The sequence below is a fragment of the Coregonus lavaretus genome (assembly GCF_964263955.1).
Source record: "Coregonus lavaretus genome assembly, chromosome: 21".
Lineage (NCBI taxonomy): Eukaryota > Metazoa > Chordata > Actinopteri > Salmoniformes > Salmonidae > Coregonus > Coregonus lavaretus.
Window position 1 is genome coordinate 43,480,482 of NC_140008.1, and position 72,089 is coordinate 43,552,570.

General features: G+C 42.1%; 2 protein-coding genes across 2 annotated transcripts; one reads left to right on the plus strand and one right to left on the minus strand.

The window, feature by feature from the left end:
• Positions 1-6,060: 6,060 nt before the first annotated feature.
• Positions 6,061-47,096, minus strand: LOC311148472 (cytosolic phospholipase A2-like). The gene is made up of 18 exons (XM_084185448.1): positions 46,685-47,096; positions 32,328-32,445; positions 31,229-31,310; positions 29,186-29,334; positions 28,945-29,061; positions 28,461-28,498; positions 26,229-26,373; positions 25,163-25,299; positions 24,725-24,947; positions 23,464-23,578; positions 21,214-21,351; positions 20,952-21,041; positions 19,974-20,039; positions 14,747-14,974; positions 13,066-13,250; positions 9,584-9,773; positions 8,139-8,296; positions 6,061-7,467 (listed from the first exon to the last, which is right to left on the minus strand). Exons 2-18 carry the CDS (start codon positions 32,358-32,360, stop codon positions 7,339-7,341), a joined length of 2,223 nt encoding a protein of 740 aa, XP_084041574.1. The 5' UTR covers positions 32,361-32,445; positions 46,685-47,096; the 3' UTR covers positions 6,061-7,338.
• A 4,178-nt stretch (positions 47,097-51,274) lies between these two features.
• Positions 51,275-57,412, plus strand: LOC311148588 (prostaglandin G/H synthase 2-like; the record flags this gene model as incomplete). The annotated part of the gene is made up of 10 exons (XM_084185570.1): positions 51,275-51,338; positions 51,715-51,831; positions 51,919-52,062; positions 52,267-52,410; positions 52,909-53,090; positions 53,562-53,645; positions 53,754-54,000; positions 54,922-55,208; positions 55,499-55,646; positions 56,453-57,412. 10 exons carry the CDS (start codon positions 51,275-51,277, stop codon positions 56,863-56,865), a joined length of 1,830 nt encoding a protein of 609 aa, XP_084041696.1. The 3' UTR covers positions 56,866-57,412.
• Between the last annotated feature and the right edge of the window lie 14,677 nt (positions 57,413-72,089).

The following is a 72,089-nucleotide window of genomic DNA, read 5'->3' on the forward strand; positions in this document are numbered from 1 at the left end:
TTCATCCAATGGCATTGAGGAGTATACCAACTCAGTCACCGGCTTCATCAATAAGTGCATCGACGACATAGTCCCCACAGTGACCGTACTTACATATCCCAACCAGAAGCCATGGATTACAGGCAACATCCGCACCGAGCTAAAGGCTAGAGCTGCCGGTTTCAAGGAGCGGGACACTAATCCGGACGCTTATAAGAAATCCTGCTACGCCCTCAGACGAACCATCAAACAGGCAAAGCGTCAATACAGGATTAAGATTGAAATCTACTACACCGGCTCTGACGCTCGTCGGATGTGGCAGGGCTTGAAAACTATTATGGACTACAAAGGGAAACCCAGCTGCAAGCTGCACAGTTATACAGCTGCACCATCGAGAGCATCCTGACCGGTTGCATCACCGCCTGGTATAGCAACTGCTCTGCATCTGACTGTAAGGCGGTACAGAGGGTAGTGCATACGGCCCAGTACATCACTGGGGCCAAGCTTCCTGCCATCCAGGACCTATATACTAGGCGGTGTCAGAGGAAGGCCCAAAAAATTGTCAAAGACTTCAGTCACCCAAGTCATAGACTGTTCTCTCTGCTACCGCACGGCAAGCGGTACAGGAGCACCAAGTCTAGGACCAAAAGGCTCCTTAACAGCTTCTACCCCCAAGCCATAAGACTGCTGAACAATTAATCAAATGGCCACCCCCCCTTCCATTTGTTTTTACACTGCTGCTACTAACTGTTTATTATCTATGCATAGTCACTTTACCCCTACCTATATGTACAAATGACCTCGACTAACCTGTACCCCTGCACATTGACTCGGTACCGGTACCCCCTGTATATAGCCTCGTTATTGTTATTTTATTGTGTTACTTTTTATTATTTTTACATTAGTTTATTTAGTAAATATTTTCTAAACTCTTTCTTGAACTGCTTTGTTGGTTAAGGGCTTGTAAGTAAGCATTTCACGGTAAGGTCTACACCTGTTGTATTCCGCGCATTTGACAAATACATTTATTTTTATAATTTTTTATGTGGAGGTCCTGGGCTGGCATGGTTACACGTGGTCTGCAGTTGTGAGGCCGGTTGGACATACTGCCAAAGTCTCTAAAACGACGTTGGAGGCGGCTTATGGTAGAGAAATGAACATTAAATTCTCTGGCAACAGCTCTGGTGGAAATTCCTGCAGTAAGCATTCCAATTGCATGCTCCCTCAAAACTTGAGACATCTGTGGCATTGTATTGTGACAAAACTGCACATTTTAGAGTAGCCTTTTATTGTCCCCAGCACATGCTGTTTAATCAGCTTCTTGATATGCCACATCTGTCAGGTGGATGGATTTCTTGGCCATGGAGAAATGCTCACTAACAGCGATGTTGTCACGACTTCCGCCGAGGCTGCCTCCCCTCCTTGTTCGGGCAGGCTTCGGCGTTCGCCGTCACCGGAGTACTAACCACTGCCGCCCCAATCATCATATCAATTGTCTTGTCAATCACACACACCTGGTTCTATTCCCCTAATTAGTCCATGTATAAGTGTTCCCTCTGCCCCCTTGTCCTTGTGGGTGATTGTTTGTTGTGGAGGTTAGTAGCTAGGTGGAGCTCTTGTAATCTGGTATCGACGGGAGTATTTTTCCCGTGTGCCTTGTATTTTCCAGTGCACCTGTTTTGTGCCCCGAAGTGTGTTTGACGCATTTCTGCGTAAACCTGTGTTTTTCAAATCAAAGCCTATTTCTGTGATTTACCCTCCTGCGCCTGACTCCTTCAACCCCACCTTATCACAGATGTAAACAAATTTGTGCCCAAAATTTGAGAGAAATACACTTTTTGTGCATATGGAACATCTCTGTGATATTTTATTTAATGAAACATGGGACCAACACTTTACATGTTGATTTTATATTTTTGTTTAGTATACATTGAATATAGGATGAAAAACAGACGTTGATTAAACAGTGAGAATATGCAAACATTTTAACATAACAACATTTTATGAAAATGTGATGTGGATCTGAGGTTGCATGTTCAACGTATTTACAATAACACATGACATGAATTGTGTTGCAATTACCACATAGATTCTACTTGAGATTTTTAACCATTCTACGTAGAATTTTGAACAACATTTCAATGTATACATAGCTTGGATGATTACGTTGAAAATAGATTGATGTAACAACCTGTTCGTCAGGTTAAGTCATTGTATTTAAGTTGAAGTTTTACCCTAATTTCAATGTTTGAAACACTGATTGAAATTATATGAAAACAGTACTGGCTTTCTGCAAATCCAAATGTGTTTCAAACATAGATTCACAATATGTTGACAAATTACGTTGCAACAACGTTGATTCAACCAGTTTGTGCCCCGTGGGGTGTATCCATTATTTTGGCAGTTAGCTGTAGGTTATAGTTCTCCATAATGATATTCATTTGACAGCTCATATACAGTGGGGAAAAAAAGTATTTAGTCAGCCACCAATTGTGCAAGTTCTCCCACTTAAAAAGATGAGAGAGACCTGTAATTTTCATCATAGGTACACGTCAACTATGACAGACAAATTGAGAAAAAAAATCCAGAAAATCACATTGTAGGATTTTTTATTAATTTATTTGCAAATTATGGTGGAAAATAAGTATTTGGTCACCTACAAACAAGCAAGATTTCTGGCTCTCACAGACCTGTAACTTCTTCTTTAAGAGGCTCCTCTGTCCTCCACTCGTTACCTGTATTAATGGCACCTGTTTGAACTTGTTATCAGTATAAAAGACACCTGTCCACAACCTCAAACAGTCACACTCCAAACTCCACTATGGCCAAGACCAAAGAGCTGTCAAAGGACACCAGAAACAAAATTGTAGACCTGCACCAGGCTGGGAAGACTGAATCTGCAATAGGTAAGCAGCTTGGTTTGAAGAAATCAACTGTGGGAGCAATTATTAGGAAATGGAAGACATACAAGACCACTGATAATCTCCCTCGATCTGGGGCTCCACGCAAGATCTCACAAAATGATCACAAGAACGGTGATAAAAAATCCCAGAACCACACGGGGGGACCTAGTGAATGACCTGCAGAGAGCTGGGACCAAAGTAACAAAGCCTACCATCAGGAACACACTACGCCGCCAGGGACTCAAATCCTGCAGTGCGAGACGTGTCCCCCTGCTTAAGCCAGTACATGTCCAGGCCCGTCTGAAGTTTGCTAGAGTGCATTTGGATGACCAGGAAGAGGATTGGGAGAATGTCATATGGTCAGATGAAACCAAAATAGAACTTTTTGGTAAAACCTCAACTCGTCGCGTTTGGAGGACAAAGAATGCTGAGTTGCATCCAAAGAACACCATACCTACTGTGAAGCATGGGGGTGGAAACATCATGCTTTGGGGCTGTTTTTCTGCAAAGGGACCAGGACGACTGATCCGTGTAAAGGAAAGAATGAATGGGGCCATGTATCGTGAGATTTTGAGTGAAAGCCTCCTTCCATCAGCAAGGTCATTGAAGATGAAACGTGGCTGGATCTTTCAGCATGACAATGATCCCAAACATACCGCCCGGGCAACGAAGGAGTGGCTTCGTAAGAAGCATTTCAAGGTCCTGGAGTGGCCTAGCCAGTCTCCAGATCTCAACCCTATAGAAAATCTTTGGAGGGAGTTGAAAGTCCGTGTTGCCCAGCGACAGCCCCAAAACATCACTGCTCTAGAGGAGATCTGCATGGAGGAATGGGCCAAAATACCAGCAACAGTGTGTGAAAACCTTGTGAAGACTTACAGAAAACGTTTGACCTGTGTCATTGCCAACAAAGGGTATATAACAAAGTATTGAGAAACGTTTGTTATTGACCAAATACTTATTTTCCACCATAATTTGCAAATACATTCATAAAAAATCCTACAATGTGATTTTCTGGATTTTTTTTCTTCTCATTTTGTCTGTCATAGTTGACGTGTACCTATGATGAAAATTACAGGCCTCTCTCATCTTTTTAAGTGGGAGAACTTGCACAATTGGTGGCTGACTAAATACTTTTTTTCCCCACTGTACAGTGTCCTGTATGATGGTGGGCCAGTGTGTGTCTGGTTGCGTGCGTTCCTCCAGAATGGCCCCATCTTGGTCCCTGGGGAGCACCACAGCCTGTCTGTCTGCGGTGAGAAAACATGCAGGCACATACATGACCCTTACGTGTGGTGTGTGGGAGTAACATAACATGCCAATATGGGAATCATTCTCACCTCACATACATTGAGACAGACAGGCAGACAGTACTAGGGCGATAAGGCTTTGAAGGTGTCTGAATGTCTGTCTGCGAGGTATGACTGTGCTGTGTAGCTAGGCTACAGTAAGCAGAACGTCAAAGTTCATCCAAAGGGCGTTTGGCGAGAGGTTTCCGTGCCAGAGAGGCGGAACCCTCAGACATGCACTGCAGTAAAGTATCCTAAGCACATAATTAGCGCTCTCACATGAATGGAATATTACTTCTGCATGATTTAATTGGAGAATGTAATGATTTACCGTGAGATGTGCTTCAACAGGTCTCTTACCAGCCAGAGACTCTGGGTGGCTATGATTATCAAATCAAATGTTTATTGGCCGCATACACATATTTAGCAGATGTTATTGCGGATGTAGCGAAATGCTTGTAAATCTGTAGCTGGAAAAATATTCTGTTTAGAAACTGCCTGAGCTTCATTTTATGAAGGTTTGGTTTCAGGTGGATTATTTGACTGTCTACAGTATTCTGTTTTCATTGTCCTTTTGTGATGGGGCTTATCATAGTAGCAGACCTATCAAAGAGATACAGCCAGATGTAGGTCATCTAGCCCAGAGGCCTGGCCAAGGTATTTCATTTCATAAGCCTCAAATATTTATTCCAGTCCAGTGAAAGTTACAGTACACCCACTGCGCACAGACGTCAGTTGTCAACTAATGTGAATTCAATGTGAAATCAACAAAACAAAAAAATCACCATGTCAATCAGTTCTACACATGGATTCATCCAGTTTTTGCCCAGTGGGCAGTTAGTGTGTGTGTTAAACCTCTGATTTACGGGGTCTACATGTTCCTGAATTCCAGCATCAAGTTACCTTTTCTATAGTGGAAACGTTGAATGAGATGAATGGTGTTAGCAAGTACTTCTGAAATCTAACCTTAACCCTTTTCCTAACCACAATAACATTATGGTAGGTGTTGGGTTACTTAGAAAGAAGACAACTTAGATTATTTATTTTTTTACGTAATCATGATGTATGTTATCATGGTAAGAAATGCAGAAGTTCATGTGTTTGAAATCCTTTTACACTGAATTTGCCATAATCAGTGATATATATATATATTTTTTAAATATTTCCTTCAATGCATTTTTCCTCAAAAGGTGGGTAAACTGTTGGGCCCAAAATAATGGTGGGTAAACTGTTGGGCCCAAAAGCATGGTGGGTAAACTGTTGGGCCCAAAAGCATGGTGGGTAAACTGTTGGGCCCAAAAGCATGGTGGGTAAACTGTTGGGCCCAAAAGCATGGTGGGTAAACTGTTGGGCCCAAAAGCATGGTGGGTAAACTGTTGGGCCCAAAAGCATGGTGGGTAAACTGTTGGGCCCAAAAGCATGGTGGGTAAACTGTTGGGCCCAAAAGCATGGTGGGTAAACTGTTGGGCCCAAAAGAATGGTGGGTAAACTGTTGGGTCCAAAAGAATGGTGGGTAAACTGTTGGGTCCAAAAGAATGGTGGGTAAACTGTTGGGCCCAAAAGCATGGTGGGTAAACTGTTGGGCCCAAAAGCATGGTGGGTAAACTGTTGGGCCCAAAAGCATGGTGGGTAAACTGTTGGGCCCAAAAGCATGGTGGGTAAACTGTTGGGCCCAAAAGCATGGTGGATAAACTGTTGGGCCCAAAAGCATGGTGGGTGAACTGCGTTTGTGTTTACCCTCCACTACACCACTGCCCATAATTGTAAACATTGCTAGGAAAATTGAAATGTACTGTAGTCCAAGACAGCTGTACATGAAAAAAATACAAATATTTCCTACTTCTCATGTATTCGTTCTACCTATGAGAATAACATCCACTGAATAAAAAGGTGCCACACAGGTGTCTTTAAAAGATCAGCAGTATGACTATCATTGCTTGTGTGATGTTGTACAAAGCTCAGTATGAAATGAGATTTAAAAAATGTTTTTAGTTTGCACAAAATAAAATACACAGTAAAACCAAAAAGTCGCTAGCTAGAACTATTTGGGCTTCTGTGATAAAAGATTAAGAAAATCACCTGTTCTACATAACATTATGTTTTAAAAACTAGGCTGAACCGTGAGTCCAGTCAGGCCACGGTTGGAAGGCAGGGCTTTGTGTACTGTGTAAAATTCCACAGCACGCTGGAAGCCTCTTGGCCCCTGCAGGTATTGGTGTAGTGTGTCAGATTCTTCTCTTCAGACGCTGCAGGTGTAGGTGTACTGTGTAAAATTCCACTGTGTGCTGATGAGTGGGAGTGCTCTCAACCATCACGCCACGTCCTTGCCAGGGTTACACCCCACCGTTCTCACCCTCCCTCAGCACAGACACACCAGACCATAACTGCGGGGGCTAAGTCTGGACTCAGGTTACTTCCATTGACACCTTTCCTGTAGCTTTTTAAGAAGTCACTGAGTGGTCACGGTGGAAGGAAATTACTTGAAAAAAAAAAACTGTTTTTTTTTCTAAGAAGAAGTCTGAAATAACACACTCAGGAAAATAAACACACTCAAACGTGACAGAGAGGAATTAAAAAAAGGCAGACTGAGCGGCCGTTTCTATGGTGTTGAGTTTTGTTTTGTTATTCAAAATAGTGGGTTTGATTTTAAGACACACCCTGCGTTGAATAAACATAATTGAGATGTTTGAGGTATCCGGAGGGGGTGCACTTTGCCATCAAACACAACCTGAGGGTTTAAGAACACCTCCTATTCTATGGTTTCCATGATTTGCGATGAGATCACTTGTGTTTAGATCAGTAACAACTGTTTACAACTATCCTGGAGGAAAACCCTGCTACATCAAAAAACACAGCATACATACAAGAGTCAAACTTATCAAATGGAAAGTCAACCTGGAGCATGGAGTTTAGTTTACTGCTATTTTAAGACCTCTTAAGGCTTTACATCACTAAACATTAGGGTCCATAATAAGTCTCTGTCAGGTTGTTCAATCATATCCACCACAGGTTTCTATGGTTTCCACCAAACCCTCTTCATTCACATTAGATGGACAAAACAAACCAACAATGTTCCCCCAATTTTGTTGTTGTTGCTAAATATCATTGCCAATGTATGTCAATTCGCAAAGTCTGATAGCTTGACCTTGCTTCTGTCAGCATTCCGGCTCTCACTTCCGGGCTTTCTCCCGCTTCAGGAACATTTTGTTCTGGATCTCGTTGAGTGAGAGGGACACAGCGCAGCGTGAGGGATTCTCCTTCCTGTACACTATGCTCTCCTTAATGGCCTCTTTTATCACCTAGAAAGGTGGATGGAGGAGGTGGAATGGATTAAACACTCTGTATTAACCTACACATGTGGTTAGTCAATTGACCGTTAACAAGCAATCATAATGAACTGAAATGTGATTTTTTTTAGATTAAAAAAACTAATCAGCATAGGCCTACACACAGGTGTTTGATTTCCAGGGGCCCCTAGTTAGTGATGGATAATTGAGCAAACTTTGATGTTGCTGGAATGTTTTACGTACATTACATCTGGCTGGCTGAACTGACATTTACGTTGTTGGAATATTGTTTTACATACATTAGTTCTGGCTAACTGAACAGACCTCTTCGTTGAGGGTGGTTTGAACAGGAGTCAGGATGCACATTCCCATCTACCACATACAGTACTAATGTCATATTGGGAAACCCCTTTAGTCACGGGCATTTTAGTTCTGACCCACTTTTTAGACAGCCTCACACAGTGCTTAATAACTGAATGTCAATTTGACCTTGATGTTTTAAAACACTTCACCATAACACACCAACCCCAGACAAAACTAGTATGGCTCCAGCATTCAAAATCAACATATTTCCTTTTAAGAGCACTTATTGGTTCAAATGTTCCAAAAACTGTCTGACCTTCTAACATATTAGAAACGGATGTACAGTAGCCAGTGGTGATGTTGTTGAATGCTGAACATACCTCGATGTTGTTGAGCGTATTGAATTCCATGAGGTCGTGGAGCTGTGTGAAGGCCTGGTTTGAGTACTGGAAGTTAAAAGTGGAGTACGGTGTCTCGGGGTCGTCAAAGATGTCAAAGTCAGCCATCTCCTTCTCCTGTTCTGTCTCACGAGGCACTCCTTCAAACACACAGAAAAGGGATGATATGTAATTCAGGATGATAGCGACTATGATAGCCTATATCATATGGCTAATTCAGAACTATGGTTGTTTCAGCCCAAACTCCAGTGGATTACGCACTGTCAATTCATTTTAACAATGGCGAAGTTACGTGATGGCTAGTCATTTTATTTACATGGCCATTTCTCCTCCACTAGGGGCAATACGAGTGCCTGTTAACATCTAGTAACTGTTATCTAGTAGCTGTAACAGTATCTGTTAAACTGAGCTATGGCTCCGAACATCGCGGGTTCAATCGCAGTGCTAGGCACTCGTTTTTTTTTCATTTTATTTTTTTTACCCTAACCCAAACCTTTACTCTAACCTTGGAATGAATGCCTAAACTCAACCAAAACTGTGAACTAACTCAGAATGAATGCCTAAAGTTAACCCTTGAGGTTAGTTTCGGTTTCACTGTTGCGCAGTTTGACTGACGGCTAACAGGACGTGAACTACACAAAACAGCCACACACTCTGTAAATTGTTGCCTGCAGGTACGGCAATTCTTTCCGTCTGCCTTACGAGGTTGGGTTCTTTTTACACGTCTTCTCATGTGTTTGCTAATTCTACTAATTTATAATCCCTAAATGAGGGCACACTTGTCATTGACTCTACAGGGGATTACCAGACCAGTGATATAACCTACTCTCTTTCTCTCTCCTACACAGAGATAAATACATCAGCGTATGACTAAATGTGAGTGGCCCTCATCATGAGGCCCTAAACACTATAATTCAGTGTGTGAGGCAGCGCAGAAGCCAGGCCAGTGTCTATATGTGTTCCTATGGCTGATGATGTATACCCTTTTTACACACACTGCTCTCCCAGCATAGTGAGAGATTCCCCCCATAGCACCTGGTCACAGATTTGCTCCTTATGGGTTCATAAGTCACCCAACTAGGCAGCTCGTAAAATACCAATCCCACACACGGCCCAGTTCTCCACCATAAACCCTCAACTTCCTTAGGGGCATATTCCCTATGGACAAACAGTCAGTAAGGGGCCTAATCTTATGTATGGAATACATCGGAACAGACCAGACTTGATCAGAATACACTGGACTTGATCTAGGAACCAAAACCAAGATAGGGGAGACCAGTCACTAAAATAACATAGCTTATAGCGAAAAGCCCCATAGCCTAATTGAAGAGGAAATCACTTTCAAACAGGGTTCACATAGTTCACATGTACACAAACAACCTGTACAAACATACATATGGTATACACTGTACATATACAGTACTTACCAGGGGCTTTGAACATCCTGAAGTTGATGTTGACCAGGACAAAATGGATGACAGTGGGGCAGTTCCGTTCCCCCTTTTTTGGCTTGAATACGTAGCACTCTTTCAGGCCCTCGCGGTCAAACACTTTGGGGTCGATCTTAGGGAATGGCAACTTGTTCATCCGGGCCCACTTCTCAGCCAGCAGCAGCTCCTATATACCAAACACAAGTCAAAAGTTAGCCTCTTGATTACTACGGCATAGTAAAATGATTAACTTTATCCTAACTACTTAATCATTTTTTAAAAAATTGCTTACAAAATAATCTTCAATGATAAAATGAAATAAACACAAACATTTTAAAACAAAGTACTGGCAGGCGGAGCTTGGCATCACAATGACCTGACCTTCAGGGTGACCACATTTAAAATACCTAATATATTAAAATGCATCCTCCAATTGCAATGTGCTGCCTATGACAACATATATTGTCTCAAGAAATGTTTTTATTTGTAATACCCTCAAACACCAAGTTAGGCATACCTAATTTCAAAATAGGCCATCATCACTGTCAATCATTTACATTTACGTCATTTAGCAGACGCTCTTATCCAGAGCGACTTACAGTTAGTGCATACATTAATCTTTTTATTTTTTATTTTTTTATTATACTGGCCCCCCGTGGGAATCGAACCCACAACCCTGGCGTTGCAAACGCCATGCTCTACCAACTGAGCTACCTCCCTGCCGGCCATTCCCTCCCCTACCCTGGACGACGCTGGGCCAATTGTGCGCCGCCCCATTGGTCTCCCGGTTGCGGCCGGCTACAGCAGAGCCTGGATTCGAACCAGGATCTCTAGTGGCACAGCTAGCGCTGCGATGCAGTGCCTTAGACCACTGCGCCACTCGGGAGGCTAATCATGAATAATAATACTTCGCGTTTTACAGTGAAACGTCCAAACTGCATCTGCAAGCCAATAATTTGATGTCAATCAGTTTCATGAGAATATGCATTTAGATCTTCTTGAATTACTGTTTCGTGAGCGAATTAGAGCACATGGTGTTAACAAACTATATCCTGTATCATTCTGCGTGCTGTTGAGTTTTGGCCGCATTTTAGTATTTTTTGACTATTCAGCTAACCATCCTAAAATCTCATAAGAAATCAGGTGGTGTTTTTGGTGTAACAGTAATGTTATACTATGTGATTATATTTGGTTCTGTTATGTGAGGTACTAATTAATCATTATGTGATGTTCCAAGACATTGATTGAGGTTTGATCTAACTTCACTAAACGAGAACCATTGTGATAAGTGGCGGCGCGATGCTCCGGCCACACCTGCTCCCGCTGCACTGAGTGCACAAAGGCAATGTAAAACTGTTAGGAAGGGAGACTTTTAAAACATGGTTGAGAGAAGTAGCAGCAAATACAGTGGGGAAAAAAAGTATTTAGTCAGCCACCAATTGTGCAAGTTCTCCCACTTAAAAAGATGAGAGAGGCCTGTAATTTTCATCATAGGTACACGTCAACTATGACAGACAAAATGAGGAAAAAAAATCCAGAAAATCACATTGTAGGATTTTTAATGAATTTATTTGCAGATTATGGTGGAAAATAAGTATTTGGTCAATAACAAAAGTTTCTCAATACTTTGTTATATACCCTTTGTTGGCAATGACACAGGTCAAACGTTTTCTGTAAGTCTTCACAAGGTTTTCACACACTGTTGCTGGTATTTTGGCCCATTCCTCCATGCAGATCTCCTCTAGAGCAGTGATGTTTTGGGGCTGTCGCTGGGCAACACGGACTTTCAACTCCCTCCAAAGATTTTCTATGGGGTTGAGATCTGGAGACTGGCTAGGCCACTCCAGGACCTTGAAATGCTTCTTACGAAGCCACTCCTTCGTTGCCCGGGCGGTGTGTTTGGGATCATTGTCATGCTGAAAGACCCAGCCACGTTTCATCTTCAATGCCCTTGCTGATGGAAGGAGGTTTTCACTCAAAATCTCACGATACATGGCCCCATTCATTCTTTCCTTTACACAGATCAGTCGTCCTGGTCCCTTTGCAGAAAAACAGCCCCAAAGCATGATGTTTCCACCCCCATGCTTCACAGTAGGTATGGTGTTCTTTGAATGCAACTCAGCATTCTTTGTCTTCCAAACACGACGAGTTGAGTTTTTACCAAAAAGTTCTATTTTGGTTTAATCTGAGAGAATATGACATTCTCCCAATCCTCTTCTGGATCATCCAAATGCACTCTAGCAAACTTCAGAAGGGCCTGGACATGTACTGGCTTAAGCAGGGGGACACGTCTGGCATTGCAGGATTTGAGTCCCTGGCGGCGTAGTGTGTTACTGATGGTAGGCTTTGTTACTTTGGTCCCAGCTCTCTGCAGGTCATTCACTAGGTCCCCCCCGTGTGGTTCTGGGATTTTTGCTCACCGTTCTTGTGATCATTTTGAGATCTTGCGTGGAGCCCCAGATCGAGGGAGATTATCAGTGGTCTTGTATGTCTTCCATTTCCTAATAATTGCTCCCACAGTTGATTTCTTCAAACCAAGCTGCTTACCTATTGCAGATTCAGTCTTCCCAGCCTGGTGCAGGTCTACAATTTTGTTTCTGGTGTCCTTTGACAGCTCTTTGGTCTTGGCCATAGTGGAGTTTGGAGTGTGACTGTTTGAGGTTGTGGACAGGTGTCTTTTATACTGATAACAAGTTCAAACAGGTGCCATTAATACAGGTAACGAGTGGAGGACAGAGGAGCCTCTTAAAGAAGAAGTTAGGTCTGTGAGAGCCAGAAATCTTGCTTGTTTGTAGGTGACCAAATACTTATTTTCCACCATAATTTGCAAATAAATTCATAAAATATCCTACAATGTGATTTTCTGGAGAAAAAAATTCTCAATTTGTCTGTCATAGTTGACGTATACCTATGATGAAAATTACAGGCCTCTCTCATCTTTTTAAGTGGGAGAACTTGCACAATTGGTGGCTGATGAGCATGGAGAGCCTCACAAGTTCGACAAAATTACCTTATATCTTTCAGTCTAATATGTCTATTTACTTAATTTGTAGTTTTTCGACAGGAGTACGCTTTTTATAAGTGGTTAGGCCAAACTGTCCTCTCCAAGTTTAGCTGGAATTTAACCTGAAAGGATTCGAGAAATGTGATTGATTGACAATAGGCATATGACATTGGCCTATGTCTTGTCTTGCGCTGCGCAGAACATCAGATCTCAACAACGATTGGAGAAGTGTTTAACATCACCAGTACCACATCCTTATGATGTATATTTTTTCATAAGCACAACGTGACTGGAAGAGACAGGTTGGAATGTCTGACTGAAATACGTGACAAAACAACTTATTTTTTCTAAATTAGTGATGTTTGAATTTGTTGCTAAAATGTGGGACATGATTGTTTGGTTGCGGGACGCAGGACAAAGGGCCAAAATGCGGCACTGTCCTGCACAATCCGGGACATGTGGTCAACCTACTGACCTTGAAGGGTGGGCTGGAGTCACTGGGGCGGGCTGAGAAGTCGAAGGAGATGATGAGGTCGACGCCACGCTGCGGCCGCAGGATGAGGGGGTACGGGAGGTTATAGGTCAGACCACTGTCCACTATGTGGATCTTCTTACTCTTCACGTCCAGTGGCTCGTAGATACCAGCAAACTCATCTGGGTCTGAGAATGTTATGGATTACAATGCAGAATAAATACAGAACGTGTTACAGTAGAAATGCGTAAGGAGACGTATGTGTGTGTTGATTGGTTGTGTGTGTGATGGTCATGTTGTAACTGTTTCCATATGTACACAGTAGAGGTCTTCATGGATCCACATGTACCCGAATACCCGAGAGGGTCTGGATCCAGAATTCTAAATAATGTCACAGGTCTGGGTGGGATCTGATATGATTGTCATGGGTCTCGGGTATGTGTAATTTTAACCGACTTGTCTGGTCGGGTCCGTGTACAGATCCCAACGCGACTGCTGCAGTTGCTCTTGCTTTTCACGAGAGTGGACGTGGCGTGTTGAGCTTGTTGTTGTTGTTAGCCAATCATAAGTCATCAATGGGGCAATAGGCTACAGTCATAGAGCCTCAGTGTGTGGCAAAAGTCTAATCAATGGAAGATGGAATTATAATGACGGAATTAAAAGTTAAAGGAAAAGGATAGGCTACAGTGACCAAGAGCCAACAGGTGTGTGAACAGTGCTTGTGCCCATAGAGATTGATGTGGCGCGTGCACGTGGGCGCAATGCTCCCCAATACTGGAAGGGGGGCCCGAGTGAAAAAGTACACAGTCTGGCAATTAGTAAAGCTATTGTGCTGTAACTGTACTGTAATTGTACTGTTTTACTACACAGTCAAACTTAACTCTATCACTACCATAACTCCACCGTAAGTTAATTGAATAGTACACAGCTCCAACAAGAGCTCTATTGCCAAGCTCTACTGCAGGGTTCCCCAACTGGTGGCCCGTGGGTGGTTTTATTTGGCCCCACAAGTTTTTATTTTATTTTTGTATTTTATTGTTGGACACAAAAGACTCTAAAAACACCAGGAAATCAGCGCCAAGTGATTTTAATTTAGGAAATCTGTTCCCAAGATTTTTTTCCCACGCCCTAATTGCTCCTGTGAGTCGCTCTGGATAAGAGCATCTGCTAAATTACTAAAATGTAAAAATGTAAATAATACAGAGATGTGATCGTATACAAATGAAATGATTATGTGTCAGTCAAATATTATATCTGTTTGGGATTCTTGCGGTCAATTTGCAGTCTACAAATTATTTGTAATTATGTTCCAGTCCCCCCGACTATCCGCTGAAGAAAAAATTGGTTGATAATCCCTACTCTGCTGGATCTAGAATTTGCTGCAGTGGAGAGGGTCAAAAGCTTCAAGTTCCTCGGTGTGCACATCACAGAGGATCTGACTTTTCACTACTACTTGTTCTTTTTTTACTTTTGTATTTGGCATTTGATTCTTGATGGATATTGATAATGTACTGCATTGTTGAGGAGAGTTAGCAAGTAAGCATTTCACTGTACTGTGCACATGACAAATAAACTTTGATTTGATTTGCTTTATCTAGAATCTAACAGGTCATAGATCTGTCATATCTGGAATCTAGAATGTGTCACATCTAGAACTCCTAGATATCCATATGTGACATCTGACCTGTGACAGCGTCAACCTCATCCTCGACGGAGGCACAGGAGTTCTGGTACATAAAGTCTCCAAAGGTGGAGAAGGGCATGTTGGTGTTGAGGTTGAGGCCTAGCATGAAGTTATGGACCTTCCCCGCCCGCCCCTCTCGCGTGTTGAACAGGGAGGAGTCGCTGACGAGGGAGGTGATCATTCGCTGGACCCAACTGTTCTTGGCGGTGCGGAACTCGTCTTCCGTCTCTGGGCAGAGATGGAGGAAAAGAAAGGTGGCAAGGGAGAGAGAAGGGGACAATGTTGATAAAGGGAGGCACATGGGATGTACAGTAGGCTTACAGTATGCATTTGGTAGCTAGAGATGCTTGATAGGCCTTGATCTGAAGTGCACAGCTCCTCGAGGGCTACAGTTTAATTGATAAATCGTTCAGTCTACACACCCAGGTATAAAAATATGATATACTGTATAGTAGGTATATTGTCTGATACTACAAGGCAAGGATAGAATCTGGCATACTGGAGTTGTGCACCCGTCCCCTTGGTAGGGGAGAGCCAGGACGAAAGTAAGACGCCCATTTTCTCAGATAAGACAGAAGCTAGAATTATGTAGTGGAGTCAGCATGCGGAGGATGAGCTCCCTCTGTTTCACAGAGTTATCAACAAAAAGTGGTTTTGAGCAATGTAAGTTAAAAAAAGTGTTTTTCGGTTGTAATTACAGTTGCTAATGGTAGAGGACATACACTGAGTGTACAAAACATTAAGGACACCTGCTCTTTCCATGACATAGACTGACCAAGTGAATCCAGGTGAAAGCTATGATCCCTTATTTATGTCACTTGTTAAATCCACTTCAATCAGTGTAGATGAAGGGGAGGAGACAGGTTAAATAAGGATTTTTAAGCCTTGAGACATGGATTGTGTATGTGTGCCATTGAGAGGGTGAATGGGCAAGACAAAATATTTAAGTACCTTTGAATGGAGTAGGGTAGTAGGTGCCAGGCACACCGGTTTGTGTCAAGAACTGCAATGCTGCTGGGTTTTTCATGCTCAACAGTTTCTTGTGTCAAGAATGGTCCACCACCCAAAGGACATCCAGCCAAAAACACTGTGGGAAGAATTGGGCCAGCATCCCTTTGGAACGCTTTTGACACCTTGTGCAACTCGATATTAGGAAGGTGTCCTTAATGTTTTGTACACTCAGTGTATATAAGTTGTTTGTCATGGAAGATGGTCTAGCTCTATCGATCTTTGAGTGATTAGGAAAAAAACTAAAAGTGTTACTTTCGTCCCAGTTCTCCCCTATTTGCCTGACTAGGTTTGGGCGATATTACCATAGCATCGTCTACCAACAATGATTGACAGCCATCGTTGATGGTGACGACATTGTGATGTGACAGACAATGGTTTAGCCTATTTTAACTATATAGCCAACTACACTGCTCAAAAAAATTAAGGGAACACTTAAACAACACATCCTAGATCTGAATGAATGAAATAATCTTATTAAATACTTTTTTCTTTACATAGTTGAATGTGTTGACAACAAAATCACACAAAAATTATCAGTGGAAATCAAATTTATCAACCCATGGAGGTCTGGATTTGGAGTCACCCTCAAAATTAAAGTGGAAAACCACACTACAGGCTGATCCAACTTTGATGTACTGTCCTTAAAACAAGTCAAAATGAGGCTCAGTAGTGTGTGTGGCCTCCACGTGCCTATATGACCTCCGTACAACGCCTGGGCATGCTCCTGATGAGGTGGCGGATGGTCTCCTGAGGGATCTCCTCCCAGACCTGGACTAAAGCATCCGCCAACTCCTGGACAGTCTGTGGTGCAACGTGGCGTTGGTGGATGGAGTGAGACATGATGTCCCAGATGTGCTCAATTGGATTCAGGTCTGGGGAACGGGCGGGCCAGTCCATAGCATCAATGCCTTCCTCTTGCAGGAACTGCTGACACACTCCAGCCACATGAGGTCTAGCATTGTCTTGCATTAGGAAGAACCCAGGGCCAACCGCACCAGCATATGGTCTCACAAGGGGTATGAGGATCTCATCTCGGTACCTAATGGCAGTCAGGCTACCTCTGGCGAGCACATGGAGGGCTGTGCGGCCCCCCAAAGAAATGCCACCCCACACCATGACTGACCCACCGCCAAACCGGTCATGCTGGAGGATGTTGCAGGCAGCAGAACGTTCTCCACGGCGTCTCCAGACTCTGTCATGTCTGTCACATGTGCTCAGTGTGAACCTGCTTTCATCTGTGAAGAGCACAGGGAGCCAGTGGCGAATTTGCCAATCTTGGTGTTCTCTGGCAAATGCCAAACGTCCTGCATGGTGTTGGGCTGTAAGCACAACCCCCACCTGTGGACATCGGGCCCTCATACCACCCTCATGGAGTCTGTTTCTGACCGTTTGAGCAGACACATGCACATTTGTGGCCTGCTGGAGGTCATTTTGCAGGGCTCTGGCAGTGCTCCACCTGCTCCTCCTTGCACAAAGGCGGAGGTAGCGGTCCTGCTGCTGGGTTGTTGCCCTCCTACGGCCTCCTCCACGTCTCCTGATGTACTGGCCTGTCTCCTGGTAGCGCCTCCATGCTCTGGACACTACGCTGACAGACACAGCAAACCTTGCCACAGCTCGCATTGAGGTGCCATCCTGGATGAGCTGCACTACCTGAGCCACTTGTGTGGGTTGTAGACCACTGTAGCTCAGTTGGTAGAGCATGGCACTTGCAACGCCAGGGTTGTGGGTTCCTTTCCCACGGGGGGCCAGTATGAAAATGAAAATGTATGCACTCACTAACTGTAAGTCGCTCTGGATAAGAGCGTCTGCTAAATGACTAAAATGTAAATGTAGACTCCGTCTCATGCTACCACTAGAGTGAAAGCACCGCCAGCATTCAAAAGTGACCAAAACATCAGCCAGGAAGCATAGGAACTGAGAAGTGGTCTGTGGTCACCACCTGCAGAACCACTCCTTTATTGGGGGTGTCTTGCTAATTGCCTATAATTTCCACCTGTTGTCTATTCCATTTGCACAACAGCATGTGACATTTATTGTCAATCAGTGTGGCTTCCTAAGTGGACAGTTTGATTTCACAGAAGTGTGATTGACTTGGAGTTACATTGTGTTGTTTAAGTGTTCCCTTTATTTATTTTTAGCAGAACGCAAGAGAGGAATGTAGGAGAAGAGAATTCCACCAAAGCAAAGCAAAATGTCCAGTCAGAAAATAGCCTATTGTTTCTCTCTCTCTCTCTCTGTTGGATGCATGGGCATTAGGCAATAGCCTAAACCTAATTTTGTTTTATAACGGACACTCCTTAACTATCTTGTGTCTAACCGTTTAAAAACATTTAGCCTATATACCCTTCTCTCTCCATTCGATAGGCTATGAATATGACTGAAGGCTACGCTTCATCATTTTATGCATGGCTTTTTCCCGATCAAACAATGAATGTAACGGAGTTCCATCTCAAAGTTTTTTGAATAGCCTAAAAATGTAAGGTATTCTAGCCTGAAATTGTTGTGGCTTTCAAAAATAACAACACTGAAAGTCTATAGCCTAAGCCTAAGCATATTCTATTCTCAATCACAGCTTTATGAGAGATACAGTTGAAGTCGGAAGTTTACATACACCTTAGCCAAATACATTTAATCTCAGTTTTTCACAATTCCTGACATTTAATTCCCTGTCTTAGGTCAGTTAGGATCACCACTTTATTTTAAGAATGTTAAATGTCAGAATAATAGTAGAGAGAATGATTTATTTCAGCTTTTATTTATTTCATCACATTCCCAGTGGGTCAGAAGTTTACATACACTCAATTAGTATTTGGTAGCATTGCCTTTAAATTGTTTAACTTCGGTCAAACGTTTCGGGTAGCCTTCCACAAGCTTCCCACAATAAGTTGGGTAAATGTTGGCACATTCCTCCTGACAGAGCTGGTGTAACTGAGTCAGGTTTGTAGGCCTCCTTGCTCGCACACACTTTTTCAGTTCTGCCCACAAATATTCTATTGGATTGAGGTCAGGGCTTTGTGATGGCCGCTCCAATACCTTGACTTTGTTGTCCTTAAGCCATTTTGCCACAACTTTGGAAGTATGCTTGGGGTCATTGTCCATTTGGAAGACCCATTTGCAACCAAGCTTTAACTTCCTGACTGATGTCTTGAGATTTTGCTTCAATATATCCACATAATTTTCCTTCCTCATGATGCCATCTATTTTGTGAAGTGCACCAGTCACTCCTGCAGCAAAGCACCCCCACAGCATGATGCTGCCACCCCCGTGCTTCATGGTTGGGATGGTGTTCTTCGGCTTGCAAGCTACCCCCTTATTCCTCCAAACATAACGATGGTCATTATGGGCAAACTGTTCCATTTTTGTTTCATAAGACCAGAGGACATTTCTCCAAAAAGTACGATCTTTGTCCCCATGTGCAGTTGCAAACCGTAGTCTGGCTTTTTTATGGCGGTTTTGGAGCAGTTGCTTCTTCCTTGCTGAGTGGCCTTTCAGGGTATGTCGATATAGGACTCGTTTTACTGTGGATATAGATACGTTTGTACCTGTTTCCTCCAGCATCTTCACAAGGTCCTTTGCTGTTGTTCTGGGATTGATTTGCACTTTTCGCACCAAAGTACGTTCATCTCTAGGATACAAAACGCGTCTCCTTCCTGAGTGGTAAGACGGCTGCGTGGTCCCATGGTGTTTATACTATTGTTTGTGCAGATAAACGTGGTACCTTCAGGCATTTGGAAATTGCTCCCAAGGATGAACCAGACTTGTGGAGGTCTACCATTTTTTCTGAGGTCTTGGCTGATTTCTTTTGATTTTCCTATGATGTCAAGTAAAGAGGCACTGAGTTTGAAGGTAGGCCTTGAAATACATCCACAGGTACACCTCCAATTGACTCAAATGATGTCAATTAGCCTATCTGAAGCTTCTAAAGCCATGACATATTATTTAGTTTTCTATTATTTTATGAGGCAAATAAAGGAAATATTATCCAGTTCTGCAGATGGTAGACTGCTTCTATCCAGCCCATGACGTAGGCCTATAACCTAGCTCACTATGGCAAGACAGCCCGTTCCTAATCAGACAGTCACTGCTCCATCAATGCAGCATCAGGGCGGTGACTTCCCCTGAACAGTTTGAATGTGTCAAAACAGACCACACACTTCTTCAGGTTTCTGTGTATTTCGTATGAATAATTATGCATCATGGATACTGCAGTTCTCACCTTTCTGAGGCCTCTCATCATTATCTAGACTGTCCTCCCCCACAATGTGTTGAGGCTTTAACTGTTCTGTGGGAAAAGACAAGGACATCTTCTTTAATGGCACTTTCACTCATATCCAAGTCTTCACTACATCTCAAAAACACAGAGGTTATCACAGCATGACATGTATTGCTTAGGCTGTCCAATTAACTTTCAATTGTTTAGGCCCTACCTTTTTATAAACTAATTTGCAACAATGGCTTACATAACAAACACAATATAACAATTGGCATTTAACATAAACCAGTAAATTCTTGGAATGGGTGTAGGTGTACCTTCTTGCAGATGCAGTGGGTGCACATTTTATGTGCACTCACTGCATCTGCAAGCAGGTACTGTATGTATTCTATTGTAGGTATGTGTGTTGGTGTGCTAAAAGTTCAAATCAAACACCAACAGCCCATTAAACAAACATCTTAATAAGCAGTTATCAATAATGACAGGAAGCTGAACATAATCTTTCTTTTGATCGAGGGGGAATCACATCCACATCTGTGAAACCCCAGTAGAAAGTTATTTTAGGAACTGCTTGACGGGTGTGATGTGAGCTGACATCAGGTACAGCTGTCACTAGCATGTCACATTCATCTGCGTTCACACAAAGAGTCAGACGTACCGTACGCAATAGGAAACAGAATACAATGGGAGGTGCAGTTGGCTTGCGTTGCGCAGAGCAGACACAACACATTGGATTGGGACTATGGGATAACACAACACATAAGAACTAAGCCTTTGGGCTAAGCACAGTCATTGTCTTCAGGTCTATAAGCTGTAATGTATGAGCTGCACAAGACAAGTCTATGTGCTGTACTAACTGTGGAGGAGACCATGATGTGGTACTTTATCTGTACAGGATGCATGACTTCATTTGGGTCAGGGATAAGACCAGAGGTCAGGGTTAGGATTGGGGCTATAAGGAAAGTGTGTGTGGTTTCTTACCAAGCTCTTCCTCCATGGTGCTCCCCCCGACTGTGTCTTTGACCCCCAGCACTCTGTTGAAGAGGATTGAGAAGGCACTCCCCCAAACCCCTGGAGAGAGAGAAACCCACTAGATCAACATCAATATCATGTAATGACTTATGAATGCCATGTTTGATGATAGCTTATCATGTGAGGTTATCTCTTCAGGAAGTCCTATGCGGAAGTGCCAGCAATATTCTGTTGTTTGTGTGTGTGTGTGTCTAAGTCTGGGTTTTCTTACCCATAAGGAAATGTAGTGGGTTCTCTTCATACTGCTTCACAGCGGTTCCCATGAAGAACTTGCTTCCAAAAAGGTCAGGGGTCATGAACGTTCCGTACTTTGCCATTCCAATCTCATACGGGCTGAACTCCACCCAGTCTGTCAAAAAAAGTGTACAATTAGAACAAAATCAATCAGTGTATGTAACTAGCTAACTATTTTATTAGGCGAGCACACTGTAGACCAGGTTTACAGTAACAGTGCAAGCCAGAAGCAACTGTCATTATGACCTCCATTACTGGAACCAAGTGACGGGGGGGTATGCCCTACATGACTGTAGTGACACAACACATATAATTGTAAGGCACAACACAACACAACACACTGTTCACACATTTTAAGTCTGACAGAGTTCCTCAGAATGACAGTACACTATCACCTTTCAGCCAATCATTGGTCCTGGATTAAGGAGAATAATATTACTACTGTACTGTAAATTATGTGGTGTTATTTTTGCCTTTCTCTGGGATAGGTGTGAAAGCATTACCTTGTCACACCAGAGATAAAAGGTGGAGGACTTACAGTGAAAATAAGTAACTGACTAACTGATGTAATATTCTATTCCAGCTAATCTGTAAAATACACTGGAACACCAACATTCATTTGCATGAACATTATGAATAATATGTTGGTCACAGTACCAATAACTCAGCATAGAGTCATGGACTCAGTCACCCTAACAGGGGACAGGTTGTCCCTAAGGACTGTTTTGAGGTCCGTTTTTCATGTCATTATGATTCAAGCTAAAATTAGAGAAAGATCCTAGATCAGGAGTAGGGGCGTACCACAACCACATTGACACCTACATAACATCGCCCTTCCACATTGTACTACACCTACCTATTTTGTGACGATATATCTATTGTTTTGACAATGTCTCAATATTATTTTTGAGCTAGTTTGCTGTACCTGCCCCAAAACTCCAGTTTGTTTCGTTCATAGCTTGTTCTCCATCTTCTTTTTAAATAGGTAGGCAATTTGTTTTCAGCACTTTTATTTCCATGACTGATCAAAACTTTTCTCAAGGCTCTCTCTTTTCCCTTTGCAGCAGACATATGGTGAGCAATAGGTTTGGAACATCGAATCGCAAAAAAAAAATCACAGTATCGAATCGCAATACATATAGAATCGTGAGAATCAGCGAGAATCGCAATACATATCGTATCGGCACCTAAGTATCGTGATAATATCGTATCGCAATTCCCAGCACTAACACTTACACATTGTTGATGTTCCTTCTCATACTACAGCACTAAAACTACAGGAATGCCTGGGGTTAATATATTGTTTGCTACATTCGCTGTTTTGGAATACCATTTGCATAATCCTTTGTTCTTCATCACCTCCAGTTCCTCCTTACCTTCAGTAACAGAGACTGTTTCAGACCTGCAAATTGTTCAGACTCGTGTCACTATGAATTCGTTTTAAAATGATGGGGACAAACTTAACCAGCACAGGCAATATGCCAGTACATTCATGGATGACTGTTCAGTGCTGTCTAATGTCTCAAAGCAACATTTGAATATCAGCCCACCATGACACATCAGTGTGTGTGAAATGAATGATGCTCCAAAGAAATGTAGAGAATGGACATTTGCATGTGGGAGAGATTATCTGACCATCTCTGGTAACTCATAATGCAGAAGGAATACACATACTCATTGTACTAGAGATGCAAACAAACACACACACACACACACACTTCAGAACTTCGATCATCCATTCCAACTACATGACCAGTACTGCGAACACACTCACACTACGTGCATGACACAGGTGGCTGGTGGTACGTTAATTGGGGAGGACGGGCTCATTGTAATTGCTAGAACAGAATGAATGGAATGGTATCAAACACATCAATGAGTTTGAGTCTGATACCATTCCATTCACTCCATCCCAGCCATTTTTATGAGCCGCCCTCCTCTCACCAGCCTTCTGTGGTGAATGAACTCCTATTGAAATGCTATGCTTCATTGAACAACTGAGAAGAGCCTCAGAGCCACACTGACCTTGTGATCTACAGTAATACATACATACAGACACACACCAACTCCCACACACAAACGTTAACACACCATTATGAATGTAAATCAGTAAGTTCAAGGCAGGTCTTACGCAGGTTTACTCAAACTGACCACAGTGATTGTTGCGTAACCATCGTGTGAACAAACACACACACAGAACACCCACAACGCATACACAGTCACTGACCTGCGAACATGAGCTCGGACACGTCTGGTTTGACGTGCAGACAAGTGAACAGAGGGAGAGGACACTGGGCCTCGTTCACCTTCTCCTGCAACTCACTCAGCTTTGTGTCCATCCTCTGATGAAAACAGAGAAACAATGGGAGTTATAGTCAGTTTAGTTTCATCCTGAGAGAGAGAGAGAGAATTGACTATGTACAGACAGCCTTGCTATTGAGAAAGGCCGCCATAGGCAGACCTGGCTCTCAAGAGAGGACAGGCTATGTGCACACTGCCCACAAAATGAGGTGGAAACTGAGCTGAACTTCCTAACCTCCAGCCAAATGTATCACCCCATATTAGAGACACATATTTCCCTCAGATTACAGAGATCCACAAAAAATTACAAAACAAACCCAATTTTGATAAACTCCCTTCTCTACTGGGTGAAATACCGCAGTGTGCCATCAAAGCAGCAAGATTTGTGACCTGTTGCCACAAGAAAAGGGCAACCAGTGAAGATGTCACGACTTCCTCCGAAGCTGCCTCCTCTCCTTGTTTGGGCAGGCTTCGGCGTTCGTAGTCACCTGCCTTCTAGCCACTGCCGCTCCTCACTGCCGCTAGTCATCTCATCATTCCATTTGTTTTGTCTTGTTTATTACACACACCTGGTTCACATCCCCTCATCAGTACCTGTATAAGTGGTCCCTCTGCCCCCTTGTCTTTGTGTGTGATTGTTTATTGTAGAGGAGATTATAGCTCGGTGGAGCTATTGTGTTTTGTATCACCGGGATATTCACCTGTGTGCCTTGTTTTCTCCAGTGCGCATTATTTACCGCACTGGAGTGTTTTATGCATTGCTGCGTACCACTGTCTTACCGAATAAACCATTTATTCTGTGATTTACCCTCCTGGACTCTGTCCAAATCACCCGCCACAGAAGAACAAACACCATTGTAAATACAACCCATATTTATGTTTATTTATTTTCTCATTTGTACTTTAACTATTTGCACATTGTTACAACACTGTATTTATACATAATATGACATTTGAAATGTCTTTATTCTGTTATAACTTCTGAGTGTAATGTTTACTGTTAATATTTCTTGTTTATTTCACTTTGTTAATCTATCTTAACTATCTACTTCACTTGCTTTGTCAATGTTAACATACGTTTCCCAATAAAGCCCTTCAATTGATATTGAAATTGAATTGAGAGAAAAAGAGAGAGATGGGTGAAATAATGGCGTAACAAAAACAGGTGTGTGCGGTTCTCCTCTCACCGCAGGGATGAGTGTCTCGCCGATGAGCATGCCGAAGATGTCAGTGAAGGTGACGGGCTGTCCGTTGGCCTTCTTGCTCCACAGAGCCTGAATGTAGTTGGTGATGTGCTGGGGCAGCAGCAGTCTCAGAGGGTTACTGCTCACTCTCTTCATCAGCTCCACATTGATCTCCTTAGGACCCTTAGAGGGGAACTCTGGGTGGGAGAACAGGGTCGACATGTACCTGTGGGAGGGACGGAGATAGGGAGGGAGCGAGGGAGGGAGAGGGAAAGAGATGGGAGGAAAGGAGGCAGGAGAACACACAGGGAGAGCACATACAGTCCTCCATCCAAAAACTGGGCAAACGTTGGTGCAGAGGTAGATGGGTAAATACTGTAGGAGAAAAGAAGAGTGGGAGGGAGGGAGAGCATGGTATAAACAGATGAATAGTTGACTGACCAGGTAGATCCAGAGAGGCCAGCAATGTAGGTGGCACAGTCCAGGACCCCAGACTCATACAGGGCCTTCATCACCCCAGAGAAGCCCACCATGGCCCTGAAGCCTCCCCCTGAACCCACTATGGCAATCACCGGCACCTGCACAGACACAGACAAAGACAAAGACAGCCACAGACAGGAAGAGATTGGAAAGGATTAGGATCCCTGTCATAACATGACTCCTTGAGATTCATAGCATCTCAACTGTCAGTAAGCCCTACTTCCTGATGTTACTTCCCTCAGTCAGTAAGTCTACACTAGATGGCTGTTGTTGCATCACTCTACTTACTGCAGTTCCAGGGCCTCTTTCTAACTCTGCAATGACTTCTCTGAACTAGAACCACAGTCATTTCCATAGACATTACCAACAAATATTCTAACCCACTCTTGACACAACAACTGCACTTCACGGAGTTGTGAAATGTTTGAGTATTTACTAGCCCCGGTGGGAATGCGGTGTGACAGCTCAGAAGTTCTGCAACAACACTTTTATGTGGTGGATTATTATCTCATTATGGCTGGTAGCTTCCGGATCATCCGAGAGCACAGGCAGGCAGTGAGAGGTGAGGGTGGAGGCTACAACCAGGAAAACAGGGCCAAATGTCAGCTGCCTCTGAACCAGCCTTCAGAGCTCTCGGTCTGAGAAGAAGATAGGGCCTATAAAATGATCACGTTTGAATACTAAGAAACCTGTGGATATGGTGTACATGTTCTTGCATATAAAAAGCGGTGTTGTTGGCTAATATCGTCTCGTCTATGAACCACTATGCTCAGTAACACTGCAGAGTAAGCCCCCTTTCTATGGCAATAAATGCTTTATTTAGCTCATGTCTATTATAATGCCCTGTCGTTTTGGAATGGTTACCATTCTATGACCCATTGACCCTGCAATGCATTCTAATACATGAGGTATCACATGTAAAACACTGTATTTGACTAGAAGTCAGAAACTGATTTTAAAAAAGAACACTGTGGTTGGCAGTGGGCCGCTCTGCAAGCCTGGGCCCACAGTACTCAGGTATGCCCACCTCCTGAGGGGTGCTGGGGAGGAAGCTGGGCTTCTCCATGTCCAGCAGCTTCTTGATGCCCAGCATCACCCTCTCTCTGCGGGCCTGTCTGAATAGTTTCTCCTTGTCACACAGGGTCAGACTGAACCGCAGGTCCATGTTCGTACTGCATGGGGACACAGATACAAGATAAGGTTTTAACCCTGCATATGGCCATCATAAGCAAGACATAATGTTTATAAAATAAATAGGTCCCACTTTATTTGGATAGTCCAGATTTTCCATCTGTAGATGCTCTACAGATGGTCATACTATTAACAAACTATCTGTTGATAAGCAACTGCTTGCTATGGTTACGGTTAGGATAAGATTAAGGTCTAGGGTTAGAGCTAGGGTTAGGGTTGGTTGATAGTTGAAATGTTACTGATAGTGTGTAGATGGCATGTAGAGCATCTACAGATGGACTATCCAAATAAAGTGTTACCAATAAATATTTTAGAAGAGTCATATTTGACAAATGTAATAATTGATTATCAATGTAGATTGTTAGAGTGCTCAGTTGAATGTGTCCCACTAGCAAAAGCCTGTTTGTGGGGTCAGTGAGTTTAAGAGGTGTGTTGTTGAGTGAAATGAAGTAAGATTAGTTCAGGAGACCTACAGTAAAAAGCATAAACAAAAGCAGACAAAACATATTCACACTTACGTTATTACATTTCAACAACTGCTTTAAAACATCACATGTTTTCCCATATGGAAACAGACAAACATCTCTGTATTCTCTCTAGTAGACCTGTTAGTCAGCCATGATGATTGATGTTATGTTCTGTAGGTTAGCCAGCCATGACTGAAGTTAACTTAGGCTCCAGATCTGATAAGATCTGGTTCCAAGTTGGTCTGGTCTGATACAGATCTCCTGAGACAAACACAACCAAGACCTCTGACCTCCCACCTCCCCATTACTGAGACTACAAACATGCCAAACATGTCCTCCCCTTTATCTAAAACAACAGTCTGGTTAGAGCATTGGGCCGGTAACCGAAAGGTCGCTGGTTTGAATACCCGAGCCGACATGGTGAAAAATCTGTCTATGGGCCCTTGAGCAAGGCACTTAACCCTGAATTGCTCCAGGGGTGCCATACTACTATGGCTGACCCTGTAAAACAACACATTCTAGTTTTTTTGTTGCAACAGTACAGTAAATCTAAGCCATTTGTTTACTGAAAACAGTTACAGTTGTTAAAAGAAGAATAGAGAGAAATATGGTGGCTCCCATTGCCCTGGAGGAAGTGGTGTTCATTGAGCTATCTCTTAAACAAACTACGCTTTGGCCCCATTTTTGCTAGAACAATCTATTTGGCGCAAAATTGAAAAACAATTCAACTGGGAAATGAAAAGGCATGCCCAGCCTCCAATATTTAACAATAATTCCTTGTGATCTGGAGGATGGCCTTTCACATTGCCTCAATGGTCCAAATGTGGTATCCGTACCCTTGGCGATATCATTAATAGTTTGAGGACATTCCAAGATCTGAAAGAAGCATTTATTTATATTACCAGGTAACAATTTTTTTCCTTATCTCCAACTTAGGTCAGCTATGCTGGTCTATGGAGTTCCATGGGAAACCCAGCTGTCAAATCATCCAATGATTAAATTTGTAAACAGATTATCTGGTCTCACGAAAGGACTAATCTCTGTAATATATAAACAACTATTAGAAAAGCTCATACTCTGAGCTAGCCATCAAAAAAGTATGGCCCACAGATCTAAATGTAACTGAATCATCCTTTAACTGGACCAGAATATGGAAAGATGAAGATGTGGGAAGAGGGGGGATAGGTGGGATGGGAAACATGGTTTCCGGGTGGGGAGGGAGGACGCGGGCGGGTGGATGGGGACTGAGGGGGTTGGGGTGGAGGAGCCTTTTTTGTTTATTTTGCTTTCATACAGAATATTACAAAACTGCTGATGATGTTCTTTATCTGTATGCATTTCTCAGATTTCTCATTTTGAGTGGCATCCCACAGGTACAGGAAGGGGGTACCTGTAACCCCCATCATCAAAAACGTAGAAAATACATGTTAAGAGCTTTGTACTAAAACACACTGGTGTGGGTTACATAGCTTGAGGTGAATTCCTGTGCTTTGTTTAAGGTGACCACAGTAAGAGTTGCTGCTGCTTCTGCAAAAGCTAATGGGGATCCAAATAAATAGACAGACAGACAACGAGAGGAGTATTAATGGGAGTATACATACCAGACCTCCAGGGCCATCTCTAAGTACACATTGGTTGCCTGTCAAAACAACACAAATCGCTGTGGTTATTGTAGAAGAGAAAACATTGATTAATCTGTCAACAGCCTGGGATAAAAAACAAACAAAAAATGAATCTGTCAACAGCAAAACTCCCTGGGATACAGTTCAACATCCACAAGGAGAGGGGATGAGAGATAGGAGGATGAGGGTAATGAGAGGAGAGAAGGGGAGAGAGATGCAGGTGGGTAAGCTACATTAAGGATGAGGAAGAGTGGACGAAGAGGGATAGATAGAGGGTGAGAGAAGAGAAAGGAAAGGGATATTCAGTAAGAGGTAGGAGGAGAAGAGAGGAAAACCTCACAGCCATAGATGAGTCAACATCACTCAACCGACAATTACATTTGTGTGAGAGCTAATGTCTTTCAGGCACACTCTTTCCTTCAGGATACTCTACAGACAGACAGTGAAAGTATAGAAGTCTTACTTTGCCGATAAGGAAAGGCACGGTCTCTGTCTGGCCAGTTTTCAACATCTTGGAGATGTTGTACGACGCAGTCCCAAGCGTCTCGTCCATCACGTAATTGGCGTCCATTAAAGTTATCTGATTGAGTACAGCACCAACCAACAAGCTTAAGGCTTCAGCTTCCACATCTTGACCTGACTGGGAGTTCAGTTGATTTGACTTAAATTAAACTGTGCTGAACTGACACTGTTCCATCTCTCACCTCTAGAACATTCTCCTGGTTTGGGTCCAGTATGAAGTGAAAGGTCTCATTCCATTCTGGGTGGATGTCATTGTCTATATGCCTCGTTCGTTTCCTGCTCTCAGGGGCAGTGGGAATGAACAGCTCCACATAGGGGTCAGGAGTGTCCACTGCAGACACAAACACGCAAATTCATGCGTTGCATACAGTACATACATTTACAGTACCAGTCAAAAGTTTGGACACACCTACTCATTCAAGGGTTTTTCTTTATTTTTACATTGTAAAATAATATTGAAGACATCAAAACTATGAAATAACACATATGGAATCATGTAGTAAACTAAAAAGTGTTAAAAAAATCAAAATATATTTTATATTTGAGATTCTTCAAATAGCCACCGTTTGCCTTGATGAAAGCTTTGCACACTCTTGGCATTCTCTCAACCAGCTTCACCTGGAATACTTTTCCAACATTCTTGAAGGAGTTCCCACATATGCTGAGCACTTGTTGGCTGGTTTTCCTTCACTCTGCCGTCCAACTCATCCCAAACCATCTCAATTTGGTTGAGGTCAGGGGATTGTGGAGGCCAGGTCATCTGATGCACCACTCCATCACTCTCCTTCTTGGTAAAATAGCCCTTACACAGCCTGGAGGTGTGTTGGGTCATTGTCCTGTTGAAAAAAAAATGACAGTCCCACTAAACCCAAACCAGATGGGATGGCGTATCGCTACAGAATGCTGTGGTAGCCATGCTGGTAATGTGTCTTGAATTAAATAAATCACAGACAGTATCACCAGCAAAGCACCCCCACACCATAACACCTCCTCCTCCATGCTTTATGGTGGGAACTACACATGCGGAGATCATCCATTCACCCACACCGTGTCTCCCAAAGACACGGTGGTTTGAACCAAAAATCTCAAATTTGGACTCCAGACCAAAGGACACATTTCCACCGGTCTAATGTCCATTGCTCGTGTTTCTTGGCCCATGCAGGTCTTTTCCTCTTATTGGTGTCCTTTAGTAGTGGTTTCTTTGCAACAATTCGACCATGAAGGCCTGATTCACACAGTCCCCTCTGAACAGTTGATGTTGAGATGTGTCTGTTACTTGAACTCTGTGAAGCATTTATTTGGGCTGCAATTTCTGAGAGCGGTAACTCGAATGAACTTATCCTCTGCAGCAGAGGTAACTCTGGGTCTTCCATTCCTGTGGTGGTCCACATGAGAGCCAGTTTCATAGCGCGTGATGGTTTTTGCTTGAATTGTTCCGTATTGACTGACCTTCATGTCTTAAAGTAATGATGGACTGTCGTTTCTCTTTGCTTATTTGAGCTGTTCTTGCCATAATATGGACTTGGTCTTTTACCAAATAGGGCTATCTTCTGTATACCCCCCTACCTTGTCACAACACAACTGATTGGCTCAAAAGCATTAAGAAGGAAAGACATTCCACAAATTAACTTTTAACAAGGCACACCTGTTAATTGAAATGCATTCCAGGTGACTACCTCATGAAGCTGGTTGAGAGAATGCCAAGAGTATGCAAAGCTGTCATCAAGGCAAAGGGTGGCTATTTGAAGATTGATTTGTTTAACACTTGTTTGGTTACTACATGATTCCATATGTGTTATTTCATAGTTTTGATGTCTTCACTATTATTCTACAATGTAAAAAATAGTAAAAATAAAGAAAAACCCTTGAATGAGTAGGTGTGTCCAAACTTTTGACTGGTAGTGTACATACAAGCTAACATAGAAATGTACAGAGAGTGATACAAACCTACCGTAGATATATGTTTGATAAACACATAACATAGATAAACACAATGACTATATTTTTTATTACACAGATATAAGAGCAAGTTAATATGAAGTGTTTGAATAGTCTGGCAGGTCTTGAGTATTTGGAATAATTCACATTTCACGACGCAACGTAAATGATTTGTTTTTAAATACAGAACTGACAACTCCCTGTGATATGTTTTTATGTTGGAGAATTTGTGATTGTTAACATGTGAACTAGACGCATGTGGAATAACAGGATGTTGTCACACTTACACATGTCACCCAGTGCTCCCTTAGTGACATTCTTAGCTCGCACCACCGTCACGCTGAACTTGTGAGAGAACTGCTGCTCCACCTGCACACAAACATCAACATAGCCTGTGAGCCAGGACAAACTCATCACACATGCACAGATCTAGCACACTTGAACTCCAACAACTGCCTAGAACTACTTAGGGACAGTGTGTACAATTTTAACTGTACTTTTTGTCTAAACCTGGGCATAGATACAATCATATGATACAAGAGGTGTCAAGGTGAGGTGTGAGTCCGATCCCTTCTCTTTCTATTAAAGATTATCAGAGCACCCTTACCCCAACTATGGGGCAGCTGCTGGTCTTTTTCTGTTGCCTTGTTATTGTTTTGTTTTAGGTTCATCTGTCAGGCAGTCATTTGTAAACATAGGGTATGATGATGTCATTTTGTCTCATCACCATTCCTCTTTCAGTGAATCTGTAGATCTGCTAGTCTTCACTACAGTGTAACAGTGATGAGTGAGACTCAGCAGCAGGCACAGACTCTCACTGGGAACTAGACTGCCATGGTGGGGCTATAGTACAGTAGCATATCTCCAAGTCAAGCCAGTAGGGCGCCTTCTTCATTTAAAAAAGTTTTTATTTGTGTTTTCTTTATTGAAATAGAAAGTCACAAATGAGAAGAGCAGACAGCTAGATAGAGTAATACAGATATGAAAGTGCAGGCAGGGTTTGAACCCATGCCACACAAGGGACAATGTGTGGTCCGGAGTCGGCAGCACTACCACTAGACCAGACTTCAGCACCAGCAGGGTGCCTTCTTTATCCTACCATGATATATAGTAGGCCTAGAGTTGCAATGACGAGAAACATGCAGTGCTGCCCACTAATGTGCTGATAGAGTGAGACAGAAAACAGATAGAGGTTTTCAACTGAAGTTATACTGCTGTCCTCATCAGGGTCTGAGCTTACACACAAGCCAAGGCAGAACAAATTATCTTAGTCAGAAACAGTATGTGTTCCAAGATAGTCTTATTATCTAAAGCAGTGGGTTCCCCCTCATTACTGGAACTGTAAATGCCAAAGACTTTGAATGAAGTGGACATGTGTGGACTTACAATAATGTACTGGTAGGGGTCAATGGAAGACATGGTTGGCTGGTTGGTGTTACCCTCTTGTCCAGTCTCCTTGAACTCAGGAAGATCCTCCAGTGATACTGGGTACTATCTACAGACTCTGGGGACACACAAAGCATCATAATGTAAGGCAGGGGTACTTGACTACTATTTGAGAAGGTCCAGGGACACATTTCCTAGGTGGCAAAGGTCCGGATGGATATCGTCCTTTACTGGCACTGTGGTACAGGGTAGTAACGAACATAGTCGTCTACGACTTAGGAAACATCTTGTTATAGTTGTAGTTGTGGGGAGAATGAATAAATACTGTTCCGTCCACTTGTCTTTGAATATATGGTTTTCAGAGTCAACTTAGATTGAATACTGGTAACTAAGTTCCTTCTATCTGTGATATTTACAGTTGAACTGCAGTCAAATCTTTCTGTTTCTTTCTGCCTGCTTGTCCCAAGGTTCTACAGAGGATATTTGGATTAATGTGATTGGGTAACACGCTGCCTCTTGTATTTGCATATAACATGCGATTGGATTAGATGGGGCACTAGTAGAGGTGGGCGTTGCTTCGAGAGAGAGCGAGAAAGAGAGGTTGTTGAGTTAAAGAGGCCGCTGAGCTGGGTAGATTTTTTAAAGCTGTCTGGAAATAATGTATTGACTTTTATATAACAAAATGCTATGTTGTCCGGTCCGGATTGACCCTTCTCTGGGTCTGGACCGGGACCGCGGGCCGCCAGTTGAGTTTGGCTGATGTAAGGGATGGTGTGGTAGCATCCACAGACTCTAAGGACGCACAGAGAATCATCATGTAACGCTGTGGTATTCAAACCTTTTAGTCAGGGACCCAATTTTTTCCTGCCAGAACTTCTGGGGACCCCATTCTTTTCACAATAATTTCATGCGACCCCACTCCACCCCAAATCTAATGACACAACCTTAAAATGGTTACATTTAGATTTATACATCAACAAATAACCTTTAATTCATTGCATTTTCATCTCTTATCAAAATGAAAAGAAACCAATCAATACATTTACTCAATAAAATTGTATATTTCAAATTATCTTTCTCAAAAATGTTTGCATATTGTTCCATTCAATAATATGTACTCATACATTTTTGTAAAAAAAAAAATAAACACAATAAAAACGCTTGTATTTATTTGTATTTTGGCGACCTCACTGCAGTTCCTCCGCGGCCCCGACTTTGAATCCCACTGATGTAAGGGACGGTGTGGTAGCATCTACAGACTCTGGGGACGCACAGAGCATCATCATGTAAAGGATGCGATGAAAAGACAGATATGAAAGTAACTTGTGGCAGAGTTAGTGAAAAAAAATGTATTTGTACTGGTGTATGAAACAGTTTACTGTAACAGTGATGATGCAAATCCTAAAATAATGCCTTGAAATAACTGTGTAACTGGTTAGCAACTACTGTAGTGAGTGTAGGACCCGGGGAGAGAGGAAGTGTGCTAAAGCCACAGGACTTAGATAGGCCTGTGTGTGTGTGTGTGTGTGAGAGAGAGAGAGAGAGAAGAGAGAGAGGCCTATGTGACTCAGCGAAGTGAAAGATGCAACCACAGTCTGATAATGTTGTGTGTGTGTCGCCGTGCGTGTGTGTGTCACAAGCTCAGTGTGGCTACGAGGCTTTCCTCAGTTCTCAGTTGTTCAATAAAGCGTAGCATTTCTCTGAGCAGTTCATGCACGTAGTGTGGTGTGTGTGTTCGCAGTGCTGGTCACGTAGTTTGAATGGATGGTCCAAGTTCTGAATGAGCCCGTTCGGGCTGCGACGTGGTGACCTGCATGTGCACCATATTTCTGAAAGATCCACAAAGCAATAGGAGTAGATTGGACAGGAACACACACACAGCAGGGCCTGAAGTTCTGCCACTACTGAGTGGGCGTCTGGTTCTTTAGCTGCCAGGGACATTAAAGAAAGCAGTGCCAATGTGCTTAATAACTACTGGCATCATTATTGGATTAATGGAATGGAATAACAATAATGATTAATCACATTTAAAATTACAATATCATGACTGAATTTGAATGTTCCTAAGCACAAAGCCATGGTCAGAGAATATAACATCATATTTCAAACTCCTTGCACAGACGTACCGGTAACTAACATGCAGTAATATACCATGCTGGGAAACTTGTGTTATGTTAAGATATCACTCTGCTCATAGAGAGTGGCGGGACACAATAACATTTAATTAACCTAAATGCTGTGACTTTGATCCAAATTAATGGCAATTACAAAAATGAAGATAAAATATAAAAATTTTACATGGCCAGTAGGGCTGAGAATTGCCAGGGACCTCACGATACGATATTATCACGATACTTTGCTGCCAATAAGATATGTATTGCGATTCTCACGGTTCAATATTTATTGTGATTCGATGTTCCAAACCTATTGCTCACCATATGCCTGCTACAGAGGGAAAAGAGAGAGCCTTGAGAAAACAAGTTTTGATCAGTCATGGAAATAAAAGTGCTGAAAACAAATTGCCTACCTATGTAAAAAGAAGATGGAGAACAAGCTATGAAGGAAAAGTACTGGAGTTTTGGGGCAGGTACAGCCAACTAGCTCAAAAATAATATTGAGATATTGTCAAAATGATTCAATATATCGTCAAAAATAATATCCCGATATGTAACCGTATCAATTATTTCCACCATCACTAAAGGCAAGATACAGCAATGAAAACAATTGCTAACACCAGTTGATAATATTGTTAAATGTCATAAAGGAGACCAGGCAGGCAATAATCCAGTTTAGTTATGTTTAATAACTCTTAAGGTAAGCAACTTAACCATGGCTGCAACTACATATGAGCAGTGGTGCAGTGAAATGTCTTTAGGTGAGGGAGAGCCAAACAATTATGTAAATGACATAATTTCCTCAATCAAAGTTTGTACTGACAGATGTAGCCAATTGAATAGCCTATCATTATAGAATATGCATAAAAGGCATCCTCCAATTGCAACGTCTGTCTATGCCCACTCATATTGTCTAAAGAAAATACCCTCAAACACCAATTTAGGCATAGGATACCTAATTTCAAAATAGGCCATCATCACTGTCAATCTTTGAATGATAATTCTCAACGTTTTACCGGTGAAACATCCAAACTGCATCTCCATGCCAATCATTTGATTGATCTCAAATCAGTTTCATGGGGATATGCATTTAGATATTCTTGAACTACTGTTTCGAGAGAATTGGAGCAGATAGTTTGTTAACACCATTAACCTTTCTGGTGGCGCTCTGTTGAGTTTTGGCGCATGAGCACTTTGTTTTTTTACTATTCAGCTTCAGCTAACCATCCTAAAATCTCATTAGAAATTAGGAGGGTTTTTTGGTGTAACAGTAATGTTATAGGCCTACAATGCTATACTATAATATTCTGTTCTGCTATGTAAAATGCAAAGGAATCATTATGTGATCTTGCAAAACATTGGATTAGCTTCGATCAATCTTTACTAAACGAGCACCATTGTGAGAAGTGATAATCTTCTATTGTAATAATAATAATAATAATAATAATAAGTGATGAGTATGACTATTAGGCGTAGGCAAAAGGTCTTGATGAGATGCCATTTTAAGTGATTGGAATGCCCTTCGTGGTGCTGAAAGGACGTAGCCAGGATCGCGCAATGGTGTTAAAGAAGTTGAACCAACATGTGGTGCTGATGAATAGCTCTGCCATTCGGCCAGTTCAGGAACAACCAACAACAAGCAACAATAATGTGCAGTATAGCCTAATAAGCTTACGACTACATGGTATAGCTATTTGTAGGCTATAACATAATTTAAATACAAATACATATACAGTTGAAGTCGGAAGTTTACATACACCTTAGCCAAATACATCTTAAGTCAGCTAGGATCACCACTTTATTTTAAGAATGTGAAATGTCAGAATAATAGTAGAGAGACAGATTTATTTCAGCTTTTATTTATTTTATCACATTCCCAGTGGGTCAGAAGTTTACATACACTCAATTAGTATTTGGTAGCATTGCCTTTAAATTGTTTAACCTGGGTCAAACGTTTCGGGTAGTCTTCCACAAGCTTCCCACAATAAGTTGGGTAAATTTTGTCCCATTCCTCCTGACAGAGCTGGTGTAACTGAGTCAGGTTTGTAGGCCTCCTTGCTCGCACATGCTTTTTTCGGTTTTGCCCACACATTTTCTATAGGATTGAGGTCAGGGCTTTGTGATGACCACTCCAATACCTTGACTTTGTTGTCCTTAAGCCATTTTGCCACAACTTTGGAAGTATGCTTGGGGTCATTGTCCATTTGGAAGACCCATTTGCAACCAAGCTTTAACTTCCTGACTGATGTCTTGAGATGTTGCTTCAATATATCCACATACTATTCCTTCCTCATGATGCCATCTATTTTCTGAAGTGCACCAGTCCCTCCTGCAGCAAAGCACCACCACAGCATGATGCTGCCACCCCTGTGCTTCATGGTTGGGATGGTGTTCTTCGGCTTGTAAGCATCCCCCTTTTTCCTATAAACATAACGATGGTAATTTTGGCCAAACAGTTCTATTTTTGTTTCATCAGACTAGAGGACATTTCTCCAAAAGGTACGATCTTTGTCCCCATGTGCAGATGCAAACCGTAGTCTGGTTTTGTAGCAGTGGCTTCTTCCTTGCTGAGCGTCCTTTCAGGTTATGTCGATATAGGACTTGTTTTACTGTAGATATAGATACTTTTGTACCTGTTTCCTCCAGCATCTTCACAAGGTCCTTTGCTGTTGTTCTGGGATTGATTTTCACTTTTCGCACCGAAGTACATTTATCTCTAGGAGACAGAAGGTGTCTCCTTCCTGAGCGGTATGACGGCTGCGTGGTCCCATGGTGTTTATACTTGTGTACTATTGTTTGTACAGATGAACGTGGACTCAGGCGTTTGGAAATTGCTCCCAAGGATGAACCAGACTTGTGGAGGTCTACAATTTCTTTTCTGAGGTCTTGGCTGATTTCTTTTGATTTTCCCATGATTTCAAGCAAAGAGCCACTGAGTTTGAAGGTAGGCCTTGAAATGCATCCACAGGTACACCTCCAATTGACTCAAATGATGTCAATTAGCCTATCAGAAGCTTCTAAAGCCATGACATCATTTTCTGGAATTTTCCAAGCTGTATATTGGTACAGTCAACTTAGTGTATGTAAACTTCTGACCCACTGGAATTGTGATACAGTGAATTATAAGTGAAATAATCTGTCTCTAAACAATTGTTGGAAAAATTACTTGTGTCATGCACAAAGTAGATGTCCTAACCGACTTGCCAAAACTATAGTTTGTTAACAAGAAAAATGTGTGTAGTGGTTGAACATTTTTAATGACTCCAACCTAAGTGTATGTAAACTTCCGACTTCAACTGTAGCTTAATATGATTGCACTGTTTGCCACGAGAGCTTTATTGCGAGTAGGCATTCTATTGTATTGTGTAGCTTACACGCTGTATCATAAAAAAACAACGTTGATTTGATTAGCTTGAAGACATAGAATAAAAGAAAACAGAGAGGTGAACTATCAAACCACCATTTATCTACCTCTAGGCTGCTATACATTTTGATTTGGTTTTGTCATTCTATCGTTTTTCATGGAATTGTTGTGGTAATTAAATATAATTTATTTAGAATCTATTAGAATACATTTTCCAGAAATAGTTTTACCAGCTCTGTGTATTCTCAAATTGAAAAAAGTGAGGGAGAGCCGCTCCTCCACGCTCCAGCAGCACAACACCCCTGCATATGAGGAGACCAAGGTCCAGAACCAAATACAGGTGTGCCAGTAAAAGGGTAATTTGTCTAATATGAAAATAATAATAAAATATATATTTTGTACACAACAAATAACATCTATTAGGCTAATGGGTCAACATCTAATTATTGCTCCCAGTGTTGATCAAAGCTCAGAATGCTTATATATTCTGACTGAGTCTCCAAGGAAATGGAAGAAACACAAAAGAACTGTCAATCTCCCTCGGCCTGGGGCTCCATGCAGGATTTCACCTCGTGGAGTTGCAATGATCATGAGAACGGTGAGGAATCAGCCCAGAACTACACGGGAGGATCTTGCCAATGATATCAAGGCAGCTGGGACCATAGACACCAAGAAAACAATTCATAACACACTACGCTGTGAAGGACTGAAATCCTGCAGCGCCCGCAAGGTTCCCCCCCCCCGCTCAAGAAAGCACATATACAGTGGGGAATTTTTTTATTTAGTCAGCCACCAATTGTGCAAGTTCTCCCACTTAAAAAGAAGAGAGAGGCCTGTAATTTTCATCATAGGTACACGTCAACTATGACAGACAAAATGAGGAAAAGAAATCCAGAAAATTCCATTGTAGGATTTTTAATGAATTGATTTGCAAATTATGGTGGAAAATAAGTATTTGGTAATTAACAAAAGTTTCTCAATACTTTGTTATATACCCTTTGTTGGCAATGACACAGGTCAAACGATTTCTGTAAGTCTTCACAAGGTTTTCACACACTGTTGCTGGTATTTTGGCCCATTCCTCCATGCAGATCTCCTCTAGAGCAGTGATGTTTTGGGGCTGTCGCTGGGCAACACAGATTTTCAACTCCCTCCAAAGATTTTGTATGGGGTTGAGATCTGGAGACCGGCTAGGCCACTCCAGGACCTTGAAATGCTTCTTACGAAGCCACTCCTTCGTTGCCCGGGCGGTGTGTTTGGGATCATTGTCATGCTGAAAGACCCAGCCACGTTTCATCTTCAATGCCCTTGCTGATGGAAGGAGGTTTTCACTCAAAATCTCACGATACATGGCCCCATTCATTCTTTCCTTCCTTATCCTACACAGATCAGTCGTCCTGGTCCCTTTGCAGAAAAACAGCCCCAAAGCATGATGTTTCCACCCCCATGCTTCACAGTAGGTATGGTGTTCTTTGGATGCAACTCAGCATTCTTTGTCCTCCAAACACGACAAGTTGAGTTTTTACCAAAAAGTTATATTTTGGTTTAATCTGAGAGAATATGACATTCTCCCAATCCTCTTCTGGATCATCCAAATGCACTCTAGCAAACTTCAGACGGGCCTGGACATGTACTGGCTTAAGCAGGGGGACACGTCTGGCACTGCAGGATTCGAGTCCCTGGCGGCGTAGTGTGTTACTGATGGTAGGCTTTGTTACTTTGGTCCCAGCTCTCTGCAGGTCATTCACTAGGTCCCCCCGTGTGGTTCTGGGATTTTTGCTCACCGTTCTTGTGATCATTTTGACCCCACGGGGTGAGATCTTGCGTGGAGCCCCAGATCGAGGGAGATTATCAGTGGTCTTGTATGTTTTCCATTTCCTAATAATTGCTCCCACAGTTGATTTCTTCAAACCAAGCTGCTTACCTATTGCAGATTCAGTCTTCCCAGCCTGGTGCAGGTCTACAATTTTGTTTCTGGTGTCCTTTGACAGCTCTTTGGTCTTGGCCATAGTGGAGTTTGGAGTGTGACTGTTTGAGGTTGTGGACAGGTGTCTTTTATACTGATAACAAGTTCAAACAGGTGCCATTAATACAGGTAATGAGTGGAGGACACAGGTCTGTGAGAGCCAGAAATCTTGCTTGTTTGTAGGTGACCAAATACTTATTTTCACCATAATTTGCAAATAAATTCATTAAAAATCCTACAATGTGATATTCTGGATTTTTTTCTTCTCAATTTGTCTGTCATAGTTGACGTGTACCTATGATGAAAATTACAGGCCTCTCTCATCTTTTTAAGTGGGAGAACTTGCACAATTGTTGGCTGACTAAATACTTTTTTCCCCCCACTGTACATGCCCGTCTGAAGTTTGCCAATGAACATCTGAATGATTCAGAGGAGAACTGGGTGAAAGTGTTGTGGTCAGATGAGACCAAAATGGAGCTCTTTGGCATCAACTCAACTCGCCGTGTTTGGAGGAGGAGGAATGCTGCCTATGACCCCAAGAACACCATCCCCACCGTCAAACATGGAAACATTATGCTTTGGGGGTGTTTTTCTGCTAAGGGGCCAGGACAACTTCACCGCATCAAAGGGACGATGGACGGGGCCAACCTTCCCTCAGCCAGGGCATTGAAAATGGGTCGTGGATGGGTATTCCAGCATGACAATAACCTAAAACACACGGCCAAGGCAACAAAGGAGTGGCTCAAGAAGAAGCACATTAAGGTCCTGGAGTGGCCTAGCCAGTCTCCAGACCTTAATCCCATAGAAAATCTGTGGAGGGAGCTGAAGGTTTGAGTTGCCAAACATCAGCCTCGAAACTTAATGACTTGGAGAAGATCTGCAAAGAGGAGTGGGACAATTCCCTCCTGAGATGTGTGCAAACCTGGTGGCCAACTACAAGAAACATCTGACCTCTGTGATTGCCAACAAGGGTTTTGCCACCAAGTACTAAGTAATGTTTTGCAGAGGGGTCAAATACCTATTTCCCTCATTAAAATGCAAATCACTTTATAACATTTTTGACATGCGTTTTTATCTGGATTTTTATGTTGTTATTCTATCTCTCACTGTTCAAATAAACCTACCATTAAAATTATAGACTGATCATTTCTTTGTCAGTGGGCAAACGTACAAAATCAGCAGGGGATCAAATACTTTTTTCCCCTCACTGTAGAAGGATGAAGTAAGAACCTAATGTTAAAAACTGAGCCTACCTCAGTAGGAGCAAAAAATATACAACTAAGTTATTATAATAACTTTGCTTTACAGAGAGTAACTACTGAGACAGACAGTGATGTGGCGCTCAGTGGTGAGGATGGGGCAGGCTGCACTGCAGGAGGAAGCAGAGGAGACTGTTCTGTTGTATGTGATTTGTTAAGCGTCGTGTCGTTTACTCTCTCTTTGTTATTCTCTTTCTCATTATTAAGTCAACCTTGACCTTGTTCATTCCTGCGTCTGCGTCCTGCCTCTTCGTATACTCAGTACTCGTCACATATGATTACATAAGAAGACATTCATAGTTATAGTAGGCTAACCTCAAAATGTGGCCATGGATGTCTTACTAATTTTAAGGTTGAATAAATACTATGACATTAGTTTATAAAATAGCCTTAACTTTAGGCTATTTACTGTATTGCAAAAGTGATATTGAATTGTGTTTGGTTGTCAACACAACCAAATATCAACATTTGAAGGAGATGTACTGTATCTTTTGTGCCACTGACTTAGTCTGTCTTTTAATTCCAGTTTGTCTACAAATGAAAAATGTATATGTTGGATTCACGTTTCCATCTCAACCAAAACTCTAAGTTAAACAATAGGACTAAAACTTTAAATAAAGTTTGATTTGATTTAGTCATATTCTTTAACATTGATTTTTGGTTGAGATGGAGAAGTGAATCAAACATATTAATGATTAACTTGAAACCCAAGGCCTATATTTATTGTCTATTTTTAGTTGAAGCCTGGGTTGAATTGAAACTATAGATGTTGATGACTTTGCAAATGCTATATAGGCCTAAAGAGTATAATTGATGATACAGTATATGGGTACATATATGGGCACATTTAGTATATGGGTAAATTTAATTTGCTCTGTTAAACCTACCCTTTGGAATGACTTTGATAGCAACAGTGAATATACTATTGTACTACTGTATTTAGTTATTAAGAGATCATTCTCACGATAGCACATTGGTAGTAGTCAGTGACAAATATCAAAGCTAAGCTTGCTTGGTTAAAATCCTGGATGGGAGACCAAATGAATAGCTGTAGATACAGTAACTTCGCAAAGTATTCAGACCCCTTGACTTTTTCCACATTTTGTTAAGTTACAGCCTTATTCTAACATGAATTAAATAAATAAAAATCCACAGCAATCTACACACAATACCCCATAATGACAAAGCGAAAACTGGTTTTTAGACATTTTTGCACTTTCATTAACAATAAAAAACAGAAATACCTTTTTTACATAAGTATTCAGACCCTTTGCCATGAGACTCGAAATTGAGCTCAGGTGCATCCTGTTTCCATTGATAATCCTTGAGATGTTTCTACAACTTTATTGGAATCCACCTGTGGTAAATGCAATTGATTGGACATGATTTGGAAGAGCACACACCTGTCTATATAAGGTCCCACAGTTTACAGTGCATGTCAGAGCAAAAACCAAGCCATGAGGTTGAAGGAATTGTCCGTAGAGCTTCGACACAGGATTGTGTCAAGGCACAGATCTGGGGATGGGTACCAAAACATTTCTGCAGCATTGAAGGTCACCAAGAACACAGTGGCCTCCATCATTCTTAAATGGAAGAAGTTTGGAACCACCAAGACTCTTCCTAGAGCCGGCCGCCCAGCCAAATTGAGCAATCGGGGGAGAAGGGCCTTGGTCAGGGAGGTGACCAAGAACCTGATGGTCACTCTGACAGAGCTCTAGAGTTCCTCTGTGGAGATGGGAGAACCTTCCAGAAGGACAACCATCTCTGCAGCACTCAACCAATCAGGCCTTTATGGTAGAGTGGCCAGACGGAAGCCACTCCTCACTAAAAGGCACATGACAGCCCGCTTGGAGTTTGTCAAAAGGCTCCTAAAGACTCTCTGACCATGAGAAACAAGATTCTCTGGTCTGTTGAAATCAAGATTGAATGCTTTGGCCTGACTGCCAAGCATCACGTCTGGAGGAAACCTGGCACCATCCCTACGGTGAAGCATGGTGGTGGCAGCATCATGCTATGCAGATGTTTTTCAGCGGAAGGGACTGGAAGACTAGTTAGGATCGAGGCAAAGATGGAGCAAAGTACAGAGAGATCCCTAATGAAAACCTCCTCCAGTGGGCTCAGGACCTCAGACTGGGGCGAAGGTTCACCTTCCAACAGGACAACGACCCTAAACTCACAGCCAAGACAACACTGGAGTGGCTTCGGGAGAAGTCTATGAATGTCCTTGAGTGGCCCAGCCAGAGCCCGGACTTGAACCTAATCGAACATCTCTGGAGAGACCTGAAAATAGCTGTGCAGCGACACTCCCCATCCAACCTGACAGAGCTTGAGAGGATCTGCAGAGAAGAATGGGAGAAACTCCCCAAATACAGGTGTGCCAAGCTTGTAGGGTCGTACCAGAGCAGACTCTAGGCTGTAATCACTGCCAAAGGTGCTTCAACATAGTACTGAGTAAAGGGTATGAATGCTTATGTAAATGTAATATTTCCATTTTTTATCTTTTATAAATGTGCAAACATTTCTGAAAACCAGATTTTTTTATGGGGTATTGTGTGTAGATTGATGAGGAAAAATACAATTTATTCGATGTTAGTATAAGGCTGTAACGTAACAAAATGTGGAAAAAGTCAAGGGGTCTGAATACTTTCCGAATGCACTGTGTGTGTGTGTGTGTGTGTGTGTGTGTGTGTGTGTGTGTGTGTATATATATATATATATATACTACCAGTCAAAAGTTTGGACACACCTACTCATTCAAGGGTTTTTCTTTATTTTTACTATTTTTTACATTGTAGAATAATAGTGAAGACATCAAAACTATGAGATTGTTCAAGTAGCCACCCTTTGCCTTGACAGCTTTGCATACTCTTGGTATTCTCTCAACCAGCTTCATGAGGTAGTTACCTGGAATGCATTTCAATTAACAGGTGTGCCTTGTTAAAAGTTAATTTGTGGAATGTCTTTCCTTCTTAATGCATTTGAGCCAATCAGTTGTGTTGTGACAAGGTAGGGGGGTATACAGAAGATAGTCCTATTTGGTAAAAGACCAAGTCCATATTATGGCAAGATCAGCTCAAATAAGCAAAGAGAAACGACAGTCCATCATTACTTTAAGATATGAATGTCAGTTAATACGGAAGATTTAAAGAACTTTGAACGTTTCTTCAAGTGCAGTCGCAAAAAAACATGAAGCGCTATAATGAAACTGGCTCTCATGAGAACCGCCACAGGAACGGAAGACCCAGAGTTACCTCTGCTGCAGAGGATAAGTTCAATAGAGTTACCGCTCTCAGAAATTGCAGCCCGAAAAAATGCTTCACAGAGTTCAAGTAACAGACACATCTCAACATCAACTGTTCAGAGGAGACTGTGTGAATCAGGCCTTCATGGTCGAATTGCAGCAAAGAAACCACTACTAAAGGACACCAATAATAAGAAGAGACCTGCTTGGGCCAAGAAACACGAGCAATGGACATTAGACCGGTGGAAATGTGTCCTTTGGTCTGGAGTCCAAATTGGAGATTTTTGGTTCCAACCGCTGTGGCTTTGTGAGACGCGGTGTGGGTGAATGGATGATCTCTGCATGTATATTTCCCACCGTAAAGCATGGAGGAGGAGGTGTTATGGTGTGGGGGTGCTTTGCTGGTGACACTCGCTGTGATTTATTTAGAATTCATGGCACACTTAACCAGCATGGCTACCATAGCATTCTGCAGCGATATGCCATCCCATCTGGTTTGGGCTTAGTGGGACTATTATTTGTTTTCAACAGGACAATGACCCAACACACCTCCAGGCACCGTAAAGGCTATTTTACCAAGAAGGAGAGTGATGGAGTGCTGCATCAGATGACCTGGCATCCACAATCCCCGACCTCAACCCAATTGAGATGGTTTGGGATGAGTCGGACAGCAGAGTGAAGGAAAAGCATCCAACAAGTGCTCAGCATATGTGGGAACTCCTTTTTATTTTATTTATCTAGGCAAGTCTGTTAAGAACAAATTCTTATTTACAATGACGGCCTACACCGGCCAAACCCGGACGACGCTGGGCCAATTGAGCACCGCCCTATGGGACTCCCAATCACGGCCTGTTGTGATACAGCCTGGAATCGAACCAGGGAGTCTGTAGTGACACCTCAAACACTGAGATGCAGTGCCTTAGACTGCTGCGCCACTCAGTCCTTCAAGACTGTTGGAAAAACATTCCAGGTGAAGCTGGTTGAGAGAATGCCAAGAGTATGCAAAGCTGTCATCAAGGCAAAGGGTGTTTATAGTTTGATTTGTTTAACACTTTTTTGGTTACTACATGATTCCATATGTGTTATTTCACAGTTTTGAAGTCTTCAATATTATTCTACAATGTAGAAAATAGTAAAAATAAAGCAAAACCCTGGAATGAGTAGGTGTGTCCAAACTTTTGACTGGTACTATATCTCTTCCTAATATTGTACAATCTGTGTGTTGCTTCATTGGCCTGGGCTATTGTTTGTTTGAATTCAAGACCAGATTGATATCGGTTTGTCAGAGTAGTCACTCATTTTGGTCATTTGTGTGGTATTAAAAAAGAGGGGGAGGGGGGGACGCTGCAAACAAATGTTTCCCATGTGTGGAAATCGTAAAAACGCCTCTGCTCAACTGTAGTCTGTCACTTTGCAAAAGTTCTTAAAGCTTTATTATAAAGGGGCGTTTTCTTCAATAGTAAATTTACCACACATCGAATTGCATCTTGTTGCACGGATTTGTTTACATGAAATTATAATGTGCCTGAAAAAAAATGACCAGGGCCTATGATGAACTATTATTTACTGTTCACAGCAGTCAAGCAATGCATTCCGCCAAGACTCGTTTACAATTTAAATTGCGGTCACAACTAGACCTCATTTGAAATGTATCAAGAAATAATCGTATTTGTATGCCTTGCAATCAACCAATGTACATTGTTTAAAGCACACTTTTACAAGTCTTAGTCACAAATGACAGCTCCAATAAGCCCCTTATGATGAACGAGAAGCTTGTAGAATCATGACTCTTTCTAGTTTTCAGTAAATCGTTCACCGCTATGGACATTACTGACACAAATGAACGAAATGAGTCGAAAGATTCGTTCTTTTCGCTTAATGAGTGAAAAAGATCCGAGTCAGTAAAAATAGCCATACCTCCCATCACTAGTAGCCTACTCATCGCTAGGTTAGTCATGTTAGCCTAGTCTGCTAGGTTGGTTTCATCCGGTTAAGGATCCTGCGCATAATCAATCCCAGATAGATCAGACATCACTATTTGCGAAATATCTTCAGTAGTTGATAATTTTATGAATTGCATAAAGGTCATTCAAAGGAGAGTTGATCAATCCTTGCTGATTTGTACTAAATTAACTAAATGATAAGGATTTAAGGTATTTAAAAAGTTATGATCGAATTGGCTAACAATGGAATTAAATAGTGGTCTAATAAGGCAAATATATTATCTCTGCCAATTACATAAAGAGCATGAAGTCAATACACTGGACACACAACTGTGCACAGCAATCTCGCAAAGTGTCCAAATGGTTAAATAGGCTATACCAACATATGCCCTACATAACAGGCCTAAGGTGTTTGTTTGTGTTGTAACAAATATGCAACATAGAGGAATGCCAGTTATTTTCCCACCTACCTTGAAAACAGTATCAGCTCATAAATCCTGGAAAATATGTCATTCCATGCAGATGAATGGTTCCACTGCCTACGAGGAGCAGGAGGTGCTAAACACTGTCTCTCGAAAAACGTATTCACTGCTGTAGCGCAACTCAACTTCCAGCTTTGATAGTTTAGGAAGGCAGAACTTTTCTGGGGACGAATCGAAACCTGAAATGTGGCGCATAGTTTGTGTTAGAGAAATTTCTATAGGCTAGCCTACTGACCTCAAAGGCGTCCCATGAGAGAAGGCGAGATAAATTGCTGAGAAACCTGCAGATATTTAAATTCCTTTGGTTAGCTGCATGCGTAGGTACGCTACATGTGTAGGTACGCAATCATTTCCAAAAGTGCGACCCTGCTTCCATCTAGGCTCTACCAGCAGCACAAACAACAACGTCAAGTGTGTATGGTAATGAGGAAACCTTCAAAAATAAAAGCCCGCATTTCAAAACATTTCATTCAAAAGATATTACATTTTAATCAATGGCCCTTTAATTGTGCTTATAACGCAAGAAGGAATTTATGAAAACAATGAGAAATATGAATTACAAAAAATAAGAATATGAACATTTTTTAAAACAAAAAAGAGCACTATTGAAATATATAATATTGAGACTGTTATGTTCACAATATTGGGTTGTGGGAAAATATTATTTGTGCTGAGGTAAAAGTGTGGTTGGAAGTAGGGTGGTCGAGTAGGGTCTCTACTAAACCATACAGTGCATTCAGAACGTATATAAACCCCTTTACTATTTCCACATTTTGTATTCTTACAGCCTGAATTTAAAATGGATTAAATTGATATTTGTGTCACTGATCTACACACATTACCTCTAATGTCAAAGTGGAATTTTGTTTGTAGAACATGTTCTAAATTAATACAAAAATGTAAAGCTGAAATGTCTTGAGTCAATAAGTATTCAACCCCTTTGTTATGTATGGCAAGCCTAAATAAGTTCAGGAGTAAAAATGTGCTTAAGAAATTGAATAATAAGTTGCATGGACTCATTCCATGTTCAATAATAGTGGTTAACATGATTTTTGAATAACTACCCCATTTCTGTACCCTACACATACAATTATCTGTAAGGTCCCTCAATCGTGTAGTGAATTTCAAGCACAAAGACAAGGGAGGTTTTTCAATGCCTTGCAAAGAAGGGCACCGATTGGTAGATGTGAAAAAAATAAAATAAAAATAATGATGCTGAATATCCCTTTGAACATGGTGAAGTTATTAATTAGGCTTTGGATGGTGTATCAATACACCCAGTCACTACAAAAATACAGGCGTCTTTCCTAACTCAGTTGCCGGAAAGGAAGAAAACTGCTTAGAGACTTCACTTCAGATTAAACTCTGTAACTGTTTTAAAGTCACCATTGGCCTCATGGTAAAATCCCTGTAATCACAGCCAAAGGTGCTTCTACAAAGTATTGACTCAGGGGTGTGAATACTTACTGTATGTAAATGAGATATTTCTGTATTTAATTTTCAATACATTTGCAAAAGTTTCTAAAAACATGTTTTCACTTTGTCATTATTGGGTATTTTATGTAGATGGGTGAGAGAGAAAAAATATGTAATCAATGTTGAATTCAGGCTGTAACACAACTAAATGTGGAATAAGTCAAGAGGTATGAACACGTTCTGAAGGCACTGTATATGTTTATTTTTTCAGGGGGACTGTGGCCTAAATATCCAGCAGCACTTCATACTCCCCTCATTCCATTACACTCAATGCAATATACTGTATATAGGAGCCTGTCATTAAAGACATTAGAGAAGACAGAGCAGATAGTAGACTAGCCTGGCTATCAAGAGGCAGACTATAGACTCTGTCCATTCCATTGTCTTGCTCTTCCAAATATACAGAAACTCCTCTTCCCTCCCCTCTCTTCTCTCTCCTCTCCTCCCCTTCCTCTCCCCCCTCTTCTCCTCATCTCCTCTCCACATTCCTTTCTTATCTTATCTTCTCCCTCTCATCTCCTCACTTTAGACTCCATCCATCTATTCCATTGTCCTGTTCTTCCAGAAATACAGGAAGTCACCTTGATGATCGGGTGTGGTGCGAGAGAGAGGCATCACCCTCACATATACAGTGTATTGCATTGGGGCCAATGGAATGGGCAGAGTTAAAGACCAGCAATACTCCGCATTCGCTAGTCCCCCATGAAATGACAGATATATATTCTACAGACCCTACTAAGTACTTCCAACCCTACTTTTACCTTGGCACAAATCTTTTTTCCCCTTCTCTATGACCCAGTATGTATTTCATAATTAGTGTATTGCATTGGTGGCAATGGAATGGACAGAGTGCGAAGTGCTGCTGGATATTTACGACACCATTCCCCTCAAAAACGAAACATATTTGGTTGGTAGAGACCTTACTGAATATTTCCACCCCCTCTTGCTGAGACGTGTAGTATGTTTTTTTCTCTACAGCCCAAAGTAAAATCTAGAATCGGCTTCCTATTTTGCAACAAAGCCTCCTTCACTCATGCTGCCAAACATGCCCTCGTAAAACGGACTATCCTACCGATCCTTGACTTCGGCGATGTCATTTACAAAATAGCCTCCAACACTACTCAGCAAATTGGATGTAGTCTATCACAGTGCCATCCGTTTTGTCACCAAAGCCCCATATACTAACCACCATTGTGACCTGTACGCTCTCGTTGGCTGGCCCTCACTACATATTCGTCGCCAAACCCACTGGCTCCAGGTCATCTATAAATCACTGCTAGGCAGTGATTATCTTAGCTCATTGGTCACCATAGCAACACCCACCCGTAGTATGCGCTCCAGCAGGTATATCTCACTGGTCATCCCCAAAGCCAACACCTCCTTTGGCTGCCATTCCTTCCAGTTCTCTGCTGCTAATGACTGGAACGAACTGCAAAAATCTCTGAAGCTGGAGACTCTTATCTCCCTCACTCACTTTAAGCATCAGTTGTCAGAGCAGCTTACCAATCACTGCACCTGTACACAGCCCATCTGTAATTAGCCCACCCAACTACCTCATCCCCATATTGTTAATTATTTTGCTCATTTGCACCCCAGTATCTCTATTTGCACATCTTCTTCTGCACATCTATCACTCCAGTGTTAATACTAAATTGTAATTATTTTGCACTATGGCCTATTTATTGCCTTACCTCCATAACTTACTACATTTGCACACACTGTATATATATTTTCTATTGTGTTATTGACTGTATGTTTTGTTTTATCCCATGTATAACTCTGTGTTGTTGTTTTTATCGCACTGTTTTGCTTTATCTTGGCCAGGTCGCAGTTGTAAATGAGAACTTGTTACCAACTGGCTTACCTGGTTAAATAATAAAAAATAATAAATAAAATATGTAATGTATATAGCCTACACTTAATTGCATTGTCACCAGCACTCTGTATTACACCAGTTGCCCAGCACAAGAGACCAGGTTTAAATTCTTAGACTCCAATAATTCCAATAACATATATTTTTGTATGTTATTAAAAGTGTATTATGTTAACACAATAGCTTTCAACATACCAGTATTTGTGTAATTTTTCAAAAGAAATGCTGGTATAAACAATAAAATATTACAATTAAAATTACATCAAATTATCAATGTATTTTTTCCAAGGTGGTTGCAATGCTGTGCAACACAGTTGTACTGCATTAGAGTGGAAAAAAAAATCGATATTTCCAAAGTTGAGTGTCTTTCCAGGGGGAGTTTTATTTTGGAGAAAATAATACTGCCAGCATAATTTCCTGCTGCTAGGAGAACGGTAATCCATTTTCCATATGCTCTATGATCCGTGTGTGTAAAATGCCTCCACGCGAGGGCGCGGAAAGACTAGTTTGTTTGTTGATTCTCAGACCGGACATTGGCGAGATTTTATTTATCTATTTGTGGCCTACAATAAAAGCTATTAATTACATTTCCCCAAGCACCCATACCAAATTGGAATTGAAAAGTCTGGCAATATAATATAATACAAGTTCAAAGTAGACATTATTCTTTGACCAATAAAATACAATTGATTGAGATTCAGTCACTATCGAGTAAGATTAACATAAGCAATATAATATGGATTTGTTAAGTGAATTCATAGCACATTCAGCAGTCGCATTACTGTAATATCTATAGGCTATCCTATAACTTTATGAAACCTGAATAACATTTAAAAAATTGTGTGGAAATCAATAGGAAATCAATTGAATGAAATACTCATTCACTATCATTTCCATGTATCATTAGGTATGAATAATTGTGAGTAATTGCTGTTTATTTCCTATAGCATAATTAATATTCGCTTGACTGAGATGACTCATTATGACCAAAGTTGGTATTGAGTCATCATCACAAACATTTCCACTGGTCAGTCCATTCTAATCAATCGATAAGCATAATGTTTCAATGGGTCGACGAGACCAGTGGGTGAGCGAATAGCTTAGGTTGTCACGCTCACGCCTACTATAAAAAGTGTCCTCGCTGCAGACAGGTTCATTCACAACCTCAGAGTTCTGTACCTCAAGCTGGAAAGAAAAACAGAGGTGCGCTATCGGTCAAAGGCATTGGAATGAACAGAAGCATATCGGCGCTTTTATTTCTGTCTCTAGGCATAATATTTGTCTGCGAAGGAGGTAAAATGATGATGGGAGAGTAATTATGAAGCTTTGGTGCAGTCTAAATGTGTTTCTTTTCTAATATCGTATTTGCAATGTGTTAACAAAATGTGTCTAAACATTTTATTCACTTTTATTTTTATTTTTTATTTCAGTTAATCTAATTACTTTTCAATCAGCTATCGAACATTATGAACGTTTTCTTTTAGGGCTATATAAAAAAATATATATTTTGGAATTGATAGCCTATGCTATATTTTTATATATAGTCTACCTATGTGGATTATTTGTTATGTAGACCTACATGTATATCAAAATGTTCAGATAATTACATGTTTATGTGATCATCATTTATTACACTCAGTCGAACTTAACCAAAAATGTTTCTATGCAGGCAACCCTTGCTGCTCACAGCCATGCCAGAACCGTGGCGTGTGTACGGCCATGGGCCCGGACGACTATGAGTGCGACTGCACACGCACTGGATTCTATGGCCACAACTGCACACAACGTAAGTTCAATCCTGTATGAACAAATCAACATTAAAAAAAAATCTCGCTAAACACCTTATTAATATGCTTTTATTTTGATTTAACAGCTGAATTCTTCACGTGGATTAAAGTGTCTCTTAAGCCAACCCCCAACACAGTGCATTACCTCCTCACCCACTACAAGGGGCTCTGGAATATCATCAACAGTATTTCATTCCTCAGGGATGCTATCATGAGATATGTTCTGACATGTGAGTTGAGTTCAATAGCATCATACACTATTCTTGATGAGCTTTTCTCTCTTGCCATTTGATCATGTCAAAACTAGTGATGTGAAGTTTTGCTTAGTCAAAACTAGGCCATTTAATATGTAGGGCTACAACTGCAATAACATACAAAGTCATCACAGTTTATTTTGAATTCATGTTAATTAATTGTGTTCTCTCTGTTTCCAGCTCGCTCTCATCTGATCGACAGCCCCCCGACTTTCAATGCAGACTATGATTATAAAAGCTGGGAGGCCTATTCCAACCTTTCCTACTACACACGCACCCTCCCTCCTCTGCCCAAGGATTGCCCAACTCCTATGGGAGTCGTAGGTAAGTAAGCTCTCTCTCTCTCGCTCTCTCTCTCTCTCTCTCTCTCTCTCTCTCTCTCTCTCTCTCTCTCTCTCTCTCTCTCTCTCTCTCTCTCTCTCTCTCTCTCTCTCTCTCTCTCTCTCTCTCTCTCTCTCTCTCTCTCTCTCTCTCTCTCTCTCTCTCTCTCTCTCTCTCTCTCTCTCTCTCTCTCTCTCTCTCTCTCTCGCTCTCTCTCTCTCTCTCTCTCTCTCTCTCTCTCTCTCTCTCTCTCTCTCTCTCTCTCTCTCTCTCTCTCTCACAGTACAAATTCATACTCACTGAGCCACACCGACGTTCGTGTGGCATTCCCATGCTTGCTTTTGGTTTGGTGGACATAGGATCAGGTTATTCTATGGTATTGGCTATATATTTATTTTAATGATGAAAACAAGCACCATCTCCTGTATATATTATAAAACTACAACATTTAAAAAAGCAAACCTCTAAATTAAACCAATCTCTCTGCTTTCCTCCGTGCAGGTAAGAAGGAGCTGCCTGACGCTAAGATGCTGGCAAAGAAGCTCCTGATCAGGAGGAAGTTTATCCCCGACCCGCAGGGCTCCAGTCTGATGTTTGCCTTCTTTGCCCAACACTTCACCCACCAGTTCTTCAAATCCGACCAGAAGATGGGGCCGGCCTTCACTAAAGCCAAGAGCCACGGGGTGAGTACCAACACTGGACAGCACCAGCACAACAACAGCACACAACAGACCAGCACTGAACAATACAACATGGTTTCACCCAGGGATCAAATTACAGGGGGGCTAGGGGGGTCTTAGCAACCCTGGGTTCACCTTAGAGATCGAGTTAACTGAAAGAAGACAGCTCTAGGTCTACATATGTAGAATCTTAAGCTGATCACCCTGTTGCAGGAGAGCTTTCCTGCAATGTAGGACATTTAAACCTTTGAGGTTTAAAAAGGCTTCTGAAAAATTGTAATTTTCATTTAGAAAATTCAGACTTTATTTTCCCTTACTAAAAATGTATCAACCCCTACAAAAATGTCCATTAATTATAATCCACATAATAATTCACATTTCCTGTTGCTGCAGGATTATTTTCATGCTGTAGCAAACTGGCTCAAATTAAGATCCTACATCTGTATGTGACTAATTTCAAAGCTTGATTTCCAGGTGGACCTTGGTCACATTTACGGTGATAACCTTGAGAGGCAACACAAACTGCGACTCTTCACGGATGGCAAGCTGAAGTTTCAGGTACTGGACAGATCTTGTCAACTATAAATGACCTTGAACATCACTGAACAGATTCTGTTTGTCATAGGTCCAGCTGAATATCTCTTCTCTCACCTTTGCTCTCTATAGGTGTTGGAGGGAGAGGTGTACCCACCTACGGTGAAGGAGGTAGGGGTGGATATGCACTACCCTCCCCAAGTCCCTGAGTCTCACCGCTTTGCTGTGGGCCATGAGGCGTTCGGCCTGGTGCCTGGTCTTATGATGTATGCTACCATTTGGCTGAGAGAACACAACCGCGTCTGTGATGTCCTGAAGGAGGTCCATCCGGACTGGGATGATGATAGGCTCTTCCAGACATCTCGCCTCATTCTCATTGGTAAGCAGTCTAAGCGAGCAACATGTGAAGAAGGATGTATAGGACTTGCTGCTTATTATCATAAGGAAGCCATGTGGTCAGATCCTGCAGATCTTACATAGTATCTGGATTGACATTGTCTATTGTAGCTTGTGCCCATCAAATATTGAGTGTATTTGCAAACAGCTGTATTTTGCTTCTAAAATAGAGACATCCAGATCCAATATTCTATAATATTGTATGCAGACACAATATTCTATAATATTCTATCCAGACCCAAAATTCTATTGTATTGCGAGCTAATGAACCAAAGTTTGAACCCATATTTACAGTAGAGCTCATTGTAATGTACATTTTAGTCATTTAGCAGACGCTCTTATCCAGAGCGACTTACATTTAGTGAGTGCATACATTTTTTCATACTGGCCCCCCCGTGGGAATCGAACCCACAACCCTGGCGTTGCAAGCGCCATGCTCTACCAACTGAGCTACAGAGGAGGCTATGGGTCTGACCACAGGAAGTGATCTTCTCCTTTTACATGAAGTTCTTGATAGTACAGTGAGCAAGGCACTTAACCCTAATTGCTCCTGTAAGTCGCTCTGGATAAGAGCGTCTGCTAAATGACTAAAATGTACATGTAAAATGTGTTAATGTCAGTTACCAAAAGCTGTCGATCGGTCACTCTGTTAATAAGCCTAATGTGTCAGCAATTTAATGGTGCCATGTAAATTGGGGTTCAAAACAACACTTGAGAGTTGATAACACTCTGTGATATTATGTCAAAATTAACTTTATGGAGGTTTTTAATAACTTCCCTCTCTTGTAAAAGGGATTTTGTCCCAGTGGGACAACCTGAAGTAAAGAGTAGAGGCATAAATAAATCATATGAAGAAACAACAAAGACTCGAACTAATGGCCCCTCCCCTTACTCCTTCCTGTAGGTGAGACCATCAAGATAGTGATCGAGGACTACGTGCAACACCTGAGCGGCTACCACTTCAAACTGAAGTTCGACCCGGAGCTTCTCTTCAAAGAGCGTTTCCAGTATCAGAACCGCATCGCGTCAGAGTTCAACACCCTGTACCACTGGCACCCCCTGATGCCCGACGCCTTCCACATCCAGGAGCAGGTCTACTCCTACCCGCAGTTTGTCTTCAACACCTCTGTGGTCACCACGCATGGAATCACCAACCTGGTGGAGTCCTTCACCAAGCAGATCGCTGGACGGGTAAGAGGCTCTCTCTGTGTGGGATTTAGGTTGTACACTGTGGGCTCTGGGTAGCTGCTTAAGGTGTGGTTCAGAATTAGGAATGTAAATGGGGCCTGGTGAACCAAGGTTGAAATATGGGTGATTGATAATGGTAATGTTGCATGTTATTATGTGGATTTCAAGCAAACTTGATCCAACTATTTTACTTTAGTGCTTACCCTGAGGGAATGTCAGTCATTCAAAATAAAGAGAAACTCATTGTTGTTTAAGGCTGGTTGACTTACATCTTATCCCTCGTCCCTCCTTAGGTTGCTGGAGGTCGTAATGTCCCCCCTGCAGTGCTGATGGTGGCTCTGAAGTCCATAGAGAACAGCAGACAGATGCGCTACCAGTCCCTTAACGCCTACAGGAAACGCTTCTCCATGAAGCCATACACCTCCTTCGAAGACCTTACAGGTGAGAACCACCATTAGCATCACAGCTATTACATAAACACTTATCATCCTAAGCATTGGGATTGAGTTAGATTGTAATATAGTGATGATTTATTGTAATTCACTTTTAAGAGTAGAATGAACAGAGTGTGTGACATCCTGTGGTATACTGCTTTCAATTAAGCCCTGTAAAGGGATGGATGGAAGGTTATCGAAATAGTAATACAACTAGCCTGGGCAGATGGAGCCTGCTGCTGTAAGTTATATTGCAGAAATACTGAGTTCCTTTTCGGGCCTACAGCAAAGACAAACAGATCTGCACTTTAGTTACAGATAGTGTAAGCAGTTAGTGATGGCAGAGAGCCGGGTGTAAACAAGCAGAGGAGCATCTGGGAGGTCGACAGGCTCTGCACTGCCTCACACTGGCCTGCTGCATTCCTCTCAGAAAGAATAAGCTTTTCTTTAATAACAGTGTGAGAATAAACAGGACGTGTGTGTGTGTGAAAGAGAGAGAGAGAGAGTGTGTGAAAAAGAGCCAGAGACAGAGAGAGTAAGAGTGAGAGAGAGAGATGTTGAATGAGTTTGGAGGACTTTCCATGTGTATTGTATTGCATCAAGTATGTCAAGCTTAATTTCTAAATGCTCATGAAACAGCTCTCAAACTTGTATCGTTTTCACTAACACTTGTTCTGTAGACAAAACATGTCCCCATCAGCTTAGTCAGCGACTGAGATAAGCCAGGTTGAGCAGAGTACCTAACATAAATCCCTTTCTCCCAGAAGCCAGACTGAGCCATGTAACATTTCCCTCTCTCTCTGTGTTTCTCAGGGGAAAAGGAGATGTCTGCGGAGCTGGAGGAGATGTATGGGCATGTGGATGCTGTGGAGCTCTACCCAGGACTGCTGGTGGAGAAGCCTAGAACCAATGCCATCTTTGGGGAGACCATGGTGGAGATGGGTGCCCCCTACTCCCTGAAAGGCCTGATGGGAAACCCCATTTGTTCGCCAGAGTACTGGAAGCCCAGCACCTTCGGCGGGAGCATCGGCTTTAACATCATCAACACAGCGTCCCTACAGAGGCTGGTGTGCAGCAACATCAAGGGCCCCTGCCCTTTGGCATCCTTTCATGTGCCCGACGTAAAAGACAATGGAGCCAATGCCATTAATTCCAGTACGGCACATTCGGGGAGTAACGATGTCAACCCCACAGTACTTTTAAAAGAAAGGACCACTGAGCTCTGATAAGACATCAGCTGAAATAGTTTCTGGAATTCAGCATTTAAATGTATAAACATTTCATGTATTTATTTATGTTAATATTTATTTAATTTATTACATTCTGGAAGCGTTATTGAGAAATGTTGTTGAGAATTTGTTTTGTACTGCCTCATTGTTTTGACATTACTTTTGTACGTATAAACGTTTATTCTAAGAGCTAATTTAATGTATTATGTTATTTTAATGACCTCAGAAATAGCACTAGCAATATTGTTTATGTATGTCATTTTACTTTGTTCAACAACTGATACTTGAATTTAACACATTTAGTTGACAACCTGGCTCTGACATTCCGTCTTAACTGCATGTTACAATGTTACATTCCACCTAACGTACAGCTGCTTCTCCACTCACTGTGCAAGGGAAAAGATAGCTAGGTATGTCAAGTACGTAAAGCTAATAGCTACAAGTCATTGTACTGTGATACTGTAACCCTTAAAGTATTTTCTTAGTGTTTTTTTTAATTCTTGAGCTGACTCCTTATTGTTCAAATAAAACACTGTCTATAATGAAATACATGACTCCATCATCTTTTCACATTTGCTAAATGACACTGCAGCAGAGGTTACTATTCAGTCCTCTTACTGCATCACTGTGATATCCTCATTCTCAACTCATGTCTTTTTGTTTAAGAGGGCACTTTGTGTAAAGATAAAAATGTACAGTGCCTTGCAAACGTATTCATCCCCCTTGGCGTTTTTTTCCTATTTTGTTGCAATACAACCTGTAATTTAAATTGATTTTTATTTGGATTTCATGTAATGGTCATACACAAAATAGTCAAAATTGGTGAAGTGAAATAAAAATAATTACTTGTTCCAAAGAATTCAAAAAAATAAATAACGGAAAAGTGGTGCGTGCATATGTATTCAACGCCTTTGCTATGAAGCCCCTAAATAAGATCTGGTGCAACCAATTACCTTCAGAAGTCACATAATTAGTTCAATAAAGTCCACCTGCGTGCAATCTAAGTGTCAAATGATCTCAAAATATACACACCTGTTCTGAAAGGCCCCAGAGTCTGCAACACCACTAAGCAAGGGGCACCACCAAGCAAGCGGCACCATGAAGACCAAGGGGCTCTCCAAACAGGTCAGGGACAAAGTTGTGGAGAAGTACAGATCAGGGTTGGGTTATGAAAAAATATCAAAAACGTTGAACATCGCACGGAGCACCATTAAATCCATTATTAGAAAATGGAAAGAATATGGCACCACAACAAACATGCCAAGAGAGGGCCGCCCACCAAAACTCACGGACCAGGCAAGGAGGGCATTAATCAGAGAGGCAACAAAGACACCAAAGAGTACCCTGAAGGAGCTGCAAAGCTCCACAGCGGAGAATGGAGTATCTGTCCATAGGACCACTTTAAGCCGTACACTCCACAGAGCTGGGCTTTACGGAAGAGTGGCCAGAAAAAAGCCATAGTTTTAAGAAAAAAATAAGCAAACATGTTTGGTTTTCGCCAAAAGGCATGTGGGAGACTCCCCAAACATATGGAAGAAGGTACTATGGTCAGATGAGACTAAAATTGAGCTTTTTGGCCATCAAGGAAAACGCTATGTCTGGCGCAAACCCAATATCTCTCATCACCACAAGAACACCATCCCCACAGTGAAGCATGGTGGTGGCAGCCTCATGTTGTGGGGATGTTTTTCATCGGCAGGGACTGGGAAACTGGTCAGAATTGAAGGAATGATGGATGGTGCTAAATACAGGGAAATTCTTGAGGGAAACCTGTTTCAGTCTTCCAGAGATTTGAGACTGGGATGGAGGTTCACCTTCCAGCAGGACAATGACCCTAAGCATACTGCTAAAGCAACACTTGAGTGGTTTTAGTGGAAACATTTAAAGGTCTTGGAATGGCCTAGTCAAAACACAGACTGCAATCCAATTGAGAATCTGTGGTATGACTTAAAGATTGCTGTACACCAGCGGAATCCATCCAACTTGATGGAGCTGGTGCAGTTTTGCCTTGAAGAATGGGCAATAATGGGGGGGGGGGGGGGGGGGTGTTGAATAGTTATGCACTCTCAAGTTTTCTGTTTTCTTGTCTTATTTTTTGTTTGTTTCACAATAAAAAATATTTTGCATCTTCAAAGTGGTGGGCATGTTGTGTAAATCAAATGATATAAACCCCCCAAAAATCCATTTTAATTCCAGGTTGAAAGGCAACAAAATAGGAAAAATGACAAGCGGAGAGAATAGAACTTTCGTAAGCCACTGTAGTTGAAGATGCTCTTGTCTCAGTGCTGCCAAACCTCCCTCTTCCTCTCCCTCGCTCTCCCCTTTTTTGTCCTCCATATCTGCTGCAGGAACTCCAAAATTACATTTGGTCACACACACAGACACACACATATTTACAGTATAAGAAAAGTGCCTAAAAAAAACAAGGTGACATGCCCAAATGACTATCGCTCCATCCATCGCACTCACCCTGGTCATCATGAAGTGCTCAAGAGGCTGGTCATGGCCCAGATCAAGGCCAGCATGCCAGGCACACTGGACCCACTCCAATTTGCCTACCGCTCCAACAGATCCACGGAAGAGGAACACCTATGTGAGAATGAAGTTTATAGGCTACAGCATTCAACCCTATTGTTCTCTCCAAGCTCGAGACCAAGCTCAGAGACCTGGGTCTGGACACCACCCTCTACAACTGGATCCTGGATATCTTGACGGGCAAACTACAGGCTGTGAGGATTGGCAACAACACCTCCTCCACACTGACTCTCAACACAGGGGCCCCCCAGGGGTGTGTCCTCAGCCCTCTGCTGTATTCCCTGTCCACCCACGACTGTGTGGCTTTACACGACGCCAACTGCATCATCAAATTTGCTGACAACACCACGGTTGTAGGCCTGATATCCAACAGCGACGAGTCAGTCTAAAGGGAGGAGGTAAGTGAACTGGAGTAGTGGTGCCAGGACAACAACCTCTCACTCAACGTCAACAAAACAAAGGAGTTGATTGTTGACTTCAGGAAACAGCAGAGGGTGCACCCCCCTATACACATTGACGGGATTGCAGTGGAGAAGGTGGAACGTTCCTTGGCATACACATCACTGACAAACTGAAATGGTCCACCCACGCAGACTGTGTGGTGGAGAAGGTGCAACAGGAGGCTGAAGAAATGTGGCTTTACACCTAAAACCCTCACAAACGTTTACAAATGCACAATTGAGAGCATCCTGTCGGGCTGTATCACCGCCTGGTATGGCAACTGCACCACCCGCAACTGGAGTGCTCTCCAGAAGGTGGTGCAGTCTGCCGAACGCATTACCGGGGGCAACCTACCCGCCCTCCAGGACACCTACAGCACCTGATGTCACAGGAAGGCCAAAAAGATCATCAAGGACATCAACCACCCGAGCCACTGCCTGTTCACCCCGCTATCATCCAGAAGGCGAGGTCAGTACAGGTGCATCAAAGCTGGGACCGAGAGACTGAAAAACAGCTTCTATCTCAAGGCCATTAGACTTAAATAGCCATCACTAGCACATTAGAGGGTGCTGCTGCCAATAGAAATCACTGGCCACTTTAGGAAATGGAATACTAGTCACTTTAATAATGTTTACATATCTTGCATTACTCATCTAATATGTATATACTCTATTCTATAATATTCTACCGTATCTTAGTCCATGCCGCTCTGTCATTGCTCGTCCATATATGTATATATTCTTCATTCCATTCTTTACTTAGATTTGTGTGTATTGGGTATACAGTGGGGGAAAAAAGTATTTAGTCAGCCACCAATTGTGCAAGTTCTCCCACTTAAAAAGATGAGAGAGGCCTGTAATTTTCATCATAGGTACACGTCAACTATGACAGACAAATTGAGAATTTTTTTTCCAGAAAATCACATTGTAGGATTTTTAATGAATTTATTTGCAAATTATGGTGGAAAATAAGTATTTGGTCACCTACAAACAAGCAAGATTTCTGGCTCTCACAGACCTGTAACTTCTTCTTTAAGAGGCTCCTCTGTCCTCCACTCGTTACCTGTATTAATGGCACCTGTTTGAACTTGTTATCAGTATAAAAGACACCTGTCCACAACCTCAAACAGTCACACTCCAAACTCCACTATGGCCAAGACCAAAGAGCTGTAAAAGGACCCCAGAAACAAAATTGTAGACCTGCACCAGGCTGGGAAGACTGAATCTGCAATAGGTAAGCAGCTTGGTTTGAAGAAATCAACTGTGGGAGCAATTATTAGGAAATGGAAGACATACAAGACCACTGATAATCTCCCTCGATTTGGGGCTCCATGCAAGATCTCATCCCGTGGGGTCAAAATGATCACAAGAACGGTGAGCAAAAATCCCAGAACCACACGGGGGGACCTAGTGAATGACCTACAGAGAGCTGGGACCAAAGTAACAAAGCCTACCATCAGTAACACACTACGCCGCCAGGGACTCAAATCCTGCAGTGCCAGACGTGTCCCCCTGCTTAAGCCAGTACATGTCCAGGCCCGTCTGAAGTTTGCTAGAGTGCATTTGGATGATCCAGAAGAGGATTGGGAGAATGTCATATGGTCAGATGAAACCAAAATATAACTTTTTGGTAAAAACTCAACTCGTCGTGTTTGGAGGACAAAGAATGCTGAGTTGCATCCAAAGAACACCATACCTACTGTGAAGCATGGGGGTGGAAACATCATGCTTTGGGGCTGTTTTTCTGCAAAGGGACCAGGACGACTGATCCGTGTAAAGGAAAGAATGAATGGGGCCATGTATCGTGAGATTTTGAGTGAAAACCTCCTTCCATCAGCAAGGGCATTGAAGATGAAACGTGGCTGGGTCTTTCAGCATGACAATGATCCCAAACACACCGCCCGGGCAACGAAGGAGTGGCTTCGTAAGAAGCATTTCAAGGTCCTGGAGTGGCCTAGCCAGTCTCCAGATCTCAACCCCATAGAAAATCTTTGGAGGGAGTTGAAAGTCTGTGTTGCCCAGTGACAGCCCCAAAACATCATTGCTCTATAGGAGATCTGCATGGAGGAATGGGCCAAAATACCAGCAACAGTGTGTGAAAACCTTGTGAAGATTTACAGAAAACGTTTGACCTGTGTCATTGCCAACAAAGGGTATATAACAAAGTATTGAGAAACTTTTGTTATTGACCAAATACTTATTTTCCACCATAATTTGCAAATAAATTCATTAAAAATCATACAATGTGATTTTCTGGAGAAAAAAATTCTCCATAGTGTTGTGTTTTTAGGAAGTGATATTGGTTCTTGTAGAATACGTTGCACTTTCATCCATATTGTTATAGTGTTCTTAACTATGAAGTTGATCATGTTCTTAGCTTTATCCTTTCAAAAGTACAGTGGATTGCGAAAGTATTCACCCCCTTGGTATTTTTCCTATTTTGTTGCCTTACAACCTGGAATTAAAATTGGATTTTGGGGGGTTTGTATAATTTGATTTACACAACATGCCGACCACTTTGAAGATGCAAAATAAAAATAAAATTGTGAGACAAACAAGAAATAAGACAAAAAAACAAACAGAAATTTAGCGTGCATAATTATTCAAAACCAGAGCCACCTTTTGCAGCAATTACAGCTGCAAGTCTCTTGGGGTATGTCTCTATAAGCTCGACACATCTAGCCACTGGGATTTTTGCCCATTCTTCAAGGCAAAACTGCACAAGCTCCTTCAAGTTGGATGGGTTCCGCTGGTGTACAGCAATCTTTAAGTCATACCACAGATTCTCAATTGGATTGAGGTCTGGGCTTTGACTAGGCCATTCCAAGACATTTAAATGTTTCCCCTTAAACCACTCGAGTGTTGTTTAGCAGTATGCTTATGGTCATTGTCCTGCTGGAAGGTGAACCTCCGTCCCAGTCTCAAATCTCTGGAAGACTGAAACAGGTTTCCCTCAATAATATCCCTGTATTTAGCGCCTTCCATCATTCCTTCAATTCTGACCAGTTTCCCAGTCCCTGCCAATGAAAAACAAACCCACAGCATGATGCTGCCACCACCATGCTTCACTGTGATGAGAGGTGTTGGGTTTGCGCCAGATCTAGCGTTTTCCTTCATGGCCTAAAAGCTCAATTGTAGTCTCATTTGACCAGAGTACCTCCTTCCATATGTTTGGGGAGTCTCGCACATGCCTATTGGCAATGGCTTATTTTCTGGCCACTCTTCCGTAAAGCCCAGCTCTGTCGAGTGTACGTCTTAAAGTGGTCCTATGGACAGATACTCCAATCTAGGCTGTGGAGCTTTGCAGCTCCTTCATTGTTATCTTTGGTCTCTTTGTTGCCTCTCTGATTAATGCCCTCCTTGCCTGGTCCGTGAGATTTGGTGGGCAGCCTTCTCTTGGCAGGTTTGTTGTGGTGCCATATTCTTTTAATTTTTTTCATTTTGTATTATTAATATTATTTAAAAAATTTTAGTGGGTAGATCAGCTTTAATATTGCAGATAGATTGTAACTTCCATCAATGTAATTGTCTGCATCACTTCCAATCCCCCATTTATTTATTTTTTCTCGCAAATATACAGTGGGGAGAACAAGTATTTGATACACTGCCAATTTTGCAGGTTTTCCTACTTACAAAGCATGCAGAGGTCTGTAATTTTTATCATACGTACACTTCAACTGTGAGAGTTGGAATCTAAATCACATTGTATGATTTTTAAGGAATTAATTTGCATTTTATAGCATGACATTAGTATTTGATAGATCAGAAAAGCAGAACTTAATATTTGGTACAGAAACCTTTGAGATCATACGTTTCCTGTAGGTCTTGACCAGGTTTGCACACACTGCAGCAGGGATTTTGGCCCACTCCTCCATACAGACCTTCTCCAGATCCTTCAGGTTTCGGGGCTGTCGCTGGGCAATACGGACTTTCAGCTCCCTCCAAAGATTTTCTATTGGGTTCAGGTCTGGAGACTGGCTAGGCCACTCCAGGACCTTGAGATGCTTCTTATGGAGACACTCCTTACTCCTTAATTGCCCTGGCTGTGTGTTTCGGGTCGTTGTCATGCTGGAAGACCCAGCCACAACCCATCTTCAATGCTCTTACTGAGGGAAGGAGGTTGTTGGCCAAGATCTTGCGATACATGGCCCCATCCATCCTCCCCTCAATACGGTGCAGTCGTCCTGTCCCCTTTGCAGAAAAGCATCCCCAAAGAATGATGTTTCCACCTCCATGCTTCACGTTTGGGATGGTGTTCTTGGTGTTGTACTCATCCTTCTTCTTCCTCCAAACACGGCGAGTGGAGTTTAGACCAAACAGCTATATTTTTGTCTCATCAGACCACATGACCTTCTCCCATTCCTCCTCTGGATCATCCAGATGGTCATTGGAAAACTTCAGACGGGCCTGGACATGCGCTGGCTTGAGCAGGGGGACCTCAGGATTTTAATCCATGACGGCGTAGTGTGTTACTAATGGTTTTCTTTGAGACTGTGGTCCCAGCTCTCTTCAGGTCATTGACCAGGGCCTGCTGTGTAGTTCTGGGCTGATCCCTCACCTTCCTCATGATCATTGATGCCCCACGAGGTGAGATCTTGCATGGAGCCCCAGACCGAGGGTGATTGACCGTCATCTTGAACTTCTTCCTTTTTCTAATAAATTGCGCCAACAGTTGTTGCCTTCTCACCAAGCTGCTTGACTATTGTCCTGTAGCCCATCCCAGCCTTGTGCAGGTCAACAATTTTATCCCTGATGTCCTTACACAGCTCTCTGGTCTTGACCATTATGGAGAGGTTGGAGTCTGTTTGATTGAGTGTGTGGACAGGGGTCTTTTATACAGGTAATGAGTTCAAACAGGTGCAGTTAATACAGGTAATGAGTGGAGAACAGGAGGGCTTCTTAAAGAAAAACTAACAGGTCTGTGAGAGCTGGAATTCTTACTTGTTGGTAGGTGATCAAATACTTATGTCATGCAATAAAATGCAAATTAATTACTTAAAAATCATACAATGTGATTTTCTGGATTTTTGTTTTAGATTCCGTCTCTCACAGTTGAAGTATATACACATACATATACATTTAGTTAAAAAATATATATTTCCCTTTATTACTTTCCAACCCCACCACCCCTTCTCTAATTGGAGTAAACTAGTGAACAACTTTGCTTAAGCCTCTACTTCCAGCTGATACATACTATATACCCTACTAAAAAATAAAGGGAACACTTAAACAACACAATGTAACTCCAAGTCAATCACACTTCTGTGAAATCAAACTGTCCACTTAGGAAGCACCACAGATTGACAATACATTTCACATGCTGTTGTGCAAATGGAATAGACAACAGGTGGAAATTATAGGCAATTAGCAAGACACCCCCAATAAAGGAGTGGTTCTGCAGGTGGTGACCACAGACCACTTCTCAGTTCCTATGCTTCCTGGCTGATGTTTTGGTCACTTTTGAATGCTGGCGGTGCTTTCACTCTAGTGGTAGCATGAGACAGAGTCTACAACCCACACAAGTGGCTCAGGTAGTGCAGCTCATCCAGGATGGCACATCAATGCAAGCTGTGGCAAGAAGGTTTGCTGTGTCTGTCAGCGTAGTGTCCAGAGCATGGAGGTGCTACCAGGAGACAGGCCAGTACATCAGGAGACGTGGAGGAGGCCGTAGGAGGGCAACAACCCAGTAGCAGGACCGCTACCTCCGCCTTTGTGCAAGGAGGAGCAGGAGGAGCACTGCCAGAGCCCTGCAAAATGACCTCAGCAGGCCACAAATGTGCATGTGTCTGCTCAAACGGTCAGAAACCGACTCCATGAGGGTGGTATGAGGGCCCGACGTCCACACGTGGGGGTTGTGCTAACAGCCCAACACCGTGCAGGACGTTTGGCATTTGCCAGAGAACACCAAGATTGGCAAATTCGCCACTGGCGCCCTGTGCTCTTCACAGATGAAAGCAGGTTCATACTGAGCACATGTGATGGACGTGACAGAGTCTGGAGACGCCGTGGAGTCTGCTGCCTGCCACATCCTCCAGCATGACCGGTTTGGCGGTGGGTCAGTCATGGTGTGGGGTTGCATTTCTTTGGGGGGCAGCACAGCCCTCCATGTGCTCGCCAGAGGTAGCCTGACTGCCATTAGGTACCGAGATGAGATCCTCAGACCCCTTGTGAACCATATGCTGGTGCGGTTGGCCCTGGGTTCCTCCTAATGCAAGACAATGCTAGACCTCATGTGGCTGGAGTGTGTCAGCAGTTCCTGCAAGAGGAAGGCATTGATGCTATGGACTGGCCCACCCGTTCCCCAGACCTGAATCCAATTGAGCACATCTGGGACATCATGTCTCGCTCCATCCACCAACGCCACGTTGCACCACAGACTGTCCAGGAGTTGGCGGATGCTTTAGTCCAGGTCTGGGAGGAGATCCCTCAGGAGACCATCCACCACCTCATCAGGAGCATGCCCAGGCGTTGTAGGTCATACAGGCACGTGGAGGCCACACACACTACTGAGCCTCATTTTGACTTGTTTTAAGGACATTACATCAAAGTTGGATCAGCCTGTAGTGTGGTTTTCCACTTTAATTTTGAGTGTGACTCCAAATCCAGACCTCCATGGGTTGATACATTTGATTTCCATTGATAATTCTTGTGTGATTTTGTTGTCAGCACATTCAACTATGTAAAGGAAAAAGTATTTAATAAGATTATTTCATTCATTCAGATCTAGGATGTGTTATTTTAGTGTTCCCTTAATTTTTTTGAGCAGTGTACATTTTATGGACACAGTCAATTTTACAATAATTCTATTTTGTTTGTTTTTACTCCTGAACTTCCTTTACCCTCAACCTGTCCGATCATTTTCATGATGTCCATCTGGTTTGCTTCTATATGCCATATTTTTCTAACTGTGCTCTTTCACAAAAGCTCTCAACCTATAACCTATATACTTATTATGGACACAGTATGCTTACATTATTAGTTATCTTGTTGTTATTAGTTGTTGTTAGTTGTTATTAGTTCCATCCTTCAACTCCATTCAACACCACCCATCTATCTCTTAACACCATCCATATTGGATTTCTATTTGCCATATATTTTTCAACTGTGCTGTGATGTCTTACAAAAGTTCTGAACCTTTCTATTCTCATTGTTTCTACAGATTGTAAATTGAAAATATTTTTTTTGCTAAAAGTATTATTATATTATTGATCGATTGACTATGACTTTTCAGATCACCCAGTAATGCTATCTGCAGGGTTAGCTCCAGGTAAATATTGCAATCCTTTAGCCATTCCTGGACCTGTGTCCAAAAACAAGCTACAAATGGACAGTACCAAAACAAATTATCTAATGATTGTCTCATTCGCAGCAAAATCTGCAGAGCTGGGAAGATTGTATCCCCCATATAAATAACATTCTATTGGTAGCAAGAATTTTATATAATAATTTAAATTGAAAAATTCTAAGTTTTGAATCTGCCGTCATTTTGCGTATCAGTTCATAAAAAATATGCCATGGGATCGGTATGTCAAAAATCTCTTCCCAAATATTTTGCAATCTATATGGGACGGCTGTCAATCCTTTGGTCCTTAAATGAAACTGGTATACTTTTTTATTTATCACAGTTTTCTTTAACCAATTATGTTCTTTAATACAAGGCAGACGGACAAGTTCCTTACATTTTCCCCCTTACACTTTCCACTTCCATTTTTGCGGTAATGCTGCAATTACTTGGTTGTAATTTTGGGTAGAGCAGATATTTCCATATGTTTTTGTTAGCTGCATGTGCGACATAACTCCACCAGTCATACCGATGATAATTTTATTTTATTATTTTGTCCAAAAAAAAACGTTTTTTTTATCAATTAGTATATTTGAGTTTATCCACAATATTTGTTGTATTATTTATTCTGTCGTTTCTGGAGGATTAAATTGAAATTGCAACCAACTTTCTATGGCTTGTTTTAGAAATAGTGATATTTGGGAGATCATTTCCTTTTCAAATAATTGAAAGTGTGAGGTTGTTATCTGAATAAAGACAAAAAGGCCATTCTTGAACATTGGGTGAGACAATCGTACTAATTATTTTGTATGACTGAAGCTTTTAGTGATAGGTCTAATGCTTTAATATTTAATCATTTTTATCCTCCGAATTCATATTCATTATATAAATAGGCCCGTTTAATTTTGTCTGGCTTGCCGTTCCAAATAAAATTGAATATTTTTTTCTCATATAATTTAAAAAACTGTTCGCTAGGCATAGTGAAGACCATAAGGAAATAAGTCAACTGGGATAATACTAAAGAGTTAATCAAGGTGATTTTTCCACTGTGGGGATGGTGTTCTCAGGGTGATGAGAGGTGTTGGGTTTCCACCAGGTATAACGTTTTCCTTCATGGCCTAAAAGCTCAATTTTAGTCTCATCTGACCAGAGTACCTTCTTCCATATGTTTGGGGAGTCTCCCACATGCCTATTGGCAAACACCAAACGTATTTGCTTCTTTTTTTCTTTAAGCGATGGCTTTTTTTCTGGCCACTCTTCCGTAAAGCCCAGCTCTGTGGAGTGTACGGCTTAAAGTGGTCCTATGGACAGATACTCCAATCTCCGCTGTGGAGCTTTGCAGCTACTTCATGGTTATCTTTGGTCTCTTTGTTGCCTCTCTGATTAATGCCCTCCTTGCCTGGTCCGTGAGTTTGAGTGTATGTAAACTTCTGACCCGCTGGGAATGTGATGAAATAAATAAAAGCTGAAATAAATCATTCTCTCTACTAGTATTCTGACATTTTACATTCTTAAAATGAAGTGGTGATCCTAACTGACCTAAGACAGGGAATTTTTACTAGGATTAAATGTCAGGAATTGTGAAAAACTGAGTTTTAATGTATTTGGCTGACGTGTATGTAAACTTCCAACTTCAACTGTATTATTATTGCGTGTTTTGGCTTAAAACAGAATCCCACACTGCATGTTGGATATATTCCAGGCACATTAATACTCATAGTGCCTGTAGGCTTCGTTTCACTACTAGTGTCATACACTTCTTTAGTGTCCCCATGACAGGTAAAACAAAAACACACAGCCATGTCACTGTCTGTCTGACAGATCAGTGTGTTATGGGAATTTTATGAGAGCGATGCGTGAGTGGAGTGCTCTTCGTCTGCTTATATCATGTCTGAGAATCAGGTCTCAGTGAGACTGAGAGTGTGACCTCATGCACCAGAGATAACCAATCAGGGGCTCCCCTGGGGCAGGTATGGACAGGTTGTCACTACACAGCTACAGCACGCATTCAAAACAAACACATAAACACATGCCCCGAGACATGGAGACGCATGCATACAGATACACATACTCACCATATACTTATGATACACACACGCACCCATTCACACATTATGTGAAGATACTCTCATATTCCCCCAACATACACATATTCACATCTAAGGACAACACAGTGCACAAAAAACATTCATTTTAACAAAGAACAAACTGATTTGACAGCCAGAGACTGCCACCATATCATGTGTGCTATGCTGGTGTGTTTATATTTTGCATCTACATAACATGTCCTGCTGTTGAACATCATTAGCATTAATAACAATCAGCAGTGCCATCTCCCTGCCAGGCCATCACATGTGTGTGGAGGCCATCATTATATAAGTCTATGGTGGCGGCGTCCAGTAACCAGTAGCCTATCCGGCGGCTCCCCTCCACCTGAGGACCGGCACGTAACTCTTTCCCCAGAGCACAGTGTCAGCGTCCACACCGGGGCCTGGGCCAGCAGATGCGAGGCGGAGGAGAGGCAGAGGCGAGGAGCGGTCAGCGAGAAAACACACAGGTCATCTCTCCAATACTCTCCCACACCACCACTCACGACCCACTCACGCTCATTACACACACACAAAGGCCGATGTGTTCCCCCGCTCGCTCCTCTCAGAGCTCATAGCCCGGGTACGGGCATGGCACATTGGCCCTCTGCAGCAGTAAGCCTTCCCTCCGGGCCACTCGGAAAGGGGAACACTAATAATGTTGCACGCACAATCAGGTCATTTTCCTGCCATGATGGGCCAAGTGAAACGACATATGACAGGCTGTCCTACGCCCAGCTCTTTGAAGTTAGGAAGGACTATAGATTGTGAGGGCGCCGGACAGCTTTCGGATGGATGACACCTGATGAACATGACTGGTTTATGTCCATGTGTCTTTCTAGGTGTGTGTGCATGTGTGGGTGTGCGCACGCGCCTCCCTGGCGCACTTGTGTGTGATGGAACTAATCACTATGAAACAGTGCAGATACAGTGGATCCTGAAACATTGACTCAAGCCTCTGGAGTTTGGTATGTGTTTGTGAATCGAGAGATGAATTAGATCAGTCAGTGTGTGAGTGTGTGTATCGATGGGGAGTCACTGTCTAGGAAGGTGTTTGGGGTTTCATTTTCTAGGCCTGACACAGAACGCTGAACTCTCTGTGCTAGTAGGCACGTCAGCATGCCTTCAGGGAGCAATGGATCCATCCTGGACAAGCATGTTTGTTTTGGATAGAGGATTTTTTTTTTTTAAACATTATGCTCTGCTGCTGGGTGACTGGGCCTCTCAGTCATGTGCTTTGTGTTGTCCAGCTGGAGATGGACACAGCTCTGTACATCATCTGTGACTGGCGGTTCACTATACAGCTACTTTACAATGGAAAACTAGAGAACAGATCATTGAGCCCATATGGTTCTCATTGTCATGTACAGTTGAAGTCGGAAGTTTACATACACTTAGGTTGGAGTCATTAAAACTCGTTTTTCAACAACTCCACAAATGTCTTGTTAACAAACTATAGTTTTGGCAAGTCGGTTAGGACATCTACTTTGTGCATGACACAAGTCATTTTTCCAGCAATTGTTTACAGACAGATTATTTCACTTATAATTCACTGTATCACAATTCCAGTGGGTCAGAAGTTTACATACACTAAGTTGACAGCGCCTTTAAACAGCTTGGAACATTCCAGAAAATGGTGTCATGGCTTTAGAAGCTTCTGATAGGCTAATTGAAATCATTTGAGTCAATTGGATGTGTACCTGTGGATGTATTTAAAGGCCTACCTTCAAACTCAGTGCCTCTTTGCTTGACATCATGGGAAAATCAAAAGAAATCAGCCAAGACCTCAGAAAAGAAATTGTAGACCTCCACAAGTCTGGTTCATCCTTGGGAGCAATATCCAAATGCCTGAAGGTACCACGTTCATCTGTACAAACAACAGTACACAAGTATAAACACCATGGGACCACGCAGCCGTCATACCGCTCAGGAAGGAGACGCCTTCTGTCTCCTAGAGATGAACGTACTTCGGTGCGAAAAGTGCAAATCAATCCCAGAACAACAGCAAAGGACCTTGTGAAGATCCTGGAGGAAACAGGTACAAAATTATCTATATCAACAGTAAAACAAGTCCTATATCGACATAACCTGAAAGGTCGCTAAGCAAGGAAGAAGCCACTGCTACAAAACCAGACTATGGTTTGCAACTGCACATGGGGACAAAGATTGTACTTTTTGGAGAAATGTCCTCTGGTCTGATGAAACAAAAATAGAACTGTTTGTCCATAATGACCATCGTCATGTTTGGAGGAAAAAGGGGGTTGCTTGCAAGCCAAAGAACACCATTCCAGCCGTGAAGCATGGGGGTGGCAGCATCATGCTGTGGGGGTGCTTTGCTGCAGGAGGGACTGGTGCACTTCACAAAATAGATGGCATCATGAGGAAGGAAAATGATGTGGATATATTGAAGCAACATCTCAAGACATCAGTCAGGAAGTTAAAGCTTGGTCACAAATGGGTCTTCCAAATGGACAATGACCCCAATTATACTTCCAAAGTTGTGGCAAAATGGCTTAAGGACAACAAAGTCAAGGTATTGGAGTGGCCATCACAAAGACCTGACCTCAATCCTATAGAAAATGTGTGGGCAGAACTGAAAAAGCTTGTGCGAGCAAGGAGGCCTACAAACCTGACTCAGTTACACCAGATCTGTCAGGAGGAATGGGCCAAAATTCACCCAACTTATTGTGGTAAGCTTGTGGAAACATTTGACCCAACTTAAACAATTGAAAGGCAATGCTACCAAATACTAATTGAGTGTATGTAAAACTTCTGACCCGCTGGGAATGTGATGAAAGAAATAAACGCTGAAATAAATCATTCTCTCTACTATTATTCTGACATTTCACATTCTTAAAATAAAGTGGTGATCCTAAC

What these genes read in the sequence shown, in the direction of transcription:
- LOC311148472 (XM_084185448.1), bottom strand. Translation starts at nt 32,360, where the DNA reads ATGTCTTCCATTGACCCCTACCAGTACATTATT. An exon ending in TGATGAGAGGCCTCAGAAAG is followed by an intron (nt 14,975 to 19,973) that starts GTGAGAACTGCA and finishes ATCTCTGCCCAG; the next exon opens with AGACGGAAGACGAGTTCCGC. An exon ending in TGAGGTTGACGCTGTCACAG is followed by an intron (nt 13,251 to 14,746) that starts GTCAGATGTCAC and finishes TAACATTCTCAG; the next exon opens with ACCCAGATGAGTTTGCTGGT.